General features: G+C 35.1%; 6 protein-coding genes across 8 annotated transcripts in view; 2 read left to right on the top strand and 4 right to left on the bottom strand.

Annotated features, from left to right (window-relative positions):
- Positions 1 to 17,830: 17,830 nt before the first annotated feature.
- LOC131621892 (mitochondrial import inner membrane translocase subunit TIM23-2-like) lies at positions 17,831 to 20,493 on the bottom strand. 3 transcript variants are annotated; one of them, XM_058892949.1, is made up of 2 exons: positions 19,736 to 20,493; positions 17,831 to 18,166 (listed from the first exon to the last, which is right to left on the bottom strand). In XM_058892949.1, the coding sequence occupies exon 1, from the start codon at positions 20,312 to 20,314 to the stop codon at positions 19,748 to 19,750; it is 567 nt and encodes a 188-aa protein (XP_058748932.1). In that variant the 5' UTR covers positions 20,315 to 20,493; the 3' UTR covers positions 17,831 to 18,166; positions 19,736 to 19,747. The 3 variants fall into 3 exon arrangements, with proteins under 3 accessions (XP_058748932.1, XP_058748935.1, XP_058748933.1); XM_058892952.1 differs by lacking the exon at positions 17,831 to 18,166 and adding an exon at positions 18,187 to 18,214; XM_058892950.1 differs by lacking the exon at positions 17,831 to 18,166 and adding an exon at positions 18,236 to 18,384.
- Positions 20,494 to 35,409: 14,916 nt separating this feature from the next.
- LOC131621764 (U-box domain-containing protein 34-like) lies at positions 35,410 to 37,970 on the bottom strand. The gene is made up of 8 exons (XM_058892811.1): positions 37,811 to 37,970; positions 37,609 to 37,706; positions 37,400 to 37,524; positions 37,124 to 37,294; positions 36,879 to 37,026; positions 36,655 to 36,773; positions 36,220 to 36,469; positions 35,410 to 36,090 (listed from the first exon to the last, which is right to left on the bottom strand). The coding sequence occupies exons 1-8, from the start codon at positions 37,968 to 37,970 to the stop codon at positions 35,410 to 35,412; spliced, it is 1,752 nt and encodes a 583-aa protein (XP_058748794.1).
- A 2,615-nt stretch (positions 37,971 to 40,585) lies between these two features.
- LOC131621815 (uncharacterized) lies at positions 40,586 to 41,448 on the top strand. The gene is made up of 2 exons (XM_058892851.1): positions 40,586 to 40,593; positions 40,704 to 41,448. Exons 1-2 carry the CDS (start codon positions 40,586 to 40,588, stop codon positions 41,446 to 41,448), a joined length of 753 nt encoding a protein of 250 aa, XP_058748834.1.
- Positions 41,449 to 55,149: 13,701 nt separating this feature from the next.
- LOC131621891 (uncharacterized) lies at positions 55,150 to 56,801 on the top strand. The gene has a single exon (XM_058892948.1). It carries the CDS (start codon positions 55,311 to 55,313, stop codon positions 56,697 to 56,699), a length of 1,389 nt encoding a protein of 462 aa, XP_058748931.1. The 5' UTR covers positions 55,150 to 55,310; the 3' UTR covers positions 56,700 to 56,801.
- Positions 56,802 to 57,491: 690 nt separating this feature from the next.
- On the bottom strand, positions 57,492 to 59,427 carry LOC131621889 (threonine synthase, chloroplastic-like). The gene has a single exon (XM_058892947.1). It carries the CDS (start codon positions 59,328 to 59,330, stop codon positions 57,708 to 57,710), a length of 1,623 nt encoding a protein of 540 aa, XP_058748930.1. The 5' UTR covers positions 59,331 to 59,427; the 3' UTR covers positions 57,492 to 57,707.
- Positions 59,428 to 70,445: 11,018 nt separating this feature from the next.
- The window catches only part of LOC131621888 (PHD finger protein ALFIN-LIKE 3-like), a 4,453-nt gene continuing 2,809 nt past the window's right edge, over positions 70,446 to 72,089 (bottom strand). Inside the window, exon 5 of the mRNA XM_058892945.1 lies at positions 70,446 to 71,014. Within this exon, the coding sequence (XP_058748928.1) occupies positions 70,748 to 71,014 (267 nt within the window). The 3' untranslated portion in view covers positions 70,446 to 70,747. The remainder of the gene's footprint in view (positions 71,015 to 72,089) is intronic.

Below are 72,089 nucleotides of genomic sequence, written 5' to 3'. Positions count from 1 at the left end.
ACCTAGGAAATATCATGAAACTCACATTAAAAATTATCATGCTGTTCCTCCTATTGCTTACAATGTTAAACCCAAGTTCAATCAGAACTTGAGAAAATCTAACAAGAAAGGACCCAAGAAAATGTGGGTACCTAAGGATAAGATTATTCCTATTGCAGATATCCTTGGCTGCAAAAAGGACAAAGCACAACATGTCGTGGTACCTGGACTCTGGATGCTCACGACACATGACAGGAAGAAGGTCTATGTTCCAAGACCTGGTGCTTAAGTCTGGAGGAGAAGTCAAGTTTGGAGGAGATCAGAAGGGCAAGATAATTGGCTCTGGAACTATAAAGTCTGGTAACTCTCCTTCCATTTCTAATGTACTTCTTGTAGAAGGATTAACACATAACCTCTTATTTATCAGTCAATTGAGTGACAATGGTTATGATATAATCTTTAATCAAAAGTCTTGCAAGGCTGTAAATCAGAAGGATGGCTCAATCCTATTTACAGGCAAGAGGAAGAACAACATTTATAAGACAGATCTGCAAGATCTTATGAGTCAGAAGGTGACTTGTCTTATGTCTGTTTCTGAAGAGCAGTGGGTCTGGCACAGAAGATTAGGTCATGCTAGTTTGAGAAAGATTTCTCAGATTAACAAACTGGATCTTGTCAGAGGACTCCCTAATCTGAAATTCAAATCAGATGCTCTTTGTGAAGCATGTCAGAAGGGCAAGTTCTCCAAACCTGCATTCAAGTCCAAGAATGTTGTTTCTACCTCAAGGCCATTAGAACTCTTGCACATTGATCTGTTTGGCTCAGTCAAAACAGCATCTGTCAGAGGGAAGAAATATGGATTAGTCATCGTAGATGATTATAGCCGCTGGACGTGGGTAAAATTATTGAAACACAAGGATGAGTCTCATTCAGTGTTCTTTGATTTCTGCATTCAGATTCAATCTGAAAAAGAGTGTAAAATCATAAAGGTCAGAAGTGATCATGGTGGTGAATTTGAGAACAGATCCTTTGAAGAATTCTTCAAAGAAAATGGTATTGCCCATGATTTCTCTTGTCCTAGAACTCCAAAGCAAAATGGAGTTGTAGAACGAAAGAATAGGACTCTGCAAGAAATGGCCAGAACCATGATCAATGAAACCAATATGGCTAAGCATTTCTGGGCAGAAGCAATAAACACTGCATGCTATATTCAGAATAGAATCTCTATCAGACCTATTCTAAATAAGACTCCTTATGAATTGTGGAAGAATAAAAAGCCCAACATTTCATATTTCCATCCTTTTGGATGTGTATGCTTTATTCTGAACACTAAAGATCATCTTGGTAAGTTTGATTCCAAAGCACAAAAATGTTTCCTTCTTGGATATTCTGAACGCTCAAAAGGCTACAGAGTATACAATACTGAAACATTGATTGTGGAAGAATCAATCAATATCAGGTTTGATGATAAGCTTGGTTCTAAAAAACCAAAGCAGTTTGATAATTTTGCAGATTGTGATATTGATATATCAGAAGTTGTTGAGCCAAGAAGCAACGCATCAGAAGCAGAGCTTCTCAGAAGCAAAGAATCTGAAGATCAAGTATCAGCTTCTCTGGAGAATCTAAGCATTTCTGAAGAACCATCTGTCAGAAGATCATCCAGACTCATCTCTGGTCATTCAGAAGATGTCATTCTTGGAAAGAAGGATGATCCAATCAGAACAAGAGCATTCCTTAAGAACAATGCAGACTGCCAATTAGGCCTTGTATCTTTGATCGAGCCAACTTCTGTTGATCATGCTCTAGAAGATCCAGACTGGATAATTGCTATGCAAGAAGAACTGAATCAGTTTACAAGGAATGATGTTTGGGATCTTGTTCCTAGACCAGATGGATTCAATATAATCGGTACAAAATGGGTCTTCAGAAACAAGCTCAGTGAGAAAGGTGAAGTGGTAAGGAACAAAGCCAGACTGGTGGCTCAGGGTTATAGTCAGCAAGAAGGGATTGACTATACAGAAACCTTTGCACCAGTGGCCAGGTTAGAATCTATTCGTCTATTAATTTCATTTGCCACTCAACATAACATCACTCTCTATCAGATGGATGTTAAGAGTGCCTTCTTAAATGGTTATATAGATGAAGAAGTTTATGTCTATCAACCTCCTGTTTTTGAAGACTCTATGTCTCCTAATCATGTTTTTAAACTAAAGAAATCGTTGTATGGATTGAAACAAGCTCCCAGAGCTTGGTATGAACGCTTAAGTTCTTTCCTTCTGGATAATGGTTTCACTAGAGGAAAAGTGGACACTACTCTCTTTTGTAAAACCTTTAAAAGGGATATTTTAATTTGTCAAATATATGTAGATGATATTATTTTTGGAACATCTAATGCTACACTTGGAAAGGAGTTTGCTGAGTCTATGCAGGCTGAGTTTGAAATGAGCATGATGGGAGAACTCAAGTATTTCCTTGGAATACAAATAAATCAAACATCAGAAGGAACGTATGTTCACCAAACCAAGTATGTGAAGGAACTTCTGAAGAAGTTTAATCTTCTAGACTGCAAAGAAGCCAAAACTCCTATGCATCCAACATGCATCCTAGGTAAGGATGAGGTAAGTAAGAAGGTAGATCAGAAGTTATACAGAGGTATGATTGGATCTCTTCTATATTTGACTGCTTCTAGACCTGACATTCTGTTCAGTGTTTGTTTGTGTGCTAGATTCCAATCAGATCCTAGAGAATCTCATTTAACTGCTGTTAAGAGAATTCTAAGGTATCTGAAAGGTACTACTAATGTTGGCTTAGTTTACAGAAAATCTAAAGAATACAACTTAGTAGGATTCTGCGATGCTGACTATGCTGGAGACAGAATTGAAAGAAAGAGTACTTCAGGAAGTTGCCAATTTCTTGGAAGTCATTTGATCTCCTAGTATAGCAAGAAGCAAGCAACTATTACTCTATCAACAACAGAAGCAGAATATGTCGCTGCTGCTGGTTGCAGTACACAGATGCTCTGGATGAAGAGTCAGTTAGAAGATTATCAGATATATGAGAGTAACATTCCTATATTCTGTGATAATACTTCTGCTATATGTTTATCTAAGAATCCTATTCTTCATTCAAAGGCTAAACATATTGAGATTAAACATCATTTCATAAGGGACTATGTTCAGAAGGGTGTTATATCTTTAAACTTTGTGGATACAGACCATCAATGGGCTGATATCTTTACAAAACCCCTGGCTGAAGATAGGTTTAAGTTCATTCTGAAGAACATCAGTATGGATTTATGCCCAGAATGAGAAGATGAGAAGTTCTTACGTATGAGTATCTTCTGAAATGAATGTGGATTTTTTTTTAATCAGAAGTTCTGATTGAAATCAATTAGAAATTGTGATTCAGTTATTACTAACGTTTCATTGTCTAAGTTGATTCAGAATCTCTTCAAAAGCAAAACAGCTGTAACTGGCTATCCAGATGGTAAACACGTGTTCACTATTCCTGGACAAGCGTGCGTGCAGTTGAGGGGACGTCTACTTAGGTAACTGTGCAAATCACGTCTTTTGTCATTATTATCTCTCCTCACGTCACGTAACATTAAATGCTTTTCATCATTTACTCTCTTTCAGTTTTCTTTTTATATTCTTCAAACGTTTCTTTTCCCTCTTATATTTCTCTCACTTTGCATTCAGTTTCTTTTTCGTTCTCTATCTCTTTGCATTCCTCATCAAGTTTTTTCTCTCTCTCTCCTGTTTTTTTTTTCTTGCTTTGCATCTGAATCTCTTATGCTTTTTGATGTTATGACAAAAAGGGGGAGAAGATAAATGATAAATGATTTGATTAATCTATCAGTTGCTGGGTAAAGCTCCCACACATTTACTAACAAGAACTGCAAGTTCTATATGGTTTAAGTGTTTTGCAGGTATAAAGAAGTGAAGAGAATCTTCAAAGCAAACACAAGAAGCAAAACCATAAGAAGTGTTATTCTGTAAAAAGAATAAGCTCATGGAAACTGAAGCAAGCTAAGTGCTGTCAAGCTTCAGAAATCAGAAGCAAGAAAGAAGAATGAATCAGAAGCACTAATAATAGAATTTGATCCATATTTGTCTATTTGCTCTGACAAAATTCTATTTGCTCTGATACATTATTTTAGCCTATATGGCTCTGATACATATCATGTGTTCTAATATACATTTTATGTTCTGACTCGTTCATGCTGACTTTTGTCGTTTAGTTTTTGTTCTGTAACATTTCAGGATGTAGAGATGCTCTGATGATGCTCTGGTACATTCAACAATGTTCTGATACAAATCTAGCATGAAGTGATGTTGGTAGAAATTCAAAGCTCTGAAGCTATCCGAGGGAAGCAGAAATCAGAAGCTGTGAATGTTCTAAAGATCCAGAAAACTCAAGTTCTGAAGCTGTCCTAAATGGAAGCAGAAATCAGAAGCTGTGAATGTTCTGAAGATCAAAGAAATTCAAGTTCTGAAGCTGTCCTAAATGGAAGCAGAAATCAGAAGTTGTGAATGTTCTGAAGATCAAAGAAATTCAAGTTCTGAAGCTGTCCTAGATGGAAGCAGGAATCAGAAGCTGTGAGTGTTCTAGGGATCTAAAGAAATTCTAGTTCTGAAGCTGTCCAATGGAAGCAGAAGTCAGAAGCTATGAATTCTCTGAAGACAGAAGCTTATGTGATCGTCTCTACCGAAATAATCAGGGAAGTCTTTTATTAAAGTTCTTCGAGTATTTATTTCAGGGGGAGATTATTTATCTCAGGGGGAGATTATTTATCTCAGGGGGAGATTGTTAATCTCAGGGGGAGACATATTCATATGCTTATGCTATAGCTGTGTAATTTGTCTTTTGCCGTCTGCTCTTTTTGATCGCAAATTCATATCATTTATATATGTTTTTGTCATCATCAAAAAGGGGGAGATTGTTAGAACAAGATTTGTTCTGATCAATTATCTTAGTTTTGATGATAACAATAATATGAATTTTGCTTAAGATAATATGGTACTCTAATCCAATGCAATTTCCTTTTCAGGAAATATATAAAGAGTATGCATAATTCAGCGCTCAAAAGCTTTGTCTCAAAGGGTTCAGCATGCAACATCAGAACATGGTCTGGCAAGACATCAGAAGATGGTCGAAGCAGAATCAGAACATGGGTCTATGGAAGCATCAGAAGAACATGAGATCAGAAGCACTGAAGTTCTGATGGTATCACGCACAGAAGCACTTCAAGGTCAGAAGATCAGAAGATGCTTTGCACCAAGCTGTTTGACTCTGATGATATTCAAACGTTGTATTCACAAACATCAGATCAGAAGGAAGTACAAGTGGCAAGCTACGCTGACTGACAAAAGGAACGTTAAAAGCTATTAAAGGCAACGTCAGTAGACACAGCGTGAACAAGGCTCGAGGTAGTTGACAAAAGCGTATAACATTAAATGCGATGCTGTACGGAACACGCAAAGCATTAAATGCACTCAACGGTCATCTTCTCCAACGCCTATAAATATGAAGTTCTGATGAGAAGCAAGGTTAACGATTCTGAACAAAACAACTCATATTAACTTGCTGAAACTCTGTTCTATTCAAAGCTCAGAATCTTCATCTTCATCAAAGCTCACTACATTGCTGTTGTAATATATTAGTGAGATTAAGCTTAAACGTTAAGAGAAATATCACAGTTTGTGATTATAGCTTTTAAGAAGCAATTGTAATACTCTTAGAATTGATTACATTAAGTTGTAAGGAACTAGAGTGATCGTGTGGATCAGAATACTCTAGGAAGTCTTAGAGGGTATCTAAGCAGGTTGTAACTAGAGTGATCGTGTGGATCAGAATACTCTAGAAAGTCTTAGAGGGTATCTAAGCAGTTGTTCCTGGAGTGATCAGTGTGTGATCAGAAGACTCTGGAAGACTTAGTTGCTGACTAAGTGGAGAACCATTGTAATCCGTGCGATTATTGGATTAAATCCTCAGTTGAGGTAAATCATCTCTGCGGGGGTGGACTGGAGTAGTTTAGTTAACAACGAACCAGGATAAAAATAACTGTGCAATTTATTTTTATCTGTCAAGTTTTTAAAGCTACACTTATTCAAACCCCCCCTTTCTAAGTGTTTTTCTATCCTTCAGACAATGCATCAACGGGTGACAATTTGGAGGGAAGATGGTATAGTGGAGAATATCGAAGGAGATCAGAGTTACTATATGGCTGAAGTTAACCAGGTGAATAAAACCAACTTCGATAGTAACCTGGCAAACATAAGTCCTTGTCATGCTGCAGAAGAGATGTATGCCCCAAATAAGAATGCATTGTACTATTTGACTTTACACCCAAATGGATTCCAGTGGGATAGAGAGATCATGGATGGTCCAGCAGATACAGCACCATTGGAGAATTATCCAGCAGTACGGCCAACAGGCTGGGACGATGACATTAATAATGTCTGAGTCTTCGTTCTTCGAAAAGATTTCGGCTTACGTGGCCGAGAACAAAAGGAAGGCGGCTCTCGAAGCCGAACTATCAAATGCAAAGATGGACGCAGTTCTAACCAAAAAAGGAGTAACAGAGTTAGAGATACATACGACTTTCGAATTCTCTGAAGACCCGGTTCAAGTCGAAAAGATCGTGAGAGAAGAATCGAGTCAAAGGTTAGACGCAATTTACGACGAAGAACCTTTGGGATTTGAAAAAGACCCAATGGCGTCGAACATAAAGATGTTGGCTCAGGATCCACTTGAAGAAGTAAATCTTGGAGACAAGGATCAAAAAAGAATAACATACATTAGCGCGAAACTAGAACCAGAACTAAAAGCAACGGTCATCAAAATGTTGAAAGAAAACAGAGATTGTTTTGCTTGGGATTATGATGAGATGCCTGGTCTAGGAAAAGACTTGGTCGAATTGAAACTACCAATAAAAGAAGGGAAGAAGCCTGTAAAGCAAACTCCCAGGAGATTCGCGCCAGAGATTCATTCGAAGATTAAAGCAGAGGTCGAAAGGCTTCTACGTTGCAAGTTTATCCGAACTACAAGGTATGTTGAATGGATTGCTAATATAGTACCTGTAATTAAAAAGAATGGTTCATTAAGAGTATGCATAGACTTTCGTGATCTTAATGCAGCCACTCCTAAAGACGAATATCCCATGCCTGTAGCAGAAATGCTAGTAGACTCAGCCGCAGGCTTCGAGTATTTGAGCATGTTGGATGGATATTCTGGATACAATCAGATCTTTATTGCAGAGGATGATGTGTCCAAAACAGCATTTCGTTGCCCAGGGGCAATAGGCACTTACGAATGGGTTGTAATGCCTTTTGGTTTAAAAAATGCTGGGGCAACTTATCAAAGAGCAATGAATTCTATATTCCATGACTTTATAGAAACATTCATGCAAGTATATATAGATGACATTGTGGTAAAATCTACCTCGGGTATGAGTCATCTCGATCATTTGAGCCAATCATTCGAAAGAATGAGGAAACATGGCTTGAAGATGAACCCCCTCAAATGTGCTTTCTTTGTGCAGGCAGGTGATTTCTTGGGTTTCGTAGTCCACAAAAAAGGAATAGAAATTAACCAGAACAAGACGAAAGCCATAATGGAAACCAAGTCTCCGTCCACAAAGAAAGAACTTCAATCATTATTGGGAAAGATAAATTTCTTAAGGAGATTTATCTCTAATTTGAGTGGACGCACGCAAGTTTTCTCACCTCTACTACGGCTTAAGCAAGGAAAATTTGAATGGCGTGCTGAACATCAAGAAGCTTTCGATCAGATCAAGCAATACTTGACTTGTCCACCAATCTTATCTCCCCCAAATGGGAAGAAGCACATGCGCCTATACATTTCAGCGTCGGATAAAACAATAGGCAGCATGCTGGCGCAAGAAGATGAGAATGGCATCGAAAGAGCCATTTATTACTTAAGTAGAGTACTCAATGATGCAGAGACTAGATATACTGCTATAGAAAAGCTCTGCCTTTGCTTGTATTTCTCTTGTATCAAACTTAAGTATTATATAAAGCCAGTTGATGTCTATGTTTCATCTCATTGTGATGTTATTAAACATATGTTATCCAAGCCAATACTACATAGTCGAATAGGTAAGTGGGCTTTAGCCCTTACTGAATATTCATTAATATTTCAGCCTCTCAAGGCAATGAAAGGTCAAATTGTGTCAGACTTCATTGTCGACCATGCAGTAGTTGAGAGTCATCAACAGTATGTGGGTTTAAAAACTTGGAAGTTGTACTTCGATGGTTCAACGCATAGAGAAGGAACTGGAGTTGGAATGTTGATAGTTTCTCCTGATGGAATTCCAACAAAGCTCAAGTATAAAATCGAAGGTCCATTATGCTCCAACAACGAAGCTGAGTACGAAGCATTAATTGCTGGACTTGAAGCTTTGTTAGAATTGGGGGCAACCAGAGTCGAAATTAAAGGAGACTCCAAATTGGTCATTAAACAATTGACAAAGGAATACAAGTGCATCAAAGAAAATTTGATCATGTATTTTGTCATAGCAAGTAGGCTACTCAAGAAATTCGAATATGTGGAATTAAAACACATATCAAGGATAAATAACCAAGAAGCAAACGACTTGGCACAATTAGCTTCAGGATACAAAGTATCAAAAGAGAAGTTAGAGGAATTGATTGAAGTAAGAGGGAAAGCAATGTCTACTAAACTTTCCCCAAGTGACCTAGAGAATTCACAATTGGGTTATGCCAACAAAGAAGAATTCGAAGTATTAAACATAGACTCATTGGCAGATGCAGATTGGAGGAGTCCAATAATAAACTATCTAAAAAATCCTTCGACGGATACAGACAGGAAAATCAAGTATAGAGCCCTGTCATATTTCCTGATGGGAAATGAATTGTTCAAGAAAACTCCTGAAGGAGTATTATTGAAATGCTTGGGTGAAGCAGAAGCATATCTGGCCCTGTCGAACGTACACAGTGGAGCATGTGGTGCACATCAAGCAGGGAACAAAATGAAATGGCTTTTGTTTTGTTATGGGATGTACTGGCCTTCGATGTTAAAAGATTGCATAGAGTTTGCGAAAGGGTGTCAAGAGTGCCAAGAACATGCAGGTATCCAACACGCTCCAGCAAACGAATTAAGTACAATAGTGAAACCTTGGCCCTTTAGAGGATGGGCATTAGATTTGATTGGAGAAATTCACCCCAAGTCGTCTAAAGGTCAAAGGTACATATTAGTAGGAATAGACTATTTCACGAAATGGGTCGAAGCAATACCACTGGCGAATGTGGATCAAGAGGCCGTGATTGAGTTTATTCAGAAACATATTATATATAGGTTTGGAATCCCAGAAAGTATAACAACTGATCAAGGATCAGTCTTTACTGGACGAAAAATGCAAGACTTTGCCAAAGAAATAGGTTTCAAGTTATTTACTTCTACACCTTACTATGCTCAAGCAAATGGACAAGTTGAAGCAGCAAACAAAATAATAATTGGCCTTATTAAAAAACATGTGGGAAAGAAACCCAAGAATTGGCATAAGACTTTGGAACAAGCACTTTGGGCTTGTCGAACATCTCCAAAAGAAGCTACAAACACAACTCCTTTCCAGTTGACGTTTGGACATGATGCAGTACTTCCAATCGAGATATATTTGCAATCAGTAAGGATACAAAGACAAGCAGATATTCCTCCCAACGTATACTGGGAGTTAATGATGAATGAGTTGGTAGATTTGGATGAGGATAGACTTCGAGCGCTGGAAATGATAAAAAGACAAAAGGAAAGAGTGTCCAGAGCATACAACAAAAAGGTGAAAGGTAAAACATTTATTAATAATGACTTAGTTTGGAAAGTTATTTTACCTATAGATCGAAAGAATCAGGCACTTGGTAAATGGTCCCCACACTGGGAAGGACCCTTTCGAATCTTAAAGGTATTTTCGAACAATGCTTACGAAATTGAAGAGTTGGCAGAAGATCGTAGGATCTTGAGAGTAAACGGGAAATATTTGAAGAGATATAAACCAAGCATGTACGAGGTAAAGATTGCAAAAACGTAGACATTCAGGGTACTACGAAAGCCAAAATGGTCAAGCATGTATCAAAACATATGCGTTGCATTGATCAAAATGGCTTTACAATCAGAATGGGTTGATAAATTAAAGGAAAAGAGTCAAAGAAAACACCAAAATATTTTCATTCAAACACAGAAGTACATGCATTACAAAAAGGATCCAAAGAACATGATCTAGAAACTTCTGAGATTACAAAAAGAAAGCATAAAAACCTAAGGCAAACTCTTGCTAATTAATCCTTTGGTCTAAACCCTCCAAGGACAGCACAGGCAAGCTTTCGGCTTCGAACATGTCTATGGATCCAGAATTGCGCATCCTCCTCACTACACCTTTCTTAAGGAAAATGTAAGAGAGGAGTCTCCCATAGGGAAGACAGGTCACAGTCCCTTGACGTGTGACACCTATGGAAACAGCCTTAACAAGTCCTTTGAAAATCATCAAAGGAAAGTTAATCTTCTTCCCTCGAAGACCACAGAGAATAAACTCCAAATCTTCAACCATGATGCTGTTTTCATCAAGCCTCCGAGGATGGAAGTTACCCACAAGCAGATGCCAGATCCTGATAACCTTGGCACTGAAGGGGTCGTTGTCCATGAGAGTCCTCAACATGAGATGAGTAGTCATGTTGAAGCTGTTATCATCAAAAGTTTCCCCAGAATTATTGCATCTCATTAGGTTGGCAATGGTGGTGGGAGTGATGCTGATATGAGCATGTCGAACCTCAGAAACAATGGTGGTCCTACCTTCAGGATCTATGCGTAGAGACGCAAACATCCAGAAATCTGCCAACATGTTGGGGTAGACAGGACCCTCCAGGATGTCTCCAAAGTAGAAGTCCAGTTCCTGGTTGACAAAGAGGTTTTCGAGGCTGATGAAGTTGTTATCAAGTTCATCTTCAGAAAGTTTGAATTCTTTCTTGATAAGAGCTTTTATGTTGTTGAAAGAAAGAGGTGCAGCCATTCCAGAAAAAGGGTTTGGAGAAAGAAGTTGGTTTTTCTTTTCTGTTGTTAGTATGTGAGAAAGCACAGGAATGAAGAAGTGAAAGTAATATTAGACCCTTTATATAGACCTGGGATACTGAAGGTCGGTTTAAATGTTGATGATTGATTAGACTGCATTTGGTTTTCCAAAAAGGGAGTTAAGGCTTCCGCCGTTTCCCGCCCTTGGAAGTTGAGAAGTAATCATGAAACTGACGCACGCACGTCTCAAATAGACGTTTTTGAAGAAAGTGACGTCACTGTTTAAATAATGATTATGGCTAGAGAAGTGGAAACGTCAAATCTAAAGGCAAGGATGCTGCGAAGGATAGTCAGGGTCTACATGTTGCATTAAATAAAATCACTATGGAAAATCTGAAGATATATTCTGGCAGAACTTGAAAGATTTGCTAAAAGATAGTGCTTGCGAATATTAGAAACATAGACGGAATGAAAATAGAAGTCAAGCATACAGATAGATGTTTCTACAAAAGGTTCAATTACAAAATGAAAATGCAATAAAACACAGGATTGGAAACAGCTAGTTAAATTCCTCAGGGAGGCTATTTTTGATCTTCAAATATTGAGTCTCTCACGAAGACATACGAAGCTCAAGTAACGCCCGGTGTTTCTTCAATCTTTCAATCTCTGGCACTAATTTCTGCGCAGTTTCGAAATGTTTAATCCCCGATTGCACCACTTCGAGCAAATCTTGTTGGTTGGCTTTTTGTATGGCTGCCTGACAATGTTCAGCTTCCTTTATCTTTTCTTCGAGGGCCTTTATCTCTTGCTTCCAGGAGTTGATGTTCTTCTCGTAATCATCAAAAGCCTTCTGATTTTCTGAATGTTTAAGCTTGAGGGCCTCACCTTGTTTCGTTGCATCCACAGCAGAATTCCATGAAGAGTCATGAGAGGCCATTTTCTCAGATAGTTCCTTTTCGACATTTTGCTTTCGAAGAATGTTGGCCTGGAGTTGTTCAACTAGAGAACCTAGCAAAACAATTATCTCTGAAACTTCTGTTGAGACTTGAAACAAATCCACTTTCTTTAAGAGTTGATTTAAGTTATGACTCTTAATAGGTTCCCGGCTAAGAACATCCACGAGATTGACCCCAAAGAACTTTTCTTTTATCTGTCGAAGGAGGTTGGGAATATCTTCCTTGTCACCAGATTCTATAACGACAGCTGGAGAGACATCAAGTTCTGAAGGCGAAGAAGTATTCACATTCATAATAGCCTTTAGAAAACTAAGAGGATCAATTTGCTTAAGCTGTTCCAGTTCCAAAGGAGTAGGCTTCGCAGGGGCAGGCTTCGAAGTTGTCCCAGGAGTGGTTTCTGTGTCTAGGGCTGAATTTTCTTGAGGATTGTGTTTTTCTGGTTTAGAAGTTTCCTCCATAACATCTTGTTCCGATGCAGTGTCTTCGCTGTCATGTGGTTGTGGATTCACATTGTCGCTGCCTGAGAATGGATGATCTTCTTCCAAATTTTTGTCTTGATGAGTAGGTGGGGATTCGTCAGTAGATTGGCTTTCTTCGACTGGTTCATTAGGCAATATGGTGGTGAGTGGCCTAGCATCTTCGAAGACTGGTGAGAGAACATGAGTTTTGTTTTGAGAGATATCTGTGTTAAACAAACCAGAATTAGTCGTAAGGATAAGGCTTTGAGGAGTTTTATCGACGGAAGTGAAAGAGTTACGATTACTGTGAAGTTTATCAACATTAATAGTGAGGTCAGGAGCCTTAAGACCTGAAGTGGCAGTGCCAGCATCATCCTGCAATAAACAAGGTAAGATGTCGGTTTAATCATTTAGTTAAAATTACAAGACAGTATGTGGGTTGAAACCCAAATACCTTGGTTGGGATATTGTCTGGACTTGAATTATGGCTTTCGACAACGAAAGCATTACTGGCGGTTTTCAGAGGAGATTCTTCAGAAGATGCCTTGTCGCTAGGAGAAGCAACTTTGGAGGAACTTACCCCTTTCTCTTTTCCTGAAGGGGTAACAGCTTTTTGTCTCTTTCTATGTCCTTGTCTGGTACGAGGAGGAGATTTATCGTTATCATCTGAGACAACTGTTGAAGAGACTTTCCGTTTCGAACCCGTTGGGGGTTTTGAGCTCTGGAAAATATATATATTAAGCAAAATGAGTACTGCTCACAAATTATACAAGATTAAGAATATAAAGTGGGTATGTACCGTGGGCTTCTTGTCAGTAACAATGGAGTCACTCTCACTTGGTTTGTTGCTTTTAGATGCCCCAGAATCCTTTTGGGTAGGAGCTTCTTTAATCTTCCTCCTTCGAGCAACAGCTGTAGTTGAAACTGAAATCAGTATATCAACAAAGAAAAGAATAGTTAGTCGAAAAATTGTTTGAATCCAAACCTTCAGGTATTGGAGTCAAGACACGAACATGTTCAAGATCTATATGAAGATGTCCTTTGAAAGTATCCAATGTATGCTTAGTCGGAACCACTCGTTCAGCACGTTTTTTAGTACTTTCTTGAAGATCTCTTAAAACGTTGCCACACACAAACCAATTTGGAAAAGGGGGGCTCAGAGCCACACCAAAATCCGCACTTGGCAGTGGAGGGAATTTTGGAGGATTAAGTTTGAAAGCCACTTCATAACGTAGTTCTGGTCGAACATACGAGGGCAATTTCAACTTATCCAGTTTGGCGGAAAACTTTTCGCGAAAAATGACTGCAGCCTCACGAACGGTCCGACTAAGATCATCAGGCCTGTAGATAGTTTCAAAGAATTTTTGAAAAGCTTGGATTTCTTTAATGTGAGTCGAAGTACCTTTTTGAAAATTCTCCTGCATATCAGCAAAAGCTGCAGTTAGTTCTTGAGTAAGACTATCGGCATCAAAGATTTGAGAAGTATAGTAATCCGTCCACCACTGGTGAAAGTCTGGTGTAGTATAAAAAGCAGGTTCGAAAGGAATAGGAGAAAGATTGGTGACGCCAACGTATTTGTTGATTTTTGATTCACATTCTTCTTCAGTCAGGTACAAGGTATGGAAGCACATATGGTTCCTTTTCTCATATAAACACTTGGGTTTTACTTGAACCAACCCAAGCTGTCTCGAAACCAGATTTGGTTGGTAGCACACAAGGACACATTGACCTTTTGATGGTCGAAGGCGATGAGAAAACAACCTTGGGGTCAGAAAGGCCTCCCAAATTTCCATAGACTCAGTTTGTTGATCCTGAGATGTTGATGGGAACCTTCGAGTAAACCATTCAGGACCAATTGTTCTGTGTACGAACGGAGCCATAGAAGGATCGAACTGATTGCGCTGGGCGAACATCATTGAATATGCTAGAAAATGTTCACGAAGCTTCCTAGTTTCTTCTTTTGGAGTTAGGTAAGCCAACCTGGTTCCTTCTATAGTTCGATTCTTAATTTTGTTATCTTCTTCGTTGACATTGCCTCGGAAAGGAAGATGAGTTTCGAACGTAGCATTAAGCCACAGTTGCAGTAGCCAGAAAGGACCAGCAAAAAGCAGAGTGCCAGTTTTGTAGTTTTTGGTAAGGTTCGAGGCTTCGCTAAGATTTTCATAAAGAGATCCTAAAAGTAACTGGCTTAGGTTGAGCTTTTTTCCAGCATGTAGCTGATTAGCCATGCAAAGGTATCTCTTTGCGAACTGTATGGATCTTGAGCAGAAGGCACATCGTGAGAGCCATAATGCCAAGAAAGCAATATGCTCTTCATTAGAAACTTCTTCTTGCGTTTTGTCATGGTGCTTCTGGATGAATGCAGTGTAAGTAACTGTTGATTCATTAAAACCAATAGTATCAGTATCCATCTCATTGGGATCGAAGGTTTCCCCGATTGGTTGAAGTCCTGTAATAGCAGCTATATCAAAGAGAGTGGGGGTAACCATCCCACATGGGAGATGGAAAGTGTTGTGAGAAGCATCCCAAAAGTGAACCGCTGCTACTAACATGGGTTGGTTATATTCTAAGCCTGTTTTTGACAGTTGAATCAAATCATATATGCCTAACGATTTCCAGAAAGATCCTTTCGTTCTCTCTACTTTTTCTAACCAGGCATAGTACAAATCAGGATCTTTGGCTAAAGGGATTGACCTAAACACTTTTACAAAGTTGGTCATATAGTTTAACCTAATTTTCGCCAAAGCCAAAGGGGTCACAGTTGAAGTTTCTTCAGTATTAGCAGATTCTCCTAAGGGGGAACGACCATCTTCATCTATCTTAATCTTACTAACTAAGGGTCTAGTTTTGTAATAAGCGGGGAAGAATCTGTTCATAGATGAATTGTTTTCACCTGGTAACGGACCCATAAAAGCAAGAGGTTTTCCAGAAAGTTCAAAGGGAATGATTACCTGGGAAGCGTAAATAGCGCGCACTTCTGCGGTATTAGGGTTTGGAATATGTTCTTGTTCCCCAGACCGCGTTGTTGTTTGGAGCTTCAGAACAGGTTGAAGAACATTTGAAGATGAAGCCATGGAGAGGTTTTGATTGGAAAAGTAAGCTTTTTGAAAGGGTTGAGAGTGTTTTGTTTTTTTTGAAGAGGATGAAGAAGTAGGAATGAAAAGTTGTACAAAAGTGCAAAACCAAGTATTTAAAGGTTTAACGGAAACCCTTTTTTAAATCTTTTTGGGTAAAAACCAAGGGGCACGTGGCGGCTAGTGATTTAATCCAACGGCGGTCGAATAAATTAGCTTTACTCCTAGTATGTAGGAGTAATGATCAAGAAGTAAGGTCAAAAACGTGGGAATGCAAGTTATGAGAAGACATCTTTGAGAATGACAAGACGTTTTGGAAACAGGGTCAGCAATGATTATGACGTTAGTCAGCAATCTTGGAACTTTCAAAGATCAATAAGAGACGAAATCTTATGATGGCAAGAAACGCCTATTTCTCTTGATTTTCGAAACAGGCATTTATTGGGGGCAATTTGTTAGCTGAAGATTTCGTTTTACAAATTTGGTTCTTCGAAGAAGTAAAAATTCGAAGGAAAGATGGTTACTGATGACCATCCCTTAAAAATAAAAGAATGGCTCCTGATGGCCATGCTTCGAGAATGAAGATTTCTAAGTTCGTTATGAAGATAATGAATACTGAAGCTAATAGAAGTGTATGTCTTCGAGGACTTAGACAAAATTTATGAAATATGTTCAAGTATTACTACTTAGCGTGTTTTCGTAGTGTTTTTAAATACACTGCCACGCGTCGAAGAAGGACTCAGACGGGAAGATTTGAAATTCGAAGACGGTTTCGTAACTGTCTAAATAACAGATGGCGTCCCTGGAGTTCTTATGAGAAACGTGGCATTAGATTAGCGTAGGGCCGTTAAGGTCGAAATTAGTATAAATAGGAGTCTTAATGTTAGGATTCTGTGTGTTCATTTTGTACAAATCACTCACATATTACTCAAGTATCAAGTGTTAAGAGAAAGAGTTCGCTGAGAAAATGTACGTATGACACCACCATTTTAATACATGTGTATTCTCTTTCGTTTTCAAATATCTTTCAGTATTATTGCATTTCATTTACTTCTTGCCATTTACATTTCTGTAATTTTACTTTCATGTCATTTACTTTTGAAGTATTCAATATTCCTGCATTTTAAGATTCTTTACGCTTTAACAATACTTTCGTTTCATATGTTATTTTACTTATCCTTTCACTGAAATTATACTTACGTATAACCAAGTGATTGTCAAGATTACTCGTTTTATTCGAAACAATTCTTATTAACGAAGACGAATCATGACTATGGTTCGAATGACCATTGATAACAATCTTTTTGACTATGTGTCCTAGGATCAATCTAGTCGATCCTGCGAGTAACCAAATCATATTTATTATAGTTTGGAAGACTAGCGGTTGTTTACCGGAAATCACCGTAAACACCATCTCAATGAATAAAAAGACATATGGGTTTGGGAGATACACTAGAGATGACTTATTCTCTATGACGTCTAATTATCTTGTCCTGTCAAGAGTTGATCCTATCTCTGAGAAGCTTATAGAGAATGTTTTTCAAACTTCCACCCTGATTTGGGAGAATTGGGTTCCTTATATGGTGGTAGTTTTTTTTTTCTAGAAACTTCTGTGTGATATGTTTGTGTCTAAAAAAATTTATTCAAGTGAAATGTTATTATTGATTTGGATGGGGCCTTATGTGCTCTTTGTATAAATCAGGTTGAGTCGGTAACCCATTTGTTCTTGGCTTATATATGGATATGGCAACGGGGCATGGCAGACACAGGTTTATGCGTTAACAAAATTTTTGATAGTTCATTTGAAATTTCCGATGCGTTACAAATTTTTTTGGAAATTTCAAAATTTATCATTCTATACCAGAAATTTAATTGATTTGAATTTCTAAAACTTTACAAAAAAAATAGAACTACGAGAAATTTCAGAGTTTTTGATAAGATTTACCAGAAATTTTAAAATTTCCGAGAAATTCTGAAATTTTTGGTATTCAACTAAATTTTTACAAAAAATTTACAGTATGAACATGAAATTTCTTATTTTCTACTTAGTTTCAAAGAATTTCCAGTATGCTATCCAAATTTTCAGTATCGCCCAAAAATTCAGAAATTTTCATTGAAAAGGTGAACTTGTGAAAATGGTAAAAAATTTGAATAGGATTATAATGGTCTTTTTCATTGAATTAGGGGCTGCCATATATAACTCCGGGTGCACACAGGGGTACTATCATTCAGTAATTCTTAAGATGCTGCACCATGGGCGGCCCCTGATTCTATTTCACTTGCCAGAACATGTCCAACATGAGATAGAAAAAAAACTTGTAGGTTGCTGAGGAACATACTACTTAGTGACCAGAATAATGCAATCCAGGAAGGGGAAACACCGACAAGCCCAAGTTAACAGGAAACTACAAAACAAATAACAACACAGCCTTTCCTTTACATTTTTGGAAGTTCAAATAATCAAGGCCGTGTAAGATTTTAACTAATGGAGAAGCCAGATATTATAATCTAGCGGGATGATACACATACTAAGCAGGGGTTGCACAAATATATAACAGTAGGCTATCCTTCCCTTTGATAGAAATTAAGTGGCAGCAATAACTCACTCAGAAGATTTTCTTCAGTCAGCTTTAGCCCCAAACAACACCTTGCAAGACAACTAAGATGCATTGGTTACTTTAGCCCCAAACAACACCTTGCAAGACAGCTAAGATGCATTGGGTAACCGTTTGCAGAAATACTCTTGTGAATATTGTTTTAGTTTGAGCAGAAAAAATCTACAACTAATAATGGCATCAATTAAGAGGCAAAATATTGAGGTAAAATTTAGCTCTACATTTATGCCGGTAACAAGCTAACATCTTGTTGATATGCTCACTGCACAAGAGTGACACACGTCACCAATTAGTAGTTAGTACATAAGTGGATTCAATAAACATTATTATCTAATGAAAACTAATAACAAAGATGGATAAAGAAAACCGATTGAAGGCAACCAAATCCAAATAAAGTATCATTCAACGGGCTATAAGAGTCACTTGTTAGAAGGGCAAACATTCTTCTATTGGGAAAAATGCTCCTCGGAGGAAGTGGTGGTTTAACAATGAAGATAGTTCGTTGATTTACTAATACAATATCTACCGGTTTAAGACCTTCAAAGGATAATAACATATGCTTTACAATCGTCCATAGAGAATAACAATTGTCTTCTTTCCACCAAACAGAAAATTACTTGAATACATAATTTATGTCAGTTTACAATATGGACATGACACTACACAAGTTGCTATTACAAAATAATTTAACACGAATAACACAAAAACTAGCAACCCCGTCAGAAATACTAGCTAATGCATCAGTGCCTAGCATCAGAAAACAAATTATAAATTATAATCTACAAATGCAAATCGCCAGAACTCATAAATCCCAAGGTAACATACCTCTCCTTCTACTGAATAATATCAGAATCACAAGTCACAACATTTTTGTGCAATGCCATTTTCACAATCTTCCATTATCGTGTATTGACGGAGAAACAGCCATTTATATACTGCTCCTCAGAGGAAGTGGTGGTTTAACAATGAAGACAGTTCATTGACTTACTTACCAACACAACATCTACCATTTCAAGACATTTTTTACTATCATCCATGGAGAAAAATTGTTTTCTTTCAACCACAGAAAATTAGTTGCATACATGATTTACGTTTACCACTCATTGACAATATACAAGTTACAATTATAAAATAACTTGACAACAATAACACAAAAAACTAGCAAGTAGCAACCCTATCGGAGATACTAGTAAGTAGCTAATGCATTAGTGTCTAATATCAAAGAATAAACTATGAATTATAATCTATACATGCAAAATCCCTAGGAACCCATTAATCCCAAAGTAACTCACACTCAGTTTCCATCAAATCATAACACAAGTCACAGCATTTTTAGTATAATACCATTTTCACAATCTTTCAGTATTATGCATTGATATAAGAACAACATTTTTCATATCGTATCAACTTTCCAGCGTCAAAGCCATCCAAATTATTCATTCGAGATCACTAAGCAAATTACACTACAAAGGTTAGCCATTATGAAGCTGAAAAAAAATATGAATTAAGCCAATTGTCTGCAAGGGCAGCACTGCCACAAGCTGGTATACAATTTTATACCTCAATCAAATACTCAAAATTGATGGTAACAAAAAATAAAATTGAGAGCTCACTCATGATGATCCTCAAATCGGCACGTAGCGTTTCAACGCCTGCTTCGCCGTGACAGCCACTCCAACCACAACTCCACCAACAGCACCTGCCACAGCAGCCGATCTAACCCCTCTCGCAGCTCGATACAACACGCCAGTCCCAAGCCCCGCCGCTATACTGTTCAACACATCGTCGGTGTCTCTCGCAGCCGTGATCCCGCTCTCAATGCCTGCGTAAAGCAACCCGATCACTCCGAGGCGGTTCCCCCACGTTCGACCGGTATGACCCGACGAGTTGAGAATCCGATTGACTCTGAGCTTCATGGTGTCTCCTGACTCGAACGATTTAACGCCTTCAACGAGGCCTACGCCGGCGCCAGCAACGGCGCCGCCAAGGTAGCCGCAGCCGGTGAGGAAGGTTAGAGTTTCTCCCCAGGAGCGGTGTTTTCGGGCGGCCTCTTCGACGAAAAGGTGCTCGGGGGAGGTTGGGAGCTGGTAGAGATTTCGAATGGGGACTTCGAGGTCTTTGTAGGGATTGTAGAGACGCTTTTGGGTATTGGAATCGGAAGGTGAATCGTGGTTGGGGGTCTGGTACGCCATGGGAGAGACGCTTCCAGACTCTAGGGTTAGGGTTTGGGATGAGAGAGAATGCGTGTGCTGCCGAAGAACGACGCTGTTTGTGTGGAGAATCTTGAGATTTAGGAGATCAAGACTGTATGGCGGCGCGTTGGAATTGATTCGGAAGATGAACCGGGTTTGGTATTGAACCGGGTTTATCTTTCTAACGGGAATTGGTTATTTATTTTCAAGGGTCATGTTTCCCTGATATCACAGATTCCCGCGACATAAATATAATATTTTTATTTTAGACAAACTAAAAATTATATTTACGTATAGATCGTTTGATTTTGATTTAAGGGTCGAAAATATACCCAATACGTTAATGCGAGAAATATATATGATCTCTATTTTTAACGTGTGCTTAAGATAAACACTCAAATTGGTCTCAATTTTTTTATCATTTTTTTCAAATTAATCCCTAAATTTATCTAAACTCCTAAATAGAAATAGTCAATGACTTTGCAAAACATTAATCATATTAAGTAGAGATGTCAAATGGGCCGGCCCAGCCCAGCCCGCTTCGATCCAGTGGGCCAATGTGTTTAAATGGACTGGCCCGACCCAATTGTTTAATGGGCCACATAAAATGAGTCCGGCCTATTTTTTAAAAGCCCGTGCGGTCCAATGGGCCAGCCCGGCCCATATTTCAATATTATAATTTTAATTTTATAAAAAGGATGTAATGGATAAACGCAACACAACATAAGTAGAGAGTCATCATAAATGTATATAAGTAATGTTTAAAATATTTAACTATATATATATATATATATATATATATATATATATATATATATATATATATATATATATATATATATATATATATATATATATATATATATATATAGGGAGCATATCAAAGTGAGAGCATTTTTAAATGAGAGATGGGAGGAATAAATATCAACCTTTAGATTCATCAAGAGAGATAATGTTAATACATTAATGTGGCTATTAATTTCTCTCTCTTGATGAATCTAAAGGTTGATATTTATTCCTCTCACCCTCTCATTTAAAAATGCTCTCACTTGATATGCTCCCTATATATATATATATATATATATATATATATATATATACCACAAAATCATCCATGTAAAAGTACAAAGTAACTTAATATTATCATCAATACTTATCAAATTTTTTCTCCATCTCACAACCATTTCCTTGATTGCATCATCTTGAAAATATATCTTCATCCTCTTTAATTTTTCTTTATCACTTGAAAACACATTTATGAAATCATGTCTTATCTCAATCTTTTTTCTCCAAAATTTACCAAAAATTTTTTTTAGTGGGCCAGCCCGAAGCCCGCTTGACCCGGCCCAGCCCATAAAAAACATAGGCCCGGTGTGCTGACCCAAAAAGACAGGGTCGTGTTTTTTTAAGGTATTTTGCTGCCCGACCCGCGCTAAATTGTAGGGCTTATGGGCCGGCCCGATGGGCCGAGCCCATTTTGACAGCTCTAATATTAAGTCATGTTTGTATAAGCGCTTATGAATGAGATTATATAAATTCTTTCTAATAACAAATTATAAAATTATTTTTTATATAGAATTTAAAAAAAAATTATGAAAAATGTTATAAATTGTTTTTGATAAAGTCTTGGTAATGCCTCAAAATTTATGTTATTAAATAAAGTCAAATAAGTCAATATAAATATACTCTTAATTTTTTTATCACTTTTACTCAACTAATAGTTAATCGTTAACATTGATGACTTCTTGACGATCATTTAACTTGCCACCCCAAGTTGAATATGAAACTCATTCTTAAACTGTCCATGAATAAATTTGAATTTAAAAGTTTGAACAAAACTTCTGATAATTTATTTAAAAAATTTGATGAACAATTATGATGTATCTTATAGTTGTTCTGCTTGCGTAATTTTTGATTATCTTACTAGTCCTCAATCTCATACATACTTTAGACTTTGAGAAGTCTCATAAACGAGGAACTTACATGTAGATTTATTTAAAAAATAAAAAAAAAAATCACACAAAGGTCTAATTGGGTGTGCCAACTTATTTACTGAAAATTTTGGTAAACAAAGACAAGTTTGATTTTACTTAAAGGATTAAACTCGATAAGATCTTATGACGAATTGTACAAAAATCATAAGTTTGAAATATATTTGACAATAAATGTCGAAATTAAAAGAAAAGATTGAATGCAATAAATACGAGACAAAATAAACGAAAATTGAATTCATAAATGGAACGCAAATGCATACATTGATTCAAATAACTCTTTTCTCGCTGTCACTTAGATACATTGAGTATATTAGAATTTTTGTAAAATTGCGGACCCCTAATCCTACAATCATGAACTACTTCTATACTAGTTCTAACGTAACCATCACCAACGGTCGACTAAACATCGTCTGGAACGTCTTCATTCGCATGTGTCCTTCATTCCCAAAAAAACATCCATGTGTCCTTAGTAGCTATCTGATCTTATCCATTTTCCACTTCTTCGACAATGTTAACATCTATAGTGGTAACATTACACTGAAAGTCTCTAAATTTCCCTAAGTCTCATAATTCGAGCATCCTATTTTTGACTCGACTTGGTGATGAGACTCATATTTTGACCGATATTTCACAGTATGTTTCGATCATATGCAACCCAGAAAAACAAGTCTTTTAGTCGACCATAACCCATTTCAATTAGAGTATAACTCAAGTTAATTTATCACCACTGAGATTTGTCTTTAAACCTCTTATTCAGGTTGTGTCGAAAATATCAATTAACAAAGGGATAGGTAAATTTGAATGAATTCTTTCATTAGAAACATAGATCATTTTTGCACACTAGGTGTTTGATGGATCGAATCAGACTCTTAATGTCAAATGTTGGAACTTGAAACCACAAGGATGGTGAATAATTGAGTATGGAGAGGAAGAGAGTGAGAGAATCAGAGAAAGCGATTGAATTGAAAATATGAGGCATTATCATTAATGAGATACCTAAAAGGTATATATACAAATACATGACTTGAGGTACAATTAACAATATAGAAAAACAAAAAATTAATAGTTGTAACTAGTTATACCAAAGCTCTAACCGGTTAATGAGCGCTTCTGGTCCGTTGCCACAGTTAGTAACCAGTTATACCAAAGCTATAACTGGTCATAAAACGATTCTACCTAAATTGTGTTTCAACTTTACACTAAAGTTGTAATTGATTATAGAATAATTCTATTTGAAATCTACAAAGGGGTTAAGCGATTACCGTCCGACAGTGACCGATTACAAACACTAGAATTATCTTTTTCACTTTAACTAAAACGACCTTGAGATTCCCATGTGCCCTGAGGATCTATGAATGGTTCGTTAGATCATTCAATTTTTTTTTGGATAAATAGGTAAAGAATCAAAAAGAGTGAAGATCGTAGCCGTGCGGCCTAAGTTAGCAAAAAAATCCGCACAACTATTGACTTACCTGCAAATGTGAGATATAATAAAATTCATGTCTAATAAAAGAGTCGAGCAATAATTTCATCTATTACGAGGATGCCATGGGATTAAGGCCTCATTAGCCAAACAAAAAGCATTCACCACAGTAGTGGAATCAGGCTCAACCCAAAGGTTTGACCAGCTCCTGCCAAAAGCTATTTCAATCCCTCTCAGGACACTGTAGAATTTCGCAGTGAATGAGTTAGTCCAAGGTAGAGGCTCTGCAAAAGCAAAAGAGAACTCCCCGGAATTACACCGAAACATGCCACCGCAGCCCGAGGAAGAAGCACCCATGACAAAAGAACCGCTGACATTACATTTCATCCATCTTTGAAAATGTGGATGCCAAAGAGCTATTTAACTAAAGGAGCACGCGACAGATTAGTAGGAATATGAAAATCTTTAAGCACCAGAAAATCAAACACACTATGACGAAAGGGAAGCTTGGCAGCAGTGCAAAAAAGCTTCACCTTAGCCGCCACAGACGCACAAACATAGTGGAAAAGTGGAGCCTTGTGATGATAATGGACATAATTTCTAGCGGCCCAAATCGCATTCAGCCCAAAAATAAATGCGGCATTAATCGCAAACACACTCTGAGGAGAGGACGCATTGTCAGAGAGCTTCCAAAAATTAATTGTCGTAACCATAACTTGCAGGTTTAAAATATGACAAATCCAGCTCCAAAATTTGCTAGCGAAAACACAAATAAAAAACAGATGTTTTGTATCTTCAGTATGATAGTTGCAGTTATAACATTTAGAAACTATTTTGAAACCTCGAACCCGTAATTGCTCATCAGTAGGAATTTTGTTATGATGAAGCTTCCACACTAGCAATGAATTAGAAGGAGGAATAAAGCGACTCCATAACGAAGCTACCTAAGGAAGAGAAGTGGTTTGTTTTGTAATAAATCTGAACGCTTCTTTTGAATCCAAAATTCCAATAGTAGAGTGTTTCCAACAAAGCATGTCATCCTTCAAATTATCAACAAAGAAAAGACATATTAGCCTTTCTTCTAAGAAGGGGAAGAAATCTTACCATGCTAACGGAACATTCCAAGAGTTGTTGACAAAAATCTCCGAAACCCGCATGTCGAGGTTAATGTTGAGGTCCAAAGTTGTTTGCTTATTAAGGTTCAAAATAAACGGTGTACCTGCCACGAATCTTTCCATAACTTAATCCGCTTGTCATTACTCAAAAACCAAGAAGAATTCTCTAAAACAACGGAAATATGTGGTTTATATTGAGCCAAATAGAAGAGGGAATTTGATGAGTTATATGCCCATAATTTCTCAATACCCTTCCACGAAGAATCACAGCGCAATCCTCAGATTGAGTTAAGAAACTCCCAACAAAGTTTTAGACTAGTCGCTTCATTTAAACAAAACAGGGAGCGAACATTTAGACCCCCACTAGCTCTAGGTTGACAAATCTTATTCCAAGTGACCGTGATTAATTTACGATTATTAACATTCTCACTCCAAAAGAAATTGTGAGACACACGTTTAATGCTCTTAAGAAGATATGAAGGCCAAGAATAAATTCCCATATTATGAGTAAGCATAGAGTTGATAACCGATTGAACAAGCACTGCTCTACCCGCTATGGAGAGAGAGGTGCCTTTCCAAGTCAAAAATTTCGAGATAATTCTGTCCGCAAGAGGTTGCAAATATCCAAGTTTAATTCTACCTTTAAAAATGGGCGCCCCTAGATCAGTAAACTCTAATAGCTTTTAAGCTTTACGACTATTTATGCCACCCGTAAAGAGAGAGGATTTGGAGAGAATAAACACCTGCCCAAAAGCACTAGCATAAGAAGAAAAAAGATCGAAAAAAGCCCAAACATTTTTTTGGAACCTTTGCAAAAAATAAGAGTGTCATCCGCATAAAAGCTGTGAGACGGAAGGTTCGATTTGAAGAATGCGACTTCACAATATATAAGAAAGTAATGAATATCATCTTTCATGATGCCATTGATATGTGACGAGGATTCCTCAAATAAACCAGCCCCCTCATTTGCTTTATTCAAGACACCATTCCTTTTCACTTGCAATAAAAAAATTACAAAAACAAATTACAAATAATTATATTAAATTGTTCAATAAAATATTTTATAAATTTTAAATTACTTAATAATGATATAAATTAATTAATTTAATGAACACGTCATAATTATATATACTTTCATTATAAAATCATAGGATATAGAAATCCTGTTAATAAATCATAGTTTTCCAACACAGAAAAAATACATATATAATTGATGTGAGTGCAACAATAAGATATTATTGAAGTACTATTTTATTAGTTTATAGGATATAGAAATACAAGAGAAGAATATTTAGTTCAAATTCTTATCAAACTTCCAAACTGAAGCCATTATCCCAGTAGAGTTTGATGATTTCGATTTGCTAGTGCTTTCAACCTGTAAAGTGTAAAGTGTATTATTATCAAAAGACAACCACAGCTTTAAAATAATTAATTTAATTTTCTTATACCTTTAATAAATGATATCAAACTCTAGTAATAAAGGATGATTTTATGAAATACTTCATATTTTTTTCATGCAATATTAATTATATTTTTAAATAAACGTGAAAGTAACAAAATAACATATAATAAAAAATTGAGATTGTAATTTATTTCATCCTCATATTAAATGTTATTAATTTATAATAAAAAAATCATTATATATATATATATATATATATATATATATATATATATATATATATATATATATATATATATATATATATATATATATATATAAAAGAAAATCTTGTGCTACATAATTAAAAGTATTTGAGACTTGAAAGTGTTTTCTCTTTATAATTTCATATTCGAATTTTAGTATAAATAACTTTTGTGTTTGATTAGGCTCTGTCTTTAAATGAATCATGGATAATAAACGATAAAATTTGTCTTTTTGAATTAGTCAATATCATGTTCGAATTCAAAGTTTTTTAAAAAAATAAATTAAAGAAGACATATTCTTTGAATATTTTATTTATTTGAAAATACTCTATTTATTAACATTTAAAATTAAAGGAAATCAATTAATTATTTTGTATAACTTTTCTAAATATTTTACTTTCACTTGTAAAATAATATGAAACTAAAACCATATTGTTACCTTTTTCTTCATATTTTGGTCCCTTGGCTTTTTTGAATCATCTGGATTATTTTTTAGATAACACTCTAGCTGCTTATCGTCCATGGTCTCCATTAAATCAACCTATGAAAGAATTTATTGATAAGAGGAAAAATTGGAATAAATGATGGATTATTAAAATTATGAAATTTTATTGTTGTGTATAGATCTTTTTATATTTATGAATTATTGTTTTAAATAAAAATTATTATTGATCATTAATAATATGAGAATAAAAATTAAAACTGTTGTAGGAAGATAGAATAATAAATAGTAAAAAAATATAAAAACATTAATATTTTATTAGTATTATAAAATGATTTGAAATTTATTTAAATTTTTTAATAGAATAATTGTTTATTTAAAATAGAAAAAATATTAAAAATAAATTTATTTGCAAAAGAATAAAAATATCTAAAATAAGTATTTTATTCTTCCGTAAAAATCACCCATTACCTTAAAAAAGCGTTTTAAAATTTTATAGATCAAATATAAGATAGTCATGTTCATGACAAAACAATTAAATTTTGTATTCAATTATAGGTTAACATTAACAAATATTTTATAAAATTTAATTTAATTTTAATTTAATCTTGATAAATTTTTTACCAAATAAAAATGAAATATATTAGAGTTTGAGAAAAATTAAGTGTATAACTCAAACATCTAAAAAATATGAAAGTAACAGTGAGAAAAGTAAACATACCCATGTCTCTAGGTCTTTTATATCATTTCTTAGGGCATTTTCTTCTGTTTCAACAAGTTCTTTCTTCTCCTCCCTTGACATTGATCCAACTTTTGCTGCAGCTTCTACGTTCTTTTTGGCATATATTCATGAACATAAAATGATTTTTGAAGTAATGTAGTCAATTGATGAATTGAGAAAGATAATGGCATAAAATAATGTATATATAGTAGTAGATTGAATGCATGAATATTTAATATGAACTTACAATTATTGAGTGTTTGACCACATTTTAAAAATTTATTTACCAATTGTCAATTGATATTTAATTTTCAGTCGGCTACTTTTTTCTATTTTTTTAAAATAAAAAAGCCTTCTTTCAAGACAAATGGCGGAAGCCTGTATATCTGAGATAGACGTGTTATTATTTTTTTTGTTTTTTAATTTATTTGATATATTTTAATGTTCTTAGATAATTAAATAAATAAAATAAATAATTATAATTTATTAATTAAAATACAAAAAAATTAATAAAAGTACCTTTTTTGGTATTGTACTTTTATAATATATTTTAATATCTAATAATTAATAAATTTAATTAATAGAAACTTGAAAAAATAAAAATAATAAAAAATGAAAATAAAATTATTGTTTAATATTTTTCCGCCCACAATTTTTTTTTGAATGGTTTCCGACATTTGAATTATGGTATCATTTCCTATAAATAGGGGTGTGTAAGAAGGTAGTATCATTATTTTTCTTTGTGCTAACTTCACATAAGACTCTGTTTGGTAAAATTAGCTGATAGCTGATAGCTTTTAGCTGGTAGCTGGTAGCTTTTAGCTGGTAGCTGGTAGCTGATAGCTGATAAGCTAATGTGAGTGTTTGGTAAATTAGCTGTTTCATTAGCTGATAAATACAAAATGACATTAATGACATTTTAATTAATGAGGGTAATAATATATTTTAGTTAAAATAATAAGGGTATTAATGGAAGAAAAACTCACAAGCTAAAAGCTACAAGCTCAAAAGCTACTTCAATTAGCTTTTGAAAAAAAAGCTAAAAGCTAGTAAAAAAGCTACAAGCTAAAAGCTAAAATAGAGTTACCAAACAGAGCTTTTTTATTAATATGAGCTGAAAAGCTAAAAGCTAAAAGCTAAAAGCTCTTTTTTTTGTCTTACCAAACAGACTCTTAATCATGTCAGTTTGGTCAGTTGTATTTTTTGAAACGGATAAGCAGATGAGCGTCTGTCTAAATCCGCATTAGAATTTTAGAAGATTGGTTTCAGCCTTCAACACAAATTTTCGACAATTAGGTGGTGAAATTAAAAAGGTTAGAAAAATATAATAACGTTGTTCATACATAACTTTGACGAATGATAGACTTGATTTGATGTAACTTTATTTTAAATTTGTGTGTTGTTCCAGTCGTTGTTGGGTTGTAAATGGAAGATTTAAGTTTTAAATATATTAGGTTGACGTTGTTGAAAGAAATTACATGTTAGTATCTAATAAGTTCATTGTAAGATGAACTAAAACAACAAATACAATTAGGTAGAAGTTCAAGTCTTATTTGAATTTTTTTGCGCAGCCGATTTTGCGACAAATACCACATCTCCTTTTTTTTTTTCTTTTTCAATATTATCCATTTTAGTTCTAATGTTCCTAATGTTTGAGTGGTGTTAAGATTCTCTCTATTTCTTTGTCTCTTCATTTTCTTCATTACTATATAGTTTTGTGTGTAAAAAACACGTATATCTAAGACATCTGACATATAATTAATATTTATTTGACTTTATACACATGAAACTATAGTAATGGAGTTCTCAATTTCTTTTAGGAAATGAAGAGGATCCTTACCCGTTTGGGCGGCCTTCTTTTTTCGTCGCATAGTGTCATTATTGTTGAATATATAATTCTTTGTTAGAGTTTTCTTGATGGACAAGCAAACTCAACTATAAATAGGGAGACACCTTATTTGTGAATGAAATACAATTTACTTAGAATTGAGAATCAATAATATCTTCTTCTTCTCTCCCAAAAAAACCCTAGCTTTCATCTTTCTCTCTTCTCTCTCAATTATCTTCTCTCATAATCTTTGCGCATCAAAATCATATTACAACCAATGTGTGGTTGAATCATTCAAGTGAAGTGTGAAGAACGAGAGACGTAATTAATCAAAAAGATTGATTCGGATTATCTCAAAGTTTGGGACTTAATTCTAACATCTGGCATCTAGAGCACTGGATGTGATTCTTGGGAAGCATAGCGCGATGAATCATTCGAACAAAAATTTTCTAACAAATATCCCAATTCTAAAAGATAAGGATTATGAGAATTGGTGTAAGTAGGTGAAGATTGTCTTCTACTATCAAGACCTTTGGGATATTATGAAGAATGAAGTAACACTAATTGGAGAGAATGCTACAGATGAATAAAAGGCTGCACATAAACAATTGAGGAAGATTGGTTATAAAGCTCTCTTTATAATTCATCAATGTGATAATCCAGATAACTTTTAAAAGCTGAGTGATGTAGAAACAACGAAAGAAGCATGAGATATTCTGGAGAAATCGTTTGGAGGCACTGAGAAGGTGAAAGAGGGGAGGTTATAAACTCACAAAAGAACGTGTGAATTGCTTCAGATGGAAGAAAGTGAAAGCGTAACTGATTTCTTCATTAGGGTTACAAAATTGGTGAATCAAATCAAGGTATATGGAGAAGCGCTAACATCAAGATCAATTGTCGAAAAGATCTTGAGGTCACTGGCTCCAAAATTCGATCACGTGCTAGAAGCCATAGAAGAATCTAAAGATTTATCAATATTGACAAAAGAAGAGCTTCAAGAGACGCTTGAATCTCATGAACAAATAATGACTGAAAGAGCTACAGGCAAGTTGAAGAGTGATGTGACTCTGCAGGCATAATCAGCAAGAGAAAAGAAAGGCAAAGAAAAATGGTTCGATAAAAAAGGTAGATGAGGCTATAACAACTTGATTGGAAGAGGAAACCAACAAGAAGGAAATTTGCATAATCAAAGAAAACCCTCATACCAAAGCAACCACAAAGGTGATGTTGCAGGTAGATGAATAGGTGGTGGAGGAAAACCTGACAAAATCCACATTCAGTGTTTTAATTATCAGAAGTATGGTTACTACTCTAGTGATTGTCTTGAAAAATAAAAGAATCAAGAAAATGATGCAAAGCTTGCAAAGCATGAAGAAGAAGAGATGTTGTTGATGGGCACAACAAGAGATGAAGAAAAATTCAAGAACCAATGGTATTTGGACTCAGGTTGCTCATCACACATGACTGGTAGGAAAGATTGGTTTGTTAACATAAAACCCTCAATGAAGAACATGGTGAATTTTGCAAATGACTATACTCTAGCAACTGAAGGTATTGGTGATGTTCTAAATTGAGGAAAGATGGAAAAAGGTCAATAATTTCCAATGTATTGTATACTATATACCAGGCATGAAAAGCAATTTTCTCAGCATAGGGCAGTTGGTCGAAAAGAATTACATAGTTTCATTTGAAGATAAGCTGGTGAGAGTTTTCGACTCACGTGGAAGGTTAATCTTGAAGGCTCATATGTCTCCGAATAGAACCTTTAAGATTGTGTGAGTGCATTTCGACAGGTTGAGGCCTAACTTGCTGTGGAACTTGGTTATTAGGAACTGGCTGAATGGGTTCTTGAGGAGCACCAAATAAATTTAGCATCGACCCATTTGATGCGCAAATTATTGGTAAATATGGTTTGTGTTTTGGATTAGAGGATTAAACACACTACCAATTTGTTGTGTAAGTATATTAACCATAACATGGTTACTATCATCCATTTTTTGCCTCACAACCAAGAGGGAACTAGTAGTTAAGGGTGGCATAACTTGAACGATATATGATTTCTTATATCAGATCCTAATGCTAAGTATTGATTAAGAGGAGATGCAATAGTCATTGCATTATCTGCATACGTAGATGCATTAGTTTATAGGCATCCCATCATTGCAGTTGGCATGCAATATGAATATTCCTTACTACTATAGGGTAGCGTAAAGCTTGGGAGAAATGGAGATCTAGGGTCTCCTATAGTTGTTTGTGTAACCCTGAGTGTAGTTGGATAACTTGTTGGTTAAGGTGGAGGATACACCACTTGTGGTAACATCGTCGAAACTGTCGTAGTGGCGTTTGAATCACATAAGGAGCGGTTACTCCAACAGACGTTGAAGTACCCGCACCACCAAACATTGCTTCGATTGGTTTCCCCTATGCATTTCGAGCGTTGTTCTGGGAAAGGGAAGGATTTTTTTTACGATTGACGAGCCATCTCAAGAATTTTACCACTCCTCAGACGCATAAACACTCAAACGTCGAGAACAATACACACATGAAAAACAAAACGAAAAAATAAAAGCACAAACACTCTTCTGCAAAAGTAAAAAAATCGCACGAAAGGGTCCCACCAGGCATGCCAATTTGTTTATTGGTATTTTTAGTAAAACAAATCACAAGTTTTCGTTCACTTAAGGAATTTAGCTCGAAAAAAATTCTAAGGACAATTTGTGCAAGAGTTTGAGAAATTGTATTAGTGCTTAAAGGTTTTCAATGTAGAGATTGAAGAAAATAAATGCAGAAACGTTTAAATAAATAAAGCAAACTAAGAAAAATATGAAATTGTTTGAATTAAAAGTGAGACGCAAGTTCATATATTTCTCACAAGTTATTTTATCTCTGTAACTTGAATGTTTGAATTCTATAGAGAACAACAATGAAAAAATGTGAACCCTCGTCACATAGACGAGATCTGTTTATATACTATGTACATTAATAACTGTCCACAGTGGTTGACTCTCCTACATTTGGCACGTACACTATTATGTGGCCTTTTGTCTCCTGCTTTGCTTCTACGCGTCTTCAATTTTTTAAACTGCTGTAAAACCATTACTTCTGTCAAAAAACATCTTCAATTCCTCCAACTGCCTCTGTCGAGAATCATGTTGATTACTATTGAATTCTTGTGATGTTGGCGTCGAAAACATGATTTAGCCATCAGCACCCAGCCTGCATATTTATCTCGCATCCTCGTTCATGTCGAAATATGCTTGAGTCAAAAATATCATGCTAATAGATGAGTCAAAAATCTCAGGTTAACACCGACCCAATTTCCCAATTAGGGGAATTACCAACCGTGATTTTGACCTGGGTTATAGCTTCGACGGTGTTCAAGATAGAAGGAGTCCCAAATATTTCATCGTCTACCCAATGGCACCTATTCGCGTTAGTAGGCTGTATTAGTCGAAGACCCCTACAAGCCATTATGTTTTCTCTATGATGGTCATCGGGATTGACCCAAGACACGACATCATGTCGCCTTCGGCACTCCATATGATGAGCAATTTCAGCATTACTAGGGTTATGACTAGTTGACTTCCGATATGTTTTGATAAAGCGATTGACATGTTCCCTCCTTTCACGGGAAACCTCTATTTCTGTCTCGGTTAAGATAGAAGGAAGCATCGTTCTCTTTACAAGGTTTTTACCCCGTCGCATTTTATTGGAAATAAAGATTTTAAAGTATTCATAGAGATAGCTTCGTCTGAAATGGATTCTCTAGGTGATTCTTCCATCTTCGAAACATCACTCAAAATGATGATTCCTGATTCAAAATCCCCACTGACAGATGGGAAGGAATGCGATTCAAACTCCATTCGCTTCTTCAAATACGAATATACACTACACTCTGAGTCACTCTCGACAATAACAGGGTTACCACTCATCGTAATAAAAATGCAATAAAAACTTGAGTAAAAGCTGAGGAGAAGAGAAGGTGCCTTGAAGTAGGAGGGCGAAGGTGCTGAAACAACGAAGATGGCTGAAAAATCGAAGCTTAAATGCTTTAAAAGTATGAACGTGAAATGACAATTACTCTAGAAGCAAGTTCTCTCAAGTAAAAGGAGAAAGAACTCAAAGAGACAAGGGAAACTCAGTGTACAAGACAACTAAAAAAAATTCCCACGGTCTCTCACCATCTTTATATAAGCAAAGACAATCAAAAGTAGGAAAAAAAAGGATAAATTGACGGTCAAATTTCAACTGGGGAAGACAACCACATTCGAGTGTACTCAAGTACACAGAAAGCTGTGTCATGTCACCCCATACTTTTTTAGGTCACACGTCAAAGAAAAACGGTGAAACGTTTGAATAATGAGATTGCATTTAATGCTCACGTTCGCATCATGCTTTGAGAAAACAAAAGCGACGCAGTCATCTGACGCTCGGATGGACGTTCTTTGAGGCCGACCACTACTATTGAAAGACTCCCCCAACAACAAACATGCCCGATGAGTCTCGAGGACAATTGTTTCGTGTCGGCCAAAGACGCGAGACCATTACTCTGTGTCGGCCAAAGGTATAAATACCTTTGTAAAGAGTTCTCAGATATACAATCTCTAATCTCCAAGGTATAAATACCTTTGTAAATGATTCTCAAATACATAATCTCTAATCTCCACTTTCACTATCAAACTTATTTGGATTCTTTAAATGGATCCTCCTTAATTTTTTAATATTATTTTACACTTTTCATTTATTTAAACAATTTATCTACATTTTCCAAATATCCATATAACTCATAAAAAAGTTAAAGTGGGTCACATTATATACCTCAATATACCATACATTTAATCATATCATATTTTTTAATTCAATTGATGAGTTAAAGAACATTGTTTTGCAGACAAACGTTCACCAACTAAAGAACGTAAACAAAAGTTAAATATCAATTGATTCATGACAATAGGAAAACGTGAATCAACGCTTACATGGCACCGATAATGGTGCTCTAACCATGCAAGCACCCCCTAGGTCGATAGATAGTATGAGATAGCAAACACCCGTTAACAGTATCAGACCAAACCGTTACCTCTAGTTTAAGAAGCACTGTGATTGTAATTTTCGTTTCATATTTCTGCAACAGAACATAATTAAATAGTAAAAATTAGGGATAGCTCGTTGTTGAGGTTTGGAAAGACAATCCCTGAATTTATAAAAACATTACATTTTCTTTTCAATGTCAATCGATCAACTTATAAATCAAAAAGACGAAGAAATGTTTGATTTTACACTTCTATACCAATCGAGCAACTTATAAATCAAAGGACATTAAGTTTGATAAATTAATATTAAATTCATTTTTATAAAGTTATCTACAACAATATATTAAAAGAAGTATAAATAAGTATTGTTGGTATAGATTAAACCTTATACCAACAATTTACACTCATTTAATTTAACTTTTCAAAATACAATGGAGTAAGCTCATTGTTCTAAAAAAAAATCTTTTTTAAGTGAAATACATTAATGTGTGTTTAATGATTCATTTAAATAACATATTTTAATAAATTTAAATATATAAATGAGTGAATTAAGAAACTTTAAAAATAAACCTCTCACTAAGGTGCCAAAAGATAAAGATTTAACAAACAATTAAATTTATTAAAAAAACTACCTGTTTCAAATTTCCCTAAATAGTTAAAAAGAATACACATTCATGGATACATATATTTATACAAATGAAAAACTCATGAGAAATACATTTCTTTTTTAAAAAGTGATAATACTTTCTTGGGACAATATTCTTAATCACCTCAACCTTGATCATCATCATCCTCTTTAACATGCTTCCCATGTTGGTGCCAAGATAAGTGCTAGTTTCCACAAATAACATATGCATCATGCATGCATGCTCCATAAACCTGTGTTGTAATCCAGTTATAGATCTCTTAGTCTAATAAGCTCTGGCAAAATCACAGTAGCAAGAGCTGGTCTATCCCTTTTTCTCATCTCACAACACTTCAATGCCATTTTAGCAAATGATAAAGCCTCTTCGACCGGCCAATCGGCCACATTCGGGTCTAAAACCGCTGCAAGATTATCGTTCTCAATGGCCTCTTCAACCAGACGAGCCACGCCGATAGGAGGCTTTCCAGTAATGATCTGTAGGAACATCACTCCTAATGAATATATGTCTGACTTTACGCCTAATAGTCCCGTTTGTTGATACTCCGGATCAATATAGCAAAATGTTCCCGCCGCAGCTGTCTTATGATATTGAGTTGTTTTGTTGGCGATAGAAGGAGGGACTAGTCTCGCCAAACCAACATCGGTGATCTTGCTTATGTAGTTTCTGTCTAGGAGAATGTTTGCTGGCTTGAGATCGCGATGCACGACAGGTTCTGGTTTTGTTTGGTGAAGGAAAAGAAGGCCTGTTGCAATCTCTGCTGCTATTTTGAATCTAGTCCTCCATGGGATCGGAGGCGTGTTGTCCTTTTGATAAAGGCGATCTTCTAAGCTTCCGTTCTCTAGGTACTCGTATACGAGGCACCCGAATTCCGGACACGCGCCTAAAAGTACTACAATGTTGGGATGTCTTATAGAGCCTAAAACAAGGACCTGCATTGGAGTCAAGAAATTTTTATAGGGACTAAAAGCGAAAAGTGGTATATACTTATATCGACAAAAAAATATAAATTTGTTAAAACCATAAATTTTATGCTTCTTGTATCTTGCAAAAGAAGTTACCTCTTGATGAAATTGCTTCTCCCCTTGAGTTATGTCTGGTCTTAAGGCCTTAACTGCAACATCAGTGTTATCAAGTACTCCTTTGAAAACAGGTCCATATCCACCTTCACCAATTTTGCCATCAGGATCAAAGTAATTTGTTCCAATTTCAATTTCTTCAATACTATACGTTTTGAACATATAACTGTTGTCTACATTTTCATTTGATGTTCCTATCCTCTCTTCATTTTCTCCTACTCCTTCTTGTTTTCTCTTCTGAGTCTCCACTTCTGCACTTGTTTTCTGCTTATTTGCCTCTGTTGAATCCAATGCAGCTTCTTCAATAAGCCTAGCTTTTCTTCTAATCAATTCCTCTTGCATTTCCTGAATCATTTTTTTAGTTCTCATTCTTAGTATACTATTCTGAAAGCTACCATTTGAGGTAGAATTTGAAACATGTTAGTAATTACCTTCTGTTTCGAAGAACCGACTGCTCTACCAACCGACGCAGACCTACCCTTCTTTGTATACTTTTGATCTTGTTTGAGTCTATTTGTTTCTCTCTCCGTGCCATTCTGAAATACAACTCAATCAAAGGAGAAAATTTAAGTCTCTCTCATACATACATGCTTAGAATTTTCAAACTATTGTCATTGATGATTGAAATAGGAGTGACTTACATCTTGGTTTTCATCTGATATTGACATTTTTGATGAATAAGTATCTCTTTGAGACAAACATCTTGATCCTAGTCTTGCATCCATGTTTTGACCAAAGGTTCCACCGTCGTTACTTAAGCGTCGCCCGAGTCTAGGCTCGAACGATGTTCTGAACAAACAAGCATGATAGAATCACCAAATTAAGGACTAAACATCGACGAATTAATCTTAAAACGAACTAAATTTGACATAAGTGTAATTTATACCTATGCAAATCTTTGGACAAATAACTTGGCTTAGGACTAGAAATTGTCATGGTGTGAATAGGAACTGTTGCTTGAACATTCTGCACTTTTCCTTTTGATATAATATGAACTGTGCAAGACACTGGCAGAGATTTTATTAAGCTTGTTGGCACATCTACATCTTTAAATTTCCTGCATTAATTCAACACAGACACGATCAGACACAGACACAGACACGTCTTTTTTTAGAAGTGTCAGAGCTACATAGAATTGATTAGTAGTGGATAAAAGAAAAACCTTATAAGAGCATTATTCCAGCGAGGAGCACCGAGAACAACGTCTACAATCGAGTGATCAATAATGTAATCGTAAAGTGCACTCGAAACATCCGAGTCTTGCAACACCAATTCCTTTGCTACAATCTGAAATTAATCCCCAACTTAATTATTATATAATCAAGATTAGTAGTCTCTAATCTATAATTACTGGTGATAATATATACTTACTCCTTTTCGAGCACAAAATCCTCGAAAAGGAAGAAAAAGCTGATGCAATTCTTCCTCCGTTGGCGCGCGGCCTTGTTTAGGTACAGATTCAAATTCATCTGCATGAACACAAAATCAAAACAAATAAGAAATTATGAAACCATATGCAATATAGATTATTAATATTATACTAAATTATGAACACAAAGAGGTAATTAATTACTGCGATTGCAGGATTTGGTTTTAACGTGAATGAGTGTGCATGAAGAGCTCTTCTCCAAGAGATGATCAACAGCCCACTTTACAGCGTGCTTGCTGTTCTTGTCAATATCAATGGCGACCAAGGTGGAGGAGGAACCTTCTTCTTCGCTTGAAGATGACATTGTTAATTAACGTTATTAGTTTTACAAGAATTGTTATTGTTAATCTATGTTTGAAGAAAATGATTAAGAATGGTTTATGAGGTTTTGGGAGCATTAACAAATATTATTTTACTATTTTTGGTGAATCAAAATTGATTATACCAGAAAGGATTTAACAAGTATTTGTTGTTAATGTAATTTAGTTGAACATTCTATGATACGTTAATGCATGAGTTGGATTTTAACTGTAAAACTAATTTAATTAGCATGTTTAAACTTCAGTCAAATACAGATGTTTCCATGGTTACAAATTAAGATAAATGTAATTAATAAATAAATAAAAATATTTACTAATTATTTGTAAATTAAGATAATATTTTACAAATACGAAACATAATAGATTTGTTGATTTTTTTGGTATGGCCTAAATTGGCTTTTGAAAATTTGTTAGTAAATTACCAACCATAGATTAAAATTAACTAGTCATTAAATCAAATATAAAATTTTTATAAAAAATTATTAGTGTATGTGGTTGATTTTAATTGGTTGTGGTTAATTTACTTACAATTTTGAAATGAAAGATAAATTTTACTTTATTTTTTTCCCTATAGAAAATTAGATGGCCTAATTTTATCTATAATGTGAGAACTTAAAAACTTAAGTTCAATTTTAAAATAATTTGACTATTTATTGAATTTTAATAATATTTAGTGTCTGCTTTTCCAGCGTTTGTCGTTACAACACAAATTAAAGATTAAAATAATTTGATTATTTACTAAATTTTAAATATTAAAAATGTTTGGCTACCATATGGGAAACCTAACACAAATGGGTTAAACAAAATCTGGAAACTTATCGGAGACTTTGAGATCATTAACGTTGATAATGGTTTCTTTGAGGTCAAGTGTGAATTGTTCGCTGACAAGGAGACAAATGTGTCAGATGGCCCGTGGATATTGTTTGATCATTATTTTGTATTGGCTTGATGGACTCTAGACTTTGCATCTCCTCTCGCAAAACTTAAAAAGACTCAACACCCAGAATATAGAAAAGGGAAGGTTTGTGAGAATTTGTGAGGAGATGGATCTTACCTTGTCGATTGTTAGAAAGCTCAATGTTAATGGCCACTGGTACAATGTGCAGTATGAAGGTCCACATTATTTAGTTTAGTTGCAGTTGTTATGGACATTACACCCGTGATTGCAAGAAAACACTAGATAATCTAATGCAGTCAGTCGTTCCTACAGTGGCACAACCAAGAGGCCCTTCGGAAAACAACGTTGTCCCTAAGCACAGACGAAGGAAATTTCATCAGAAAGTGGGCGTTGATAGCACCAAAATAGAAGCAAAAAATCTAGAAAAATAAATGTAGTTCATGGTGATTAGCTGATGGTGCAAAGGAAAAAACGCAACAAAAGAATAAGTTATGGTCAAGGAAAATCTTTATCCAATGCAAGCCTAGAGATCTGGGGAGTTCTAAAATCAAGGGGATTGATGTTTGTTTAAAAGGAATAAGTGTTGACAGCAAAACTGTTGGACCAAGTTAAAATGACGCGGCTTCCAAGAAATAGAGACTTGATAAGAAGGGACCCACCTCAAAGAAACACGTGTCGTTGTGGAACCACATCTTCCTCTCAGTGGACCTTCGCACAAAAATGGAACCACATCTTGCTCTTAGTGGGTCTTCGCACAAAACTGGGCCAACTTTTAATTTGTACCTAACACAAAAGGGTGTATGTAATACTGCTAAGTACACACCATCGTTCCCATAGTAAATTTGGGTTTAAAGACCATCGCACGATACATCATTCTGTATTTTGAACCAACAGCAATCTAGGAAAATGGAAATAACAAATGCACTATGAATAAAGTGTTATTCAAGAAAAAGAAGTTGTCCACCAGGGGCGGTTCTATAGCCCAGCGACCCCGGACATGCGCCCGGGTTCAACCCCTAATTTTTTTGTATTTCTCTCAATTTAATAGACGATTTTTAAACGAAACCAGGGGCAAAATTAGTAAAAGTAAGGATGTAAAAATTAAAATAGATGAATACCCAATGGTCCAGGTAGCCCAATCCAGACTTTGAATAAAAATTTAAAAAAAAAAACAAATTATGTACTGCCGCCCGTCTTCTCTCTCAGTTACCCTCTCTCATCACGTCACTTTCAAGCAGCAGGCACACAGGCAGGTACTTCTCTTAAAATTTCTTCATATATTCAATTTGTAATATATATATATATATATATATATATATATATATATATATATATATATATATATATATATATATATATATATATATATATATATATTCAATTTCATATAGATCCAATTTCATATGGTTAGGTCATTGCATATTACTTGACATAGAATGGAACCACCCCTGGTATACTGGTAATATAAATTACTTGACAATTGACATATTATATATTATAATAAAATAGTTTGATATTTTTTTAAAATCTAAACTAGTTTAATTTCTTTTCTTGTATATATATGTTATTTATTTTTTTTAGAATATTCTTTTAACCTTGTTGATACAATTTATTTATTTTATTTAATTATTCGGTCTCGTCAATTTGTGTGTTACAAATTGTTTATTTAAAAAAATTTCATTAAATCATTAAATTTCAGAGATGAGGAGGTTTTTGGTTCCTAGAACAAGTATTGAGAAAGTGAATGTTAAGCAACCGAAAGTCGAAGTAGAAGAAACATCCCCTAATGTGGCCAATAAATTTTTATTTATATTTCTAGGTTCTTGAACGACAAAGGGAAAGTTGTGGAACGATTTATTTCTCTACATCATGTCAAATATACTACATCAGAGGCACTAAAGGATGCTCTTTATGGTATTCTCGATCATCAGACGTTATCTATTTCAAGGATACGAGGGCAAGGATATGATAGTGCTTCAAATATGAGAGGTGAGTTTAATGGTTTACAAAGAAAGATTCTAGATGAAAACCCTTATGCTTTCTATGTCCATTGTTATGCTCACTGTTTGAAATTGGTGGTTATGTTCATTGCTAGTAGTTGCTCGTCTATTCATGATTTCTTTGAGTACATCTCCTTGATTGTAACCACAACAAGTGCATCTTGCAAGAGAAAGGATGCTTTGAAGGAGGCACAACACCAAGATATTTTGAATAGACTTGCGAGTGGTGAGATATCTCAAGGAAATGGCTTGCACCAATCATCTAGTCTCGCTAGACCCGGGGATATTAGATGGGGTTCACATTATACTACCTTGATTCGTTTGGATCAGATGTGGTCCTCCGTGTTAGAGGTGCTTAGTATTGTTGATGAAGATGGACGTGGACTATCTCAAGCGGCGGGTTTGATAGAAAAAATGGAGAGCTTTAAATTTGCTTTCATTTTGAAGCTTATGTTAAAGTTGGTTGGTATCACAAATGAACTTTCAAAAATCTTGCAAACAAATGAACGTTGTGCTGGATTGCTTCTCATGTATTCACCCCAAGAACTCTTTTTCCAAGTTTGATGTTGATAAGCTTGCCCGTCTTGCTAATATTTATCATGCAGACTTTTCTGATGATGATCATGGAACAATAAGGGAGCAACTTGAGACTTATGTACATCAAATGAAAAGGCATGCTTCATTTACTTCTTGTGAAGATGTTCAAAGTTTGGCTATGAAGATGGTTCAAATTGAAAAACATTTTGTATTTCCATTGGTCTACAAGCTCATTGAGTTGGTTTTGATATTGCCGGTGTCGACAACATCTGTTGAAAGAGCATTTTCAGCAATGAAGATTATCAAGTCTAATTTGCGCAACAAGATCAACGATGTGTGGTTCAATGACTTGATGATATGTTACACCGAGCGAGATATATTTAAGTTACTTAAAGATGTTGATATTGTTCAAACATTCACCGCATAGAAGTCTCGGAGAGGGCATTTACCTCTTAATTTTATTTAGCACACTATTTGCAAATTAGGTTTCATCTCTCTTATGTAGCACACTATATGACTATTTATATATTGTCACATGTAACGTGCAGTTAAATTTTTTTGCCCAGGCTGCATAAAATTTCTGGCTCCGCCACTGTTGTCCACGAAACTCCCGCTGAATGAGAGCCGACTACGTAAGTTGTCTCTTGTTTGAGATATACTTTATCACCTCAATCAACTTTACTAGTTGTGTTAGGTTTCAAAAAATTCATTGTGCTTTCCTGGAATATTTAGGGAGCCTATAATAATAAGGCTAAAAGACGCATGATGGAATTGATTAGAAAACACTCTCTAAAGTTTTTAATCATTGTGGAAATACACACTAGTTTTCATAATACCAAATATTTCTAGGATAAAGCTGGGTATGTGAGTATTCACTACGCGGATGCACATGGTAAATTTGAGCGTATTTGGGTTTTAAAGTAGAATTGTTGTAATTTTGTAAATGGCGTGTATGATGTCTTTATCGATACAATTACAGTCAAGCTATCATTGGAAACTTCCTCTTAGTATATGTAACTAGAAGTTATGCTAGTCCTGTGTACAGTACTCGTCTTGACCTGTAGCTCCATCTCATTGACCGGGGGGATATATGCATATATTGAGGTGTTATGTAAATTTCCTTCTGATCACAAACTCATTCTCCTTAGGGATGAACTCTCCTCCAAGACTAAGGGTCTCGTTCTTTTAGATTTGAGGCAACTTGGATCACTCACCCAAAATACTCCAATATAGTTCTGACAACTTGGGGGGAAATCCTCATATGGCATTATACCTTATCTCCAAAATGTGTAGAACAATTCTATCCTTATTAATAAGGAAACTTTTGGAAATATCAACAAACAAAAGCACAACATTGTTCACACTACTACAAAAAGAATATACAACACCGTCCATTTTATCAAGGTCCTTTGAAGGGCCGTGTTGATATCTCTAAATTTCGACGTCAATATATTTTTATTTTTTAATTAAAAATAGTTAACATATTACCACAGTTGTTTAGAATAACCGTGGGGATATCATTAACCTTTCATGGGTTCGATATCAACGCCAACAAATTCGTAATTTCTTTAGTATTTTAGTTGTGCCTTTCATTTTAATTTATTTTTAAATAAAAAATAAAAGTGATATCACTACGGTTGTTTAATCCAACCGTTGTGATATATTTTTCAATTTTTTTAATTTTGTAAATGCTTAAAACTTGGCATTTTTTTATAAAATTTCATTATGTAAACCATATATCACCACGGTTGGTTTAGATGACCGTGGTGATATGATTTATTCACTTAAATAAAACATAACTTACATATCTCTTCAGTAGCCATTTTTTCATTTCCATTTGCAAATTCATTTTCAACCCTAACATTCAGCGCGAAGAACCATTTTCCCTCAATAGCATATTCATCGTTCATTAACGAAACCTAACCCTTTTCCACAAACGTTATCTTCATCTTCATAGTTCAACCAACTACATCCATCGTTCATTAACGAAACATAACCCTATTCAACCAACGTCATCTTCATCTTCATCATTAAACAAACTGCATCTTCTTCGTTCTTGGCTTACGTACCGTCGAGGAGGAAGACGAAGAATCTAACAATTTTATTTAGCTTTTTTACTTATTCATCACGTTTATGGTACATAAATGTTTTTTCTCATGTATCTACAGTAAACTTCAATTGTCATTGTGCTGATGTTTATGTTTATGTTGTTGATATTGAAATAGTATACATGCTTGTGTGTTTTACTTTACGACAATATACATAGACTTTATGAGTAGGCTTTCTATGTTGTTCTATGAAGATACGTGATCATAAATACATATTGGTGTTGTTGTTTATGTAGTTGTTGGTGTTGTTGTTCATGCCAATGTGGTTATGTTTATGTCTTAATGTTGAATGTTTTGTGTCTTGATAGATGGCCTTTTCTTCATTTAGTAGCGGCGAAACTACTTATAAAAATGAAACTCGTACAACTCCTATAAATGATTCTCAATCTATAGACGAAAAAACAGAAAGAAGAAAAATAAAGAGGTGCCACAATGATGACTAAATTAACAAAAGTCCACAAGTTGAGTGACAAATTTCTGATCGATTTTAGTGTCGTGTATACAATAATTGATGGTCCTCATTCTTCACTTTTTAAGAGATATATTGCATTCTTTGGATCTAGCAAAGCCATTATATTAATAAGCAATTGGAAATATGTGTCAGAGGAGGTAAAAGAGAGCTTATGGACAAACATTAAAGTATTAATTTTAATTTTCATTGATTCGATATTACTTTATATAATTAATAATACATACTTATTGATGTAACTGTGTAGTTGACGTTTGAGTTTTCTGATGATTCTAAGTTAAAAAAATATCACTTATGGTGGTACGTGTTGGAGGGGTTTCTAGTCACGACTCACGCGTAACTATATTAGGGAGCCTAGGCTAAATCTTGAGATTTTGTGGGTGTGATAAATAAAAAAATTCAGTGCCACATAAGCATTTCTAAAAAGTTGGTCTGATTAAGGAGTAAATTGAGAGAATTTTCAAAAGGTTGAGGAAATTCAAACTCTTTTTTTCATGGGATTTTGCGAAAATGGTCCAAATAGTAAGGGGTGAAAAAGGTATTAACTCTACATTAACATAAGTGAATTTGAAAAAATTATGATGTAAAATAAGTTTTTTTATAGGAAAAATCTAATTAATAAATCAAAAATGATGTAAAATAAGTTAAACAATCTATTTAATTATATAAGTTATTTTTATAATAATAATTAAATATTGATTTGAAGTGAATGTGATAAAATTATAATGTATGAATGTAGTCTGAAACTTCAATTATTATTATTATTATTATTAACTAATTATTATGTTAGTAATTTCAAACACTCACATAAATTCTAACTTTAATTTAAGTTAGTATCAACTTTTCAATATTAATCCACTTTATAAAAGTATCTCTTAAAAGGTCCAAGCTTTGAATTGAAAACCCATCACAGTTTTATTTATTTAGATAAAGTGTTTAGTTGATTTGATGTGTGTGGATGCTATATTTAAATTAATTTTAGTGTTTAGTTGATTTGATGTGTGTGGATGTTATATTTAAATTAATTTTAGTCTTAATCATTAAGTAATAAAAATATTTTTTGGTGTACTTGAACAATGCATATGAAATCACTTTTGAGTAACAGGTGTGAAACCCTACACACATGCATTTAATTGTTGCTTTTCTTCAATATTTTTTTCAATACACATTTCTCAAATTTCAATATTATACATTTTTAAAAGAGAGAGCCCCACCAGATTAAGAAATGTGAAGGTCGTGAGAGCATCATCGATCGATTGTTGAAACATCATGTTCATGCATCAGCGGTCAGCCACTATCACAATGAGACTACTACACATTATTTATCCTATAATAATTTATTCTTATCACCTAAATTTGTATATAATAAAATTATATACTATTTATTACTCATATATTTCGTGAAGTTAATTTTTGTGTGGATTTTTAACTAGTATCGACTTAAAAAGAAAAAAATCACTTGATTTAATTTTGTGCATAAAGATATTATTAAAGATTACTCATATATTTCGTGAAGTTAATTTTTGTGCATATTTTCTGGCTAGTATCAGCTTAAAAAGCAAAAAGATCACCTGGTTTAATTTTTATGCATAAAGATATTACTAAGGATTACTTACTAGACAAAAAGGAAACCCCTAAATTTAAACTTTGTTCTTAAGAGATTTTGGTTTGGATCCCTCTTGTATTTTTTGTTCTCTTTTTTTTTATTTTGAATATAATCTTTTTTATTTAAAAATAATAATAATAATTTCCTTAAGCCATATGTAGGAATATTAGATGCAAAAATTTGCTATTTATTTTTCAGTCACTAAATTACTTTCAACAAGACCAACAATAAAGTTTCTTTCAATTAAAAGGAATCAACTACATAGATCAACTTTTGGCATAATATTTTATCGAGATCGTGTTTTTATTCAAATTGTTAATTTCGAGATTTTTTTTTTAATAATTTCTCTTATTATTTTTCTAAGTCTTCTTCAACCTCTAGCTATTTGACTCTTCTTCTTCTGATCTACTATCTTTACCATAAAATTTACAGGACTTCCTTCTACATGCCCAAACTACTACAAATTATTTCCATCATCTTTTCTATTATAGGTGATACCCCAACACTCCCTTTAATATTGTCCTTTCTAATTTTATTGTGTCTAGTTTTACAACACATCCAACGCAACATTATTATCTCTATTACATTTACCTTATTCTCGTGTTGATTCTTAAGTGCCCACATTCTTATTGCAGTTCAATAAAAAAAATTTATTCAACTTGAGCGGTACCTTTCTATCGCATAAAATCTATGAAGCTTTCCTCCATTTCAACCATTCAGCTTGAATTAGATGGTTTACATTTTCTTCTATTTCTCCATTGTTTTGTATTACGGGCCCAAGATATTTAAACTATGTAACTTGTGGGATGATATGGTCTCAAACTTTTACCTCTAAGTTAGAAACGCCTCTCCTTTTACTTAACTAACATTCCATATATTTCATCTTACTTTTGGGCGAAATTCATGCGTTTCTAAAGCTTATCTCCAACCTCTCATTTAAGTCCTCATTCGACTCTCCAGGAAGAACTGTTTCATCTGCAAAAAAAACATGTATTTTAGTACTAGCTCTTGGATGTCATCCGTAAGTACATCGAAAATTAAAGTAAAAAAGGTAGGAACTTATGGTTGAACCTTGGTATAAACCTATTGTAATGGGAAATTGTCTGACTCTCCAGCTTGTGTTTGTAAACTAATTGATATTTTTTTATACATATCTTGAATAACTCGACTATATACAATTTTAATCCTTTTCTTCTCTAAGGCTTTTCACAAAGTCTCTATAAGCACTCTACCATACGCCTTCTCTAAGTCAATAAAAACTAAGTGCAAGTTTTGTTGGTCCATCTGATACTGCTCCATTACCTATCTTAATATCTAGATCACTTTCATGGCCGACCTCCCCGGCATAAAATCAAAATGACTCTCAGCGACTTGAGTATCTTTTCTTAGTCTTTGTTCAATCACTTTTTCTATAACTTCATGGTATGACTCATAAGTTTAATCCCCCAATAATTTGCACAATTTTGTTATCCCCTTCATTCTTATAAATTGGGACTAAAATGTTTCTCCTCCATTCATACAGCATTTGCTTTGACCTCATAATCTCGTTAAAGGCTTAGGTGAGCCACTCAATACCTCTATATCCAATAACTTTCCACAATCTAATAGGTATGTTGTCTGGGTCAACTGCCTTACCGTTACTCATCCTTTTCAACACTTCATTTACCTCTTACTTTTGAATTTGATGGTAGTAATTACAGTTTCACTCCTTTTCTCTAATGTCGAGTGTGCTAGAGTCTGGTGAAATATATCATTCATCAAATGAATTGTAGAAATATGTCTTCCACCTATCCTTTATATTTTTTCCTAAATCAAAATTTCGTCATCTTCATCTTTAACAAACTTCACTTGATCCAAATCTCTTGTCTTTCTTTTTCTTTCCTTAGCAAGCCTACGTATAAATTTTTCTACCACCTTAATTTCTAAAGATTGGTATAATTCGTCAAACGCTTGGGTTCTTGCTTCACTCGCCGCCTTCTTGGTCTCGCTCTTAACTTTCTTATATTTTCCTAAGTTTTGGCATTTTTACACCTAGACCATTCTTTAAAACAATCTTTTTAACTCTATTTTTACTCTAAACACTTTTATTCCACCACCATGATTCATTATCCCTAGGTCCAAAACCTCTTGATTTTCCCAGCATCTCTTTAGCTACTTTTTTTAATCTCTTGGCCCATCTTATTCCACATATCATTTGCATTTCTTTGAGGTTGTTCAAACCCTCCCTCCAAGATCTTATGTTGGAAACTTTCTTCTATTTCACCCTTCAAATGTCATCACTTGATTTGTGACGCTCTCATGTGACTTCTTCTCTTAGTTTTCTTCTTCATTCTTACATCCATAACCAATAATATTGTTGTGAAAAACGATACCAATAACAAAGTATAATAGGGAATTAGGGAAGAGAATAAGAACACAAGAATTGGTTATAACTGCTATTCTTTCACTTTCTCTTAAAACAAGATTACAAGTTTACAAGAATAACAAATAACCTCTCTCACCCTAAATTAGGATTTGCAGCTTAGCAATGATGAGAGACTAGTATGCTATTTATAATAAAACCTAACATACTAACTAATGGGCTTTTTCAGCAAGGCCCATTACACAAGCCAACTTAATAAACAAGCTAACTTAACAAATTAGGGTTTAAGTACTAAAACCTAATTTAACATGCTAACAACCCTAGCATCTTCGACACAAGCATGTGAACAACCTTCGACTTCATGCTTAACCCTGTCGAACTGTCGAACCAAGAAGCTACCCTTCGACAATACTAGAGTTCGATCCAATATCTCACAAATCTCCACCTTGGACCTAACTCTACAACGTCAAGGAACAAACTAGCTTTCTTCATGCAGCTTTATCAACTGCATACAGTGGAAAAACTTGCAACTCGGCAATGTCTTGGTGATCATATCAGCAGCATTGTCTTCAGTCGAAACCTTCAGCACTTGGACTTCTCCACGCTCGATTACTCCTCTGACGAAATGCAGCCTCACATCAATGTGCTTAGTTCGCTCATGATAGGCTGAATTCTTCGACAGGTGTATTGCACTTTGACTATCACATTTAACAGTGATACCTCGACCTTGAAGTTTCAGCTCCTTCGCAGAACCTTCAAGCCACAATGCTTCTTTCACAGCTTCAGTTAGGGCAATATACTCCGCTTCAGTGGTTGATAGAGCAACAACCTTCTGAAGTGTTGCTTTCCAACTAATTGCAGTGCCAAACATAGTGAAAACATATCCAGAAATAGATTTTCTGGAATCCATACAACCTGCATAATCAGAGTCGACATATCCTTCTATTACTGCTTTACTATCTTCACCCAAGGCTCCACCATAAATTAGGACTCTATTCAGAGACCCATTTATGTACCTTAAAATCCACTTCAATGTTTGCCAGTGAGCCTTTCCAGGATTCGCCATGTACCTGCTTACAAGACTGACTGCGTAAGCTATGTCGGGTCTAGTACAGACCATAGCATACATCAAAGAGCCGACTATATTAGCATATGGGATGCTATTCATATAGACTCTTTCTACATCAGTACTGGGACACTGATCAATACTCAGCTTGAATTGAGGGTTTGTTGGAGTCACAACTGGCTTCGAATTCGACATACCAAACTTTTCAAGAATCTTCCGTAGATATGCCTCTTGAGATAAGCATATCTTCGACTTCTTTCTATTTCTCCGAATGTCAATTCCAAGAATCCTGGAAGCAGCTCCCAGATCCTTCATATCGAACTCCTTATTGAGTTCAGCCTTCACCCTCATCACATCTTCAACACTGTTGCTTGCTATGAGAATATCATCCACATAAAGCAACAAAATAACAAATGAATTACCAGGTCGAAATCTGAAGTAAACGCAGTGGTCGAACTGACTTCTAATGAAACTTATGCGTGCCATGAACTTGTCGAATCTCTTATTCCACTGTCGAGGAGATTGTTTCAGCCCATACAAAGATCTCTTTAACTTGCACACATAATTTTCCTTCCCCTTTTCGACATACCCTTCAGGTTGCCTCATCAGGATCGTTTCATCTAGATCACCATACAAGAACGCAGTCTTCACATCCATCTGTTCCAGTTCAAGATCGAACTGTGCCACCATGGCAAGCAACATTCGAATGGACCTATGCTTCACAACAGGAGAAAACACATCATTGAAGTCGACACCTTCTTTCTGAGTGAAACCCCTTGCAACTAACCTTGCCTTGTATCTTTTCGACGTCACTCCTTCAATTCCTTCCTTAACTTTGAAAATCCATTTACAGCTGACTAACCTTGCCCCATCAGGTTTCTTGATCAGTTCCCAAGTATGATTATCATGAAGAGATTTCATCTCATCATCCATGGCCTTCAGCCATTCAGTCTTATTTCGACTCCTCATAACTTCCTTATAGTCTCTAGGTTCTTCGTCTAGAACCTCACTTGCAGAGATTAAGGCATAAGCTATAAGATCTGCATATCCAAGTCTTTGAGGTGGCTTGATGACTCTTCTCGACCTATCTCTCGACAATAGGTAGTCATCGTCAGTTTCCTCAACTTCAGCATCTTCTGCTTCTTCTTCGACTTCATCTGGGATATGCAATTCAGCATCAACATGCTCCACCTCAACAGGAATCTCTACCTGTTCCAGCTCTTCGTCAGATGTTTCTGTACTTCGACCAACATCATCAGTTTTCTTAAAAGCCATTTCAGCTTCATTGAAAACTACATCTCGACTGGTGATACACCTCCTGTGACCTGGCTCTAGGCACCATAGCCTATAAGCTTTGACTCCTTCAGGGTATCCCATGAACATGCATTTCAGAGCTCTAGGTTCGACCTTGTCTTGCCTAATGTGAGCATAGGCTATGCAGCCAAATACTCTCAGTTTGTCGAGATCTGGTGGATGTCCCGACCAAACTTCTTCAGGTGTCTTCATATCTAACGCTGTCGAAGGACATCTGTTTATCAGATATGTTGCTGTCGAAACAGCCTCAGCCCAGAACACCTTCTTTAACCCCGCACTAGTCAACATGCATCTGACTCTCTCCAAAATAGTTCGATTAAATCTTTCAGCCAAACCATTTTGCTGTGGAGTACCTGCAGTAGTTCTATGCCTTGCAATACCAGAGGCAGCACAAAAACTGTCGAATGCCTCATTGCAAAATTCAAGGCCATTGTCGGTTCTCAACCTCTTGACCTTTCTGCCAGTCTGATTTTCAACCAGAGTCTTCCAACTTTTGAAATTCTCAAAAGTTTCATCCTTAGTCTTCTGGATGAATACCCATAATTTTCTGGAATAATCATCTACTATGGATAGAAAATACCTTGCTCCTGAATGTGATGGACACCTTGCAGGCCCCCAAAGATCAGCATGGATGTAATCAAGGGATCCATGTGTTCTTTGTTTGCCTTTGTTGAACTTCACTCTGCAAGATTTTCCAAGTACACAGGGTTCACAAAACTTCAGCTTTTCGATTTTGTCTCCACCAAGCAGATTTTGTTTCCCTAATTCGACCAGACCCCTTTCACTGACATGGCCCAATCTCATGTGCCAGATTTCTGTTTTCGACAAAGGTTTCGTGGATGCAACATTTGTCGAACCACTTACAACTTCAGCCTCAAGGGTATACAAGCCTTGTTTCTTCACGCCTCTCAAGACTTCCTTCGAACCCTTCATGACTCTTAGGATACTTTTCTCTCCTTGGAAAACATATCCTTTCTTGTCGAATTCACCAAGAGAAAGCAAATTTCTCTTCAAATCAGGAACATACCTGACTTCAGTCAACAACTTTATTGACTCATCATGGAGCTTGAATCTCACAGATCCAACACCTGCAATCTTGCAAGCCTTGTTGTTTCCTAGTAATACTGATCCACCATCTTGATCACATAATTCCTCGAACAAGTCTTTGTTTGGAGTCATGTGCCAAGTGCAACCTGAATCCATAATCCACTCCTTCTTAGAGTCACTGCTTGAAACCACAAGAACATCAGATGATTCGAAATCATCTTGAACAATGGCAGCGTTGCCATTATCCTTACCTCCATGATATTTCAAGCGTTCAGGGCACACCTTTCTTGTGTGACCCTCCTTCTTACAATGGTAGCATCGAATGCCAGATGCTTCGCCACTGTAAGTCTTCGACTGGCTTTTGCCTTTCTTCTTGTCGAACTTACCATCCTTTCGTAAGAGTTTTCCTTTAACGGCCAAACCTTCGCCAACAGTCGAAGGTTTATGCTCCTTTCGTTCATTCAAGTCCTTAGAGTACAAGGCTGATTGAACTTCTTCAAACGTCAGGGACTCCCTTCCATACAAGAGAGTTTCTTTGAAGTGAGCATGTGATCGAGGCAAAGCGCACAATAGTAACAGCGCTTGATCTTCATCATCGATCTTCACATCAATATTTTCAAGATCAAGAATCAGCTTGTTGAACATATCCAACTGCTCAGCCAATACTTTGTCTTCAATCATCTTGAATGAATACAAAGCTTGCTTCAGGTAGAGTCGATTTACCAGCGATTTGGTCATATACAAACTTTCAAGTTTCACCCATAACCCTGATGCCGTCGTCTCCTTTGATACCTGCCGGAGAACCTTATCACCAAGGCTCAACAGAATTGCGCTGTGTGCTTTCTCGATCATAGTTGTCTTCTCCGCTGCCGTTAATGCAGCATTCATGGCTGCCTCTCCCTTCAACGCTTCCAAACAACCCTGCTGAACCAGTAGGGCTTTCATCTTCAAGCGCCACAGACCGAAATCATTCACTCCGGTGAACTTTTCAATCTCATACTTTGTTGAAGGCATCTTCTCCACGCTCACCGCACCAATTTGTTGTGAAAAACGATACCAATAACAAAGTATAATAGGGAATTAGGGAAGAGAATAAGAACACAAGAATTGGTTATAACTGCTATTCTTTCACTTTCTCTTAAAACAAGATTACAAGTTTACAAGAATAACAAATAACCTCTCTCACCCTAAATTAGGATTTGCAGCTTAGCAATGATGAGAGACTAGTATGCTATTTATAATAAAACCTAACATACTAACTAATGGGCTTTTTCAGCAAGGCCCATTACACAAGCCAACTTAATAAACAAGCTAACTTAACAAATTAGGGTTTAAGTACTAAAACCTAATTTAACATGCTAACAACCCTAGCATCTTCGACACAAGCATGTGAACAACCTTCGACTTCATGCTTAACCCTGTCGAACTGTCGAACCAAGAAGCTACCCTTCGACAATACTAGAGTTCGATCCAATATCTCACAAATATAAGTTGGATAGCTAAGATTTTTTCCGAAATAAATTTATAGTCCAAACAAACCTTCCTATCAGACTTCCAAATAAGAAAAAAAAATCTACTTGAGAACATGTCACCCCACTCTTATAATTGATAAGATGCTCATCTCTTTTTCTAAACCAGATATTAGCTATAGTAAGATAAAAGGCGAACAAAATTCCAAGATGGATTTACCCTCTGCATTTACCTCCCCAAGGCCATACCCCTCCCCCCTCGTGCACACCCTCAAAACCTCTTGTTACGCTTCATACATCTCCATTTAGATATCCTCCTAGAAAGAGCTTATCTTCTTGGAATGTATCTTGAAGTAATCCTCCTAATTCCTCCCAAAAGTTTATCTTAAGATGTTCTTCCAAACCAACCTGAGATGCGTAAGCACTAGTAACGTTAAAGGTGTCTTGATGCACTACAAATTTCAAGGCTATGATTCGATATCCTACTCTTTTAACATCCACAACATTCATCTTCCACTCCTTGTCACATAATCCCCACATTATTTCTCGATCTAAGTTTTTCACTTTATCAAAACTCAAATTTCGAGTTGTCTAATTCTCTCGCCTTTTCACCTGTCCACGTAGTTTATTGTAGGCGCGTGAAGTTGATCTTCCTTCTAACCATGGTGTCCACTATTTTCATACATTTTCCAAAAAATATGTTTATACTCAATGATCCAAAGTGAATTCTACTTGCATGAACTAACTTCTTTACCCACACCCGTTCACAAAAGTGTAGGAACCCTTGCTTATTTTTCACTACATTCAGACAACGATACAGCTGATCATGCTCTTTTAAAATTGTACTCGAGTCATACAACACGTTGCTTACGGATAATGACTTAGCATTCACATTATTTCGTAGTTGATCCATGTCATCAATATTTAACAAAGTTTTATATTGACTATCGACTACCTAACGCAACTCTCTCATTTTATTCGAACTTGAAACTGACTAACTATGCCTAACAAAACTAACATAAGCAGGATTAAAACTATACACAGTTAAAAATTAAAAATATTAAACCCCTTAGCTCTCGCATGCAAAACAAACACTCTAGCATGTGAACTAAATCCCTTTTTACTAACCACTAAACTATTTTTAAAAAATATATATATACCTCCTTTTAATTATATAAAAAATTATATAAAACTTTCATTATACCTCCTTTTCGAATTAGAAAATTACATAATAGTCATTTTCATATAAATAACTTCAGAGTATTTCTTACATACAGCCGCCAAAAGATTAATTAAACCATAAGCCAAACTCAATTATTAATTAATAATCCATCCATCTTAACAAAAAAAACACAAAGTGATTGCTTGGGGCAAAAGATTAATTAAACAGAATTCAATTAATTTTATTTAATTTAAACCCTAGCTTGTTTTGTTTAGCATAAAGAGTAGAAAACAAGACTCAATAAGCTGTCGATAATGACATGAAACAAACATTGCATCAACGCGTTTCCCTTCAACAAGCAATGTCATGTTTTAATACATTTCTTACTTTTGTCCAAAAAAAAAAAAAATACATTTCTTACTTATATTTTTCTTCACAGAAATTCCGTTCTATTATATTATCCTTTTTTGTCATTTTTCTTTCCAAGTTTATGTAATTACGTCACTCAAGATTTGTTTTAACTCTAATTTTAAGTAATATTTGATTTTCTCACGCGAGAAGCATGGTCACATCACCCTACTTTATTTAGACTATAGTACTTTATATTATAGATGCTAATTATAATTGATTAATTACTAACTACTTTTTTAATACTACTATTTTTATGTAAGTCATGTTCACAAGTAAGACCTATAATTAAAAACAATACAAATTGAGAAATTATAGGAGAATAAAGAGAGAGAAAATTGAAACCATTTTTGAAAAAAATTATAAAAATACAAAATGAAGAATTTTTTTGATATTGTATGAAATAAATTAGTTGAATGATTGATTAGTATTTTGTAATAATTTACAAGTTTTAAATTAAATTGGGGAACAAGTCAAGCTTATTACAAGGTTCAATTTTGACAATTTTGAAAGGCACATGGGTATAGTTTACCACAATTTTCTATTTGCCTGTCATTGGCATGAAACAGCCAAAACCACCAAATTGCCAACAATTTTCAACTTATACATATTTTCATATTATTCTCATTAATTCATTTCAAATAAAATAGAATACATGCATGTCTAAATATATATAAATTATTTTTAAAAAATGGAAAAATATTATATTAAATGATTATGCCATGATTGCTATTCACATTCCACATTATATAAGGAACCAAAGAACACAAAAAATAGAACAAAACAGAGTAACCACTCCAAAAATTATAAGCCATTGTTAGAAAATTGAAGATCATATTTCTTCTACGCCAAGCTTCAAGTTTCAAACCAAAAGCCAGATGGAGGAAGAGGAAGACATTTCTTCGCCCTTCTGGTTGCAAAACAGCAGCACCAACCGCCGCCGTCTCCGCCGCTCATACTCTATATTCGTCAGCTCCGGCACGGTTGTTATAATCCTTCTAGTAATTACACTTGCATTCATCTTAGTCATAGTTCCTACATTGCATTCTTTCATTTCCCACATTTTCAAACCAAATTCTGTGAAAAAGAGTTGGGATTCTCTCAACCTTTTGCTTGTTCTCTTTGCCATCTTTTGTGGCTTCCTTAGCAAAAATAATAACAACAGCGAAAGTCCGCGTTCCTATGAAGATCAAACCTTTTCAAACACAAACACACGACAAGAGTACGAGAAACCAAACTCAGAAACAGAAACACAACCACCTCCTTGGTATGAGTACTCAGAAGATAGAACTCCATATAACAGGTTGAGGAGTTTCAACTCCTACCCTGATCTCAGGCAAGAGTCTTGGTGGGTCACTGGAGATGGACGATGGCGATTTAGCGATGATACTCGGGTTAATGGTTATAACCGTGGATTGGACTTAAACTTGAAAGAAGAAAAAGAAGAAACAGGCATCAAGAGTGTTGAATTGAATACATCTTTGAAAGGAAAGAACAAGAAGAAGCAAACATTAGAAACACAAGTGAACACATCTTTGAAAGGAAAGAACAAGAAGAAGCAAACATTAGAAACACATCAATCTGATACGATTGAGAAAATGAAAAATAAGAATGTTGCAGAAAGAAAGAATAAAAAGGCAAGTGCAACAAAGGATGAGAAAACGAATCAATCTTTGAAAGGAAAGAAGAAGCAGCAGCATAAGCATAAAAGCGTTGAAAATTTTCAAAGCCTTCTGAATTCTGAACCTCCTACTACTATGCCTTCTTCTTCATCTTTTGATGATTTGTTCTATTCCAAGAAAAACAAACAGAAGAAACACAAGTCTGTTTCACCATCACAACATCATGTTTCATCCACGATTGTGTCAAAAATAAAAGATGAGGATTTTTCTGTGACTATCGGTAATGAGTCGCCTTTGACCTCAATACCTCCACCACCTCCTCCTCCACCACCATTCAAGATGCCGGCCTGGAAGTTTAAGGTACAGGGCGACTTTGTTAGAATAGATAGTATTAGTAGTACAAGTAGTGGTTTGGCAGATATAGAAGATGATGAAGTATTGGAGTTAGCAGAACCTGGAATTAATCTATTGGTGTATCCCAATACCAACCCAGATGTTGATAACAAAGCTGGTAGTTTTATTGAAAGCTTCAGGGCTGGTTTAAGGGAGGAGAAAATGAATTTCATGAAGAATCAAGGGATAGGGGATTCCAATCTCTATAATAACCCCACCATCACCAAAACCGATAACAAAAGAAGAAATTAAAAACATTGTGCTAAGTCCTTTTTAATTGTTTTGTTTTTTAAGTGAATTGTTTTGTTCAAATTCTTGCCGGCATATATACAACTCTTGATTTTCTTTTTAGTATGTAAATATTGTGATTGTTCAATTTTGAATGTTGATTATGCTTATTAGTATGTTATTAACTTATACACAATACTTATTTTGTTTCATCATTACAATTCTAAAAACATAGGAATATTATTTTAGAATGTAATCGTTTACTCAAAAATACGCACCTATAAATCATAGTAAGTCTCAAGTAAAATCAGTGTAATGTAATAATAAGCACCTATAAATCATAGTAAGTCTCAAGTAAAATTAGTGTAATGTAATAGTACAAGGTAAGTTAAGTAAAATCCAATCCAAATTTACCTTTGGGGGAAAAGTATAGAATCCTCAAATGGTATTTTGGATAATTTATTTTGTTGTAAGTTGTAACAAATTTGATTATATTGTCAGTTAAGGTTATGTTGTAAATTAGACACATTCAACTTACTCATGTAATTCCAACTTGACGTTATCTAGAATGGCATATACCCAAAAAAATATCCACCTTTCCCTCACCATATAAGCACTGATGTCAACTCAACAATTCAAAGGTCCAGTCATGGGTCCCTTACCCTTTGTGTATCATAATTGCAAGGATTTGATTGTGTTGCGATAAGTATCACTAAATAATTGAGACTACTTAATCTAAGAGTCATCGAATTAAGTCACCAGGATAAGAAGTAAGAAATTTTATTAATGGGGGCATTGATCTATAAAATTATGCAGTAACAAAGCCAATGATGAGTATTCCTCATCTTATCCAATTAAATTATAGATGAGCTACAAAATGCTCAACATAGATAATCTACAACAAATCCAGCATGCGTACAGAATGCAAGAAAATCCCCAGAAAAACCAAAAAGCTAATACAAAAGACAACACAATGCCTAAAAAAAGTAAACAAGCTGCAAGAACACAGGAGCAAAAACCAGCAGTGCTAACCTAATGATACTTGGGTGCCTTGCTCTGCAAATATTTGGACAAAACATCCATAACAGACCCAAAATCAGCCTTGACCTGCATTGGAGGATTGGCAAACTGGCAAGCCAAGTCCTTGATATTCTTCGAATGGTAATCAATTTTGGACTGAGTAAACTTCAACCCATGTGCAGTACTCACCACAACAGTCCTATCAGTAGGCTTAATAACACCACTATTCCTGAGTTTAAACAAAGCAGTCAAAGCAACACCAGTGTGAGGACAAGTAAACATCCCAGTCGAATCAGCCTGAGCCATAGCATCCATCAATTCTTCCTCAGTAGCTTCCTCAACAATACCATTACAGTTCTTCAAAGCATGAACAGCTCTATCAATACTAACAGGATCACCAATCTGAATAGCAGACGCAAAAGTAGTCTGTGCCCTAACCGGCTTAAACTCTTTCCAACCTGACTTAAAATACAAATACAAAGGATTCGCATTCGCAGCTTGAGCACAAACAAGTCTCGGAATCCTATCCACAAGACCCAACTCTCTACACATATGAAACCCTTTATAAAAAGCATAAATATTCCCAAGGTTCCCACCAGGTACAATAACCCAATCAGGCACCTGCCAATCAAACTGCTGCAAAATCTCAATCGCAGCAGTTTTCTGTCCTTCAAGCCTCAAACTGTTCAGAGAATTCGCCAAATAAATCGGCAACTCAGCAGTCACTTCACGAATCAACTGCATACACCCATCAAAATCAGTATCAATACTAAGAACAAAAGCACCATTCGCAATTGGCTGAACCAATTGCGCAATCGAAATCCTATTAGCAGGCAGGAAAACAATGGAAGGAATCCCAGCAGACGCACAATAAGCAGACAAAGCAGCCGAAGTATCACCGGTCGAAGCACAGCCAACACCAACAACGGGACGGTTCATTTTCCTGAGACGGTTAACCTGGCTAACAAGCACAGTCATACCCAAATCCTTGAAACTACCAGTATGACTAGTCCCGCAATTCTTAACCCACAAATCATTCATGCCTAGAAACTGTTTGCCAAAACGCTCAGCCCAGAAAAGATTCGAATTACCTTCAAAAGCGCTAACGATGTCATCATCATCGATCTCAGGAAGAACCCATTCCTTCTTGCTCCATACACCAGAACCATAAGGCCATGTAGTTTTACCGACACGTGAATCGAAGAGGTTACGCCAGTAAGCGCCATCGAATTTCTTGAGCGCGTCGAGATCGTGCTGGACGTCGAGGAGGCCGCCGGATTGGGATCGGTAAACGATCTCGTCAAGGGAGTAGGATTCAGTGGAAGAGGGATCGGCGTTGAACGGGACGTATTTTGCGGAGAAGAGATGTTGGGAGACGTTTATGCGACGGGCTTCGTCGCGGATGTTTTCGTCGGCGGGGCGGCGGTGTTTGGAGGAAGAGGGCGGTGGAGTGACGGCGGCGGGGGGAGAGGCGGGAGTGTTGTTGTTGTTGTGAGTGAGGGGTTGGGGTTGAGATTGGGATTGGGATTTGAGGATGAAATTGGAGGGTTTTGATTTGGGGAGAGAATAGGGTTTGGGTTTGGGGTTGAGAGAGAAGGGTGAAGATTGGAACAGTGTTGTTGTTGAAGAAGCCATAGTGGAAATGAGAGTGTTGTTTTGAGTGGCTCTATGCTTTGAAATGAATACGAATGAAGCTTTAATAGGTGCAACTTGCACACTAGTAGACTACACTGTGTGAAAAAGTTGCAAGTAACAACGCCAAGCTTTAATTCACAAAGATAAGATCCTACTTTTCTTCTTTTTATATATAAAAACTAATAATAGTTGAGATAGATAGAAAAAAAAAATTTAAATAACAAGGTTTAAAAAAAAAAAACCAAAAAAACAAGTTTTTCAAAAAATTTACCAAAGTGTCTAGGTTTTGAAGACCCCCTGGAGTATGATTAGTATAAAAATTAGGAGTATGCGCCATATGGTTTGGCGCAAATGTGAATTTTTTTTTTTTTACTTTTCAACATTTACGCCAAATGGATTGGCTAACTCAAAAAATTTTATACTAATGCGCCAAATGGTTTGGCGCATACTCTAGGGGTCCTGCAAAACCTAGACATTTTGGTAAATTTTTTGAAAACCTTGTTTTTTATGTAATTTTTTTTATAAACATTGTTATTTAAATTTTTTCATCAGATAGATAGATAGAGACTAGACTGTCTTGTTTTATTTGTTTTCAACACTAGAACTTTTTATTTATTTTTTCAATTAAATTGAGTTTTATAATTTTTTTTTCCACCGGGTAAATTCAACACTTTTTAAAATTGAGAAAAGGGGTGATGCACTGACAGTGTAAAATATTTTTACACTGTCAACCAATCACCACCCATGTATCTAATTAAACCACTTTTTTATTTAAAAAAAAATTAATGACATGGAACATTTATGATTTTCTATTGGATGACAGTGTAAAACTATTTTACACTGTCAGTGCACTACCTTTTAACTCTTTAAAATTTGTTCTTACCAACCTAAATTTGTTCATGAACAATTTGAGAATTAAGAAAAATTAAAGGAGTGTGCCAGATTTAATTTAGGGGATGGCATGTAAATCATCCTCTAAAATTTAAAAAAAGAAAAATTTAAAATTTTTTAAAAATAAAATTATGTTAAATATGACATGACATTAATTATCAATATTTTATTAAATAATATTCAATTAAATTTAACAATATCGAAGCGTTCACTTAAAAAAATCATATTTTTTTATATTTGTTAAATAATTAAGTTCTTTATATAAATTAAATACGTTAATTATTTTTTTACCAAAAAAATACGTTAATTATTTAATAAATTAAAAATAGTTATTTATTTATACAATTTCTAATTAAAAATAATTTTAAATTTACTAAAAATTAATTATTTAATAAATATAAAAAAAATTATTATAGTAGGAATCATAGATAGTAATTGTGACCGCATGGAGATGTATAGGATGAATTATATATATATATATATATATATATATATATATATATATATATATATATATATATATATATATATATATATATATATATATATATATATATATATATATATATATATATATATTCTTAAACATTGATTTTAATTAATCTAACGGTTTTAATTGATCATTTAATTTAATTATTTTTAGAAATATTTTTTATATAAAAAATTAATTAAAGTCGTTAGATTAATGAAAATCAATAGTAAAATTACTATTACTCATACACATTTATTAATTAATCTTATCTTTTCTTTAAAATATCAACTTATATATAATTGATAATTACATTTATGTGAGTTATTTAACTCCTAGTTGGATTCATTACTTTGGATATGAGGTATTGATAATTATTTTTATATGTTTTTTAATAAATTTCTATGTTTAGTATTGAGCCTGCTAAAGGCTCTGTCTTTCTGTTTTATTGTTTTTAAGGTGCAGGTAAATGGATAGCATTGTCACTGGGGCTGTTATCGGTCCGGACCGGAACGATTATTAGAAGTACCGGAATTTGAATCGATAGGGCTATCGGGTAAAACCAGGCCGGACCGAAACAGTGTTGGGCCAAAAAATCAAGCCGTTACTCATCCAATCATTTCGGCTAAACTGAAACCGGTCCAGAGACTCGGTTCGGTTCCCAGGCCCAACAAAATATCCATTTTTTTAACAATTTTTTTAAATTTTTTTAGAGGTAATAAATGTAATATAATGCAGAATTTTGATTATATTAAAAGTTGTACAATTCATGAGTTTGTACAATTCAAAAGATCCATGTTAGAATTCCTAAGAATTCAGTGAATGTTACAAAACGATCCAAAGATGCAAAATACATTTGTCCAATCATACACTCATACTGATGCCTCAGAACATACTCATCATTGGCATTGAATTTTCAACATTATAAAGCAACAAAACAACAAAACAACGAAATAACATCTCTAAGAAGCGAAGCCACACCCAGATTTTCTATTGCTGACCAAAATCATATGTAAGAGGGTCATCTTGAGGTTCCTCACGCTACAATGACAATGAAACATTAATGTTAGAATCAATGTAACAATGAATATCAATGTAACAAACTAACAATGACAGATACTTACAATACTTGAAGTGCGTCCCTTTTTAATCCCGTATCTCTCCTTGACCCAATCACCCCCACAAAGCACCATTTCCACGGTCTTAGTTTTCATTGAAGCTCGTTTTGGATCAATAATCCTTTTACCAGCACTAAAAGTTGCTTCTGAAGCAACTGTTGTAACTGGAACAGTTATTATATCTTTTGCTAATCTACTAAGAACAGGATACTTGGCCTCATTTCCCATCCACCAAGTTAAAACATCAAACTTGGTGTTTGGGGGAACCTTCAATGGAGACTCCTCAAGATACAAGTCAAGATCTGATTTTGTATTAGAACTACCAACCACAGTTTCTAAAAACCTCTCAAAACTTCTCTTTCCTAATCCAGAACTACTTCCTACTTCAGGAGTTTCAGAAATAAGGGCATCATTAACTCCAAAGGTGTCTTGATACAATTGGAATAGAGTGTGTAAGTTGGTTGCCAACTCTTGTTCATAGGAAGCTGCTTGAGTAGCATTTGGATACAAGAAGGGATATACCCATTTGATGAAGATCATTTTATACCTATTTGAACAATACGAGTTGTCAACCACCTTAATCAATTCCAAAGTATTTTTAGCCTCAGAAATCAGAATTCATTATTGGCCTTAGACATACACTACTAATGTCACACAAAGAGGTAACATAATTGGCCTTAAACAAGGGCAATTAAATCACAACTGACAAGGGTAACATCAGTACAAAAAAGGGTAAAAAAACTTAAATAGACTAAATAGACAGCTGCCAATAGCCTCAGGGTCAGAAATCAGAATTCATCATTGGCCTGCCTGATATACACTACTAATGTCACACAAAGAGGTAACACAATTGGCCTCAAACAAGGGCAATTAAATCAGAACTGACAAAGGCAACATCAGTACGCAAATAGGCTACAAAAAACTTAAATATGAGAACACTCAGAATGCATCATAGACTAAATAGACAGCTGCCAATAGCCTCAGGGTCAGAAATCAGAATTCATCATTGGCTTGCCTGATACACACTACTAATGTCACACAAAGAGGTAACACAATTGGCCTCAAACAAGGGCAATTAAATCACAACTGACAAAGGCAACATCAGTACAAAAATAGGCTACAAAAAACTTAAATATGAGAACACTCAGAATGCATCATAGACTAAATAGACAGCTGCCAATAGCCTCAGGGTCAGAAATCAAAATTCATGATTGGCCTGCCTAATATACACTACTAATGTCACACAAAGAGGTAACATAATTGGCCTCAAACAAGGGCAATTAAATCACATCTGACAAAGGCAACATCAGTACAAAAATAGGCTACAAAAAACTTAAATATGAGAACACTCAGAATGCATCATAGACTAAATAGACAGCTGCCAATAGCCTCAGAGTCAGAAATCAGAATTCATCATTGGCCTGCCTAATATACACTACTAATGTCACACAAAGAGGTAACATAATTGGCCTCAAACAAGGGCAATTAAATCACAACTAACAAAGGCAACATCAGTACAAAAAAGCTTACCAAAAAGCCTCAGAGTCATTGAGTCAGAATGCATCATAGGCTAAATAGATTCACTGAGGCAACAAAATAGTGACAACATAAACCATCAATCATCACAAGGCCACTTCAAGTAATCACAAGGCAACCTCAAATATAATCAAAAGGCAACATCAAGTATATTGGCATACCTTGGATCAAGAATTGCAGCAATAGAAATCAATGTATTAGACTATGCCTAATACTTGTCATACTTCAACTTCATCTCAATAGAAATCAAAAGGCAACATCAAGTATATTGCCATACCTTTGGATGCAATTTTATAAGTTTTTTACCATTAGAAGTGCTTTTCCATTTAGTGTCATAAGTATAAAGCTTACCACACCATTTGCATTTCCACTTCTTGACACCATCTGGCATCTCAACAAGAACCATCTCAGTATGAACAACAGACTTTTTGGGACGAGGAGCTTTACCAAAAGCATTGATTTGGCTCTGAGAACTCTGAGCTGGGTCAATTGGAGGTGTTGGCTCAACAACAGTTATTGTGTTTTGAGTGGTACTTGTATTTTGGGTAGTGGATGTAGTCTCAGTTGTAACATCAGTTGGGATTGGTACTGGGTCTAGAATTCCCAAGTCAATGATCTCACCAATCTCTAAATTGCCTCCATCCATTGTCTCATCTGCCCCATCAAGCAACAAGCTTATATCTATCAGATCAGCCATGTTGGGAGTCTCAGAAGAATCTTGAAAAGACATCACACAAAAAAAAATTATATCAATCAAACAATAATAGAATGGTAATCAAGGTAAAATACAACCTCAAATCAGCAACACCGCCATTTATTTTTAAGCATTAAGGTAAACCTCAAATCAGCAACAAAACTTACAAGTTACAATGGATATCATGATTTTCAAAACCCTAGGCCGAAAAAATTAATCTCAACTCAACTCAACAGAAAAGTAAACCTCAACTCAGCAAACAAACTCATAAAATGGATACACTTTATTTAACAACAATGTAACGATTAAGGCAAACTATGTAAACTGTGTTCAAAATATAAGCAGTCATCTTTAATACCTCCAACATGCAAACTATGTACAATACAACATAAAACAATAAAAATAATATAGAGTTTGGATACATTACACAAAAGTTTCAGATGATCACAGTTTGCCCTAAAACGCACGGTTGACCTAAAACAGCCCTAATGGTGAGACGTTGATTTTAGACGAAGCCCAAGGAGAGAGAGACATATGGAGATTTCATAAGAGATGGCATGATGATTGATGAGAGACGAGAAATACGAGGGAGGGACTGGGTGGGACTTAGGGTTTTGAGGTGAAGTTTGAGTGTGAGAGTGAGAGACAAGAGAAAAGAGAGAGACGAAGGAAGAAAAGAAATGAAGAAAATATAAAATTTTGGTTTTTATATCAAACACTACCAGTTCCTTATTGGATTAATGGATCCGGTTCTTTGAGTTGGATACGGATACATTTTTTATCCATTACTTAACTAATGCCCTTTTCGGCCGGGCCATTTAACCGGTTCTGGTGGTCCGGTTTTCGAACCGGTTATGAGTATTATCCTTCCACTAACAGCCCTAATTGTCACTAGTGGTGAGAATAGGTCAGGCCGGTCTACAGGAGTCTATGGCCTAGCCTATATAAGACCAGGCCAGACTTATTTAACAAAAAGGTCAGGCTTAGGCTTTTTTAAAAGCCAATTTGATAAAATAGGTCAGGCTTAGACTATTAAAAAAGCCTATTAAGCCTTATAGGTCGGCTTATATTTTTATGTATATTAAAAATAGGCTAAATAGATCGGCTTATATTTGCATGTATATTTAAAAACGGCTAAATAGGCAAGCCTATATATGCATATATATTAGAACAAAGGCTAAATATGCCGACCTATATATGCATAGATAGGATGACTTAGAAGGTTTCTTAAATAATATGGATTAATTGAAAACCATAATGAAAAATAGGCTTTTAGGCCAGACCAGACTTTTAAAAAGGTCAGGCCAGGCCAAAAAAGAGAGTCTATTATAGGCCACATGCCAGGCTCAGGCTTTTCGAGTTTATCGTAGGCCAGACCCAGGCCTTATAAAGTCTAGCCTAGCCTAGCCTATTTCCACCCCCTAATTGTCATGGTAGTAAGCAAGACTAACTCACGTGTAGGGTTTAAGCTAGAAGATGCTCGATGAGGTTGTGACTTCAGTGTGACATTAAATTGGAGACGATTATGGGGTAAGGAATTAGGGTCGAGTTGTCACATTATTGGATAAGGATGAGCAAAGGTTGCCAAGGTCTGTAAAAGCAGTTCTAGCGCTACCTAAGGGTCATATTGTCTCCCATGTGTGTTGTATTATCCTAGTACACATACTGGCAAAAGAAAGTGTGTTTTATTCCTTGGGTCGTGGATAACTGATAAATGTAAAGGCCCAAAACCCTAAAAGGGAAAGCAATTGGAAAAATTAATCACCTTTGTCTAGATTAAATAACTTTGTCATTTCCAAGACCTCGTGTTTGAGAGATTGTGTACTGGGATAATTTTATTGGACCCTAGAAGAAATATTTCTAAAAGGAAAAAGCAAAGTCAACTACGTCAATATTGGACGAGCTCATAACGTAGAGCATTAAACCGCTAGAAATAGGACAACATGCCACCAGAAATAGGATAAGTAGGCCGCCTAATTGGGCTTGGACCGTCGAAGTCGGTCCACTCTCCTACCCACGTAACTCGTAAGGTGTCAAAGCAAATAACTATGCAGAGGACTAATTCAATGGGAAAAAATGTCTCCCCCACAATTTGTGGGAGAAGGAGTCTTCCAATACCTCCATGTTTTTTGGTCATGGGAGGAAGGAAACCACTCATGAATTTCTAGCTCATACCCATGGAGTCCTCTATAAGAATTTTGGAGGAGATTCACTATTTTTTTTAATGAAAACATAAAGAGAGTATCTTGTAACTCTTAGAAGCAGACTTTCTTTATTGTACTTTTGACGAGTACATATGTATTTGTGTTTGATGATCAATTATAATCATTTTGAAAATACTCTGTCTGAAGTTATTTAATTTTGAGTATGATACATGAATTTATTTAACTTAATTTAAAATTAATTGTAAAATAGAGAGCATATAATAATTTGTACTCCGCATAAAATATTAAAATTAATATATATATATATATATATATATATATATATATATATATATATATATATATATTAAAATATAATTGTTAAATGATAGATGTATTATTTAAAAATATATACAATAATAGAAAAAATAAACTAGACCCTTTGAAACTTTGATAGGTAAAAGAATAACGTAAAAGTTATGAGTAAATTATTATATAAATATTAGAAAAAAATAAACAAGAGCCTTTTAAACTTTGTAATGTATATTTAAGAAAAAAAAGATACGATTTATTTTGTAACAAAATATTTTCTAATAATATTTGGTGAGATATTAAACTTAGTAGTCTATTTTTACAAGTTATACTTTAAAATAATTATTGAGATGTAAATAGATTTAAAAGTTACATTAAACAATGTAAATAGTATTTATAAAATTAAATAAATTATATTATAGTAATATACATGTCAAAAAGAAAACTTGTTGAGTGAGTGTGAGTTATGAACAGAAAAAAGAAAAGCACAAGGAAAATGTAGGATGCTATTGGTTTCACCTGTTAATAAGTATTAAGTGGATTATAATACTCTACCACAACTACAACAACAAGTCGTTGTAGTATAGTGGTAAGTATTCCCGCCTGTCACCCGGGTGACCCGGGTTTGATCCCCGGCAACGGCGTTTTTTTATTCATTTTCCATCATTTCGTTTTACAACCTTAATGGGCCGGATTTTCAATTATTCTTGGCCCAGTTAACTGTTTCATTTCATTTTGATACAAATAAACACCATCACATTACATATGTGTGTCTGTGTACCCCACACTCAACAAAGCTATACCCCTGCATCTTCTTTATATATTATTGATAAATATGTTTGTACCTATGCTTTAAAATTGTAATAATCCAATCATTTATAAATTCAACATTACTATTATAAATTCGTGGGTTTTGTTATAGATTACAAAAAGCATTTTACGGGTTTTGTATTGTTATATATTAAAACAATCTTATTTTATCTAAATCTTTAAAAAAATATGTTTTATGAACATTTCTACAAAAATAATGCTAGTTATTTTAAACTAATTTTTTATATGTTAAAACAACATTGGCTGACGATGTTCTAAATTTATTTTTCAATAGTATAATCCATGCGAAGAATCATTTAAAAAAGACTTAACCAAAAGAGAAATTATTTTTTAAAAATTAGGACAAATAAAGACAACAAAAAAGGTGTGTTTTATTTCAGTCTTCTAGTGACATAACATGTGTGTGAGAGCACTACTTACACATGTTGATCTCTCTATAATATAGAGGAGATTCTGAGCTAAAAAGAACTTTTATATTCTTAAGGAGATTTCAAATTACTCATCAGTTATTGGGAACCCTTATTCTTATTCTTGAGCAAGTTGAGAATGAATTTGAAAACAATCATCAAGAGGATGAATAGAACACGGCGCATCAAGATATTATTGGCATTACCAATGACTGAGCAGGGAATATTATGGACTATGTTGTATTTGATCAAAAAACTATGCTCACTGGTATTATAAGGACATAAATCACTCTGGCGCAATTTGAGTTTAAGCATGTGCTGTTTCAGATGTTGCAAGCTATTGGGTAGTACATGTGTGTCACGATAGATGAACCTTGTCTATACTTGAATCAATTCCTCAAAGTTCAAGTAACTTAAAAATTCATGGGATGATTAATGATGCTTTTAGGCTTAGATTGTTAACATACGCTCTAAGGCGTAGATCTAAGAGTTTGTTAAATTTCTTAGAACTATATTCCACGGACACATGGAATGATTTGGCTGAGAAGTTCCCAGTCAAGTATTTCCCTCTTGTGAGGAATAAAAAATGAGGAATGTAATCACTTCATTCAGATAAAGGGAGGATGAATATTATTTTAGGATCTACTAAGACAATTTCCATATAATAGAATTCAATTTGCTTACAATTAGAAATTTTTTATAATGGTCTTATATCATCATCAAGAAATATGTTGGATGTGTCATATGGTAGAGCATTACATTGAGAATTATGATTTGAATGAGAGCATTACAACTAACTCCTGCCAATGACCAACTATAAGAGATACACATGTCAATGTTAGCAAGAAACCAGTTGGAGTTCATGAAATCGATGAAACAACTACACTTCTTAAATTAAGGGGTTCCAAAGACATCTTGCCCCTAAGAGCTAGATCCGTCTGACGTTTGGATGGATCCACCTCTAACGTATTTCTTCAACTGTCCTTTTGAATGAGGTGTTCAATCTCCTTCTTAGGTGGTAGTAGTCTTTCGTGTAATGGAACTTGACCTTGTGAAACTTACACCACCTGTTGGGTTCGAGCCTCGTAATTTTTAACTTGGAGGATGACGAAGAGGAATATCGTGCGTATGGAGAACCTTGCGCCATATATGCTCATGACGAGAAATTCAAGAGTGTTTAGTCCTACGTAGGCCTTCTGCTGCATTTGAATGTCGTCTTATCTTTAACAGGCGGGGTATAATGGTTCGTGTGTGACTACTACGAGTTGTTAGGGTTGTCAAATATCTGCTCCTCAACATCTTAGGTCTTCTTCTCATAGTTGATTTCCTCGCCCTTTAGATAGCACGATGCACGCGTCAGTACCTCTAAAAGGGAAACAGAAGGCCTCTAGGGGAGGAGTTCATTAAAATGTCCAATCCTTAGTCAATTTTGGAATGATCCTAGTACAAATATTTCAAGTTGGGGCGGACGGCCATGATGGTCGCATCATTAAAGCAGTCAAGATACTCCCTCAAAAATTCTGAAAGGCCTTGACGAATGTTGAACAGGCTGGTGGTAGACATCCTTTTGTGTCGGCTCGCTGCAAACTGATGGACCAATTTTCTCACTAGATTCTGAAGCTGGTGATTGAGAGTCGTTGATGACTCATGTACCACCTTAACGCCATGTCCCTGAAAGTGGCAGAGAGAAGCTTGGATTTCAGACAATTGAAGACTCCAATAATTATCATCTATGTGTTGATGGAGATGACATGTTCTTAAGGATTGTTGTACCCATCAAACTTGACAAATAATGGGGATTTGAAATTCTCCAACATTTGTCTAAAAGAAAATGACCATAAGTCCTATTTTAAAAATAATGAATTAGAAGTTAATTTTTATCAAATCAGAAAAATTTTAAAAATACACTTAAATCAGTTGAATATTTTAAATCCATTACTTTTATAAAATATACAAAATAAAATATACATAAAAATAGCATTTAAAAAGTTAATGTTTGTGAACGGCATCTAACAAACGTAAAATATTTTGAGCTGACAAAATTGTTTAACATGTGTTTTTCAATTGAAGCATGCTTCCAAAAATGTGTTAAGATCACCTCTATTTTTACAATCTACAGTAATAAAAAGTCATAGAATTGATCAGTGCATAGACTACACTAATTAATAGCGATATTCCATTTTAGAGAATATTTTTACATTTCATATACTTAATTATCAGACTCTTACAATTTTTAGGGCTTGAAAAAAATACACTTTAATAAATCAATCTTTTTCATAAAATAATCCTAAGAAATTATATACCACATTAAAATTTTTATTGACATGTTATAAGTTGATTGATCTTGCACACATGCATGAAAACTCATTCAGAGAATCTGAATCCCTCTACAATTCAGGCATTCATCTATTTGCTAATCAAGAGAGCACCCCATTTCTGCAATTTGCACGTTTCAATTCAAATTTCATACTACTCCGGCCTGATTTCTAAGCAAAAATCTTCTTTTTAGGTTCATTGAATAATGAATGTATTTAGTCTAGTCTACATAAAAGACAAGATACATTCATTATTCAATGAATTTAAAAAGTGAATCATTGCTTATAAATAAGGCCGGAGGGAGTACTTGTTCAGGGTGCTGTTTAGACAAACATACACTGTCTAGGCTACTAATATTTATATGCATATGCAATAAAAGTGACTGTAGAAACTTAGATGGGAAAATGTCATTCCTTCATTTGGTGCAAATGTCGTTTTGCTAAAATTTCCGAACATGAATGTTTACCAGCCCAGCATATTGTGGTTCAATAGCCAAAACGAGACTAGAGAAAAGACTTAGGCTTTTCCCAGTAAACAATGATTCAACTAGGGATACATACATATACCAAAAGAAGGGCATAAAATGAAACCTATGTCTTAAACTTGATAAAAACTATCCATCAACTTCATCTAGAAACAAAAGCATATTAACGAGATCAGTAAAGACCCCAACAAAGTTTGTCTGTGAATGAAATTTTGCTAGCGAGCTCTTTTGTTACTACTGCATGATGGGCACTTGTATTGCTTGATATGCTCGGCCCGAGCAGGAGTGATCTTCACACATTTGCCATGGAACCACTTCTCACAAATGTCGCAGCAAATCCAGAACTCATCAGTGCCATCGTTATCACCACAAGCCCCACACATGGCTTCTCCATGTTCATCATCATCATTCTCTTCCAGTCCTTCCTCCTCTTCTTTTGGTTGCAATGCCTTTGGTAGTCTGCTCTGAGTTTCAGGAGCCCGCTGTTCAAACAGTCAACAATTAGATCAGTTCAAAGACTGTATCAGAAGTATAGAACAGAACACAAACAAGATATCAAAATAGACTACTACCTATAGAGGTTAGATATTCTAACTTCCCACAGAATTTTGCAATGTAAGTACATCAACATAACTTACTAAGGAAATGAATCCTCCCATGTTGAATTTTTTTATTTTGAAAACTTGTGTACATCGTTCTTCATTATTAGGTGGAGCCATATCATAGTTAATGGATACTAATGAGGAGAGATAGACAAGGTTTTATTGTTACACGGTCGTGTGAAATTTCAACACATGCTCCCTTTCCAACCAGGTATACATATCATTAACATTGACCTCAATCATACATTTCTAAAAAATTTGTGATACCGATGTCAATGAATATCCACATTCTAAGCGCCAAATTCAAAAAGACAGTAAAGAAAATGATATAGTATATTGAACGCTCTACTCTCCTCTTCTTTTTTTTTTCCATACCTTACAAGTAGCAGTTCAAACAAAAACAGAAGTCAACATATCAAAATATGCATCTTTTCAGGAAAACTCTCCATGATTTGCCTACAGTTTATCCTGTAATGGGTAGAGCAGACAAAAGAAAGTTGCATAGAAGCCACAAACTAGTTTTCCATTTGAAAGTTTATCTTAGTGCTTCTAGTTCTATCCGGTAACTCTTCATATCGACTTGTGTATGGACATCACGGTGCACCATATCAACCAATTTCTCTATTATATTTTTATCTAGAGCAGAGTGAATATAAATGATTTAAAACTGCCAAAGAAGTAAGAACACAACCAACAGATCATAGCTTCCTATATTGTAGGAAAAGAGTTATGCATACCTCTGAGATACCGTGGTATGTCTAAACTTTTGAGATATATATCAGTAATTTAGCATAGATTTAACAGAATGCTAAAACATAACTTCTGATGATACCTTGCATGCAATATCTTACTACCTTGCAATATCTTACTATTGTAATGTCAAGGATATGGATATATAGATTTAGGGCATAAACAATAGGCTCTTTAATTCTTTACCTTGAAGCCTTAATTTTTA

Source organism: Vicia villosa, unplaced genomic scaffold (genome assembly GCF_029867415.1).
Source record: "Vicia villosa cultivar HV-30 ecotype Madison, WI unplaced genomic scaffold, Vvil1.0 ctg.000011F_1_1, whole genome shotgun sequence".
Classification (NCBI taxonomy): domain Eukaryota; kingdom Viridiplantae; phylum Streptophyta; class Magnoliopsida; order Fabales; family Fabaceae; genus Vicia; species Vicia villosa.
Note: the sequence above shows the minus strand (reverse complement) of the source record. Positions and strands in the feature narration are given on the sequence as shown.

Excerpts from the sequence above, each read along its gene's own strand:
- LOC131621889 (XM_058892947.1), bottom strand. The coding sequence starts at position 59,330 with ATGGCTTCTTCAACAACAACACTGTTCCAATCTTCACCCTTCTCTCTC.
- LOC131621891 (XM_058892948.1), top strand. The coding sequence starts at position 55,311 with ATGGAGGAAGAGGAAGACATTTCTTCGCCCTTCTGGTTGCAAAACAGC.
- LOC131621764 (XM_058892811.1), bottom strand. The coding sequence starts at position 37,970 with ATGTCATCTTCAAGCGAAGAAGAAGGTTCCTCCTCCACCTTGGTCGCC. Across the intron at positions 37,707-37,810 it reads AACCAAATCCTGCAATCGCA|ATGAATTTGAATCTGTACCT; the intron begins GTAATTAATTAC and ends GTGTTCATGCAG. Across the intron at positions 36,091-36,219 it reads AGAAGCAATTTCATCAAGAG|GTCCTTGTTTTAGGCTCTAT; the intron begins GTAACTTCTTTT and ends ACTCCAATGCAG.
- LOC131621892 (XM_058892949.1), bottom strand. The coding sequence starts at position 20,314 with ATGGCGTACCAGACCCCCAACCACGATTCACCTTCCGATTCCAATACC.